At 41.1% G+C, this 72,089-nt stretch overlaps 4 protein-coding genes and 2 long non-coding RNA genes across 6 annotated transcripts in view; 4 read left to right on the top strand and 2 right to left on the bottom strand.

Annotated features, from left to right (window-relative positions):
• Positions 1-17,910: 17,910 nt before the first annotated feature.
• Positions 17,911-19,559, bottom strand: LOC104420741 (guanylyl cyclase 1). Its single transcript, XM_039302573.1, has 3 exons — positions 19,536-19,559; positions 19,234-19,332; positions 17,911-18,794 (listed from the first exon to the last, which is right to left on the bottom strand). The coding sequence occupies exons 1-3, from the start codon at positions 19,557-19,559 to the stop codon at positions 18,036-18,038; spliced, it is 882 nt and encodes a 293-aa protein (XP_039158507.1). The 3' UTR covers positions 17,911-18,035.
• A 2,628-nt stretch (positions 19,560-22,187) lies between these two features.
• Positions 22,188-23,516, bottom strand: LOC104420734 (vacuolar iron transporter homolog 5-like). Its single transcript, XM_039302572.1, has 3 exons — positions 23,331-23,516; positions 22,746-23,033; positions 22,188-22,496 (listed from the first exon to the last, which is right to left on the bottom strand). Exons 1-3 carry the CDS (start codon positions 23,514-23,516, stop codon positions 22,188-22,190), a joined length of 783 nt encoding a protein of 260 aa, XP_039158506.1.
• A 4,091-nt stretch (positions 23,517-27,607) lies between these two features.
• On the top strand, positions 27,608-30,815 carry LOC104420736 (probable L-type lectin-domain containing receptor kinase S.5). The gene is made up of 2 exons (XM_010032525.3): positions 27,608-28,968; positions 29,943-30,815. The coding sequence occupies exons 1-2, from the start codon at positions 27,717-27,719 to the stop codon at positions 30,773-30,775; spliced, it is 2,085 nt and encodes a 694-aa protein (XP_010030827.2). The 5' UTR covers positions 27,608-27,716; the 3' UTR covers positions 30,776-30,815.
• A 19,448-nt stretch (positions 30,816-50,263) lies between these two features.
• Positions 50,264-53,284, top strand: LOC120288589. Its single transcript, XR_005546690.1, has 2 exons — positions 50,264-50,922; positions 52,774-53,284. It is a non-coding gene; the product is annotated as an uncharacterized LOC120288589 (long non-coding RNA).
• An 8,334-nt stretch (positions 53,285-61,618) lies between these two features.
• Positions 61,619-64,016, top strand: LOC120288333. The gene is made up of 2 exons (XR_005546671.1): positions 61,619-62,289; positions 63,787-64,016. It is a non-coding gene; the product is annotated as an uncharacterized LOC120288333 (long non-coding RNA).
• Positions 64,017-70,241: 6,225 nt separating this feature from the next.
• LOC104419546 (probable L-type lectin-domain containing receptor kinase S.5) overlaps positions 70,242-72,089 on the top strand; it is a 4,198-nt gene continuing 2,350 nt past the window's right edge. Inside the window, 4 exon segments of the mRNA XM_010031239.3 lie at positions 70,242-71,242; positions 71,245-71,337; positions 71,340-71,501; positions 71,504-71,635. Coding sequence (XP_010029541.2) covers positions 70,393-71,242; positions 71,245-71,337; positions 71,340-71,501; positions 71,504-71,635 — 1,237 coding nt within the window. The 5' untranslated portion in view covers positions 70,242-70,392.

Raw genomic sequence — 72,089 nt, 5'->3', positions numbered from 1 at the left:
TGCAGTGGGTCCATACAACCTGGGGGTTTACATATTTTAGATCAGTCCCTTCCGTATATCAAACAACTCTCTTCTCTATATTCAGAAAACGACGCACACCAACTAAACATCTTATATTTACATAAAGCAAATGTACATTTTTAGTCGGTACATCGAAATGCCATGGTTTTCTATACTTGGCTATACTTCAAAAGATGACCGACATCTCCTCCAACAGTCGTATATTTAAAGTCCATCGATCAGTGTCGGTATCCAAAAGTTCCTTCCTTTGCTATCCTCCTCCTCGCGGTCATATCTAACCACTTGATCCATCTACTGGTGGCAGTGGCGGCAGATGTATCTTATCTAATCTGAAATGTTATTCCCCAAAAGGGGTGAGTACAGCCACTCAGCAGGTAAAGGACCCAATAAATCACTTAATGCATCACACAATACAATCATAACAATCATAGCATAAGACATATCAGTCAAGCATCCATGCATAATTTACCTTGGAGCCATGCATATATCATTATACCACATGTACACACATCCTTATGTAATCATCACCATCATATCATACATGTACTATCATGTCATAGGTGCACATACATCCATGCACTTACCATCATCATGTCACACATACCATCATGCCATAGGTGCACATACATCCATGCACTCATCATCATCATGTCACATATGCCATCATGCCATAGGTGCACATACATCCATGCACTTACCATCATACATCCATGCATATATCACCATGCCATATGTGCACATACCGCCATGCACTCATCATCAAGCATTCATGCATATCCATACTATATGTGCATATATCACCATGATTCATATCATCCATGCTATCAAGCATACATCACCATGAGATCCATTCATGCCTTCATGATCGCATTTTCAATATCAATAGCATCAATTTATTTTCATAAGCCGATCATGCATCATGCCATATGCATACACCCATGTACATGATTCATTTTCAATTCTTATCTTTCACAAGAATCTCATCAGTTTTTCTTTTCAGGGACCAATGTTTGCGTCCCACAATTCATCACTCGTACCCAACCAGGCATCGTGAAGAACCTCCGAGCATGTATTCAAAATACAACCGGGCATTCGACCCCTCACATTCTAGGCATCTCGCATCCCAACTAGCATCACGAGGCATCCCCCTGGGCACAAACCTCCAAGGCTTTCGGGATTACGTACCGACATACCACCAGGCACTCCCCATGGAATTACATACCGTCGGGCATCTTGAAACTCCCGAGGACCCTCTGGAATTACGCCACTAGGCCACCGGGCATCCGGCATTTACACTCCCTAGCCAGGCATCCCGACACTCCCGGGGCATCGTCAGCTCACACCTCCGACGGCCTTCTCACTTATCATAGTTCACATTTTCAATTATAGCTCAATTTCAACATGGCATATGATGTGATGGCAAACAAGATCATTTTCATCATTTGATTCTTATATGCATTTCCAATCATCATCATACATGCAGCAAGATACAACTACTTATGACAATACAATCCATGGGGTCCATACAACTTAGAATAATCCATACATCATGACTTTTTGAAATTTACCAAATTCCAGCTTACACAATTTTCGGAAAACATGTAAATTAAATATCCATATGATCTTCAAAAATCATACAATCAGATTATGTAATAGACAAGACATAAAGGTAGCAATTTCATGAAGAACACATGCCCAAAAGAGCTTCACACAAGAAGATATAGCTCACACTATACAGCATGCAAAATTCGGATAAAATCAGATTGCGCAGTTCTTGAAATATTTCGATTAAAATACCCGAATGACCTCCAAAAATTATGAAATTTTTCCAGGTGATATTCAAGATCCTAATGTAGATTTTTCATGAAGACATCTAGGCCATATTCACTCTAGATAATTTACTATAGACGGTCGAAGCTCCTGTTCCTAGTACCAAACAGTGCAGTTTAGCTGTCTCCGAAAAATCAAGGTTTCACCTACTTATCTTCCATCATTTCCTCTGAAATTTTGATATGTTTTGCCTCAAGAGGTCCCCTACAACTTTCATTAAGTGATATAAGTGAGATTCTCAAAAATAGTCACCATATAGTCTACGAAGTCTTGGGAGTCCAGTACCGTACTTCCAGATCTGCCGTCTTCAAAAGAAAATCGTTTCACTAGGCTACACTTGCTAATTTTACCTCAAATTTGAGTATGTTAGTCTTTAGGATGTTCTATACAACTTTTATGAAGAGGTCGAAGTGAGATTCTCGGTAAAAAGTGACATGCAACCCACAAAACCACCAAGAGGTCGACAAAACAGTTCCAGATCTAGTGTTTTCGTAGAAGAAGGGTTTCACCCCCTAAAACTCAGCAATTTTGTCCCAAATTTTATTATGTTATACTTTGAGATGTTGTCTACAACTTTTGTGAAGAAGTCGAAGCCAAAATCCGACTCGAAACCCACATGCAAGCCTCTACAGAATTCTGGGTCAGGCGGCACACTCAAAAACAGAACACATCAAGTTGATGGGCCTCCTTGGGCCGGGCCTCTTGGCCCACTTTAGGCCCATCTCACTTGGGCCTAAAGTCCAAGCTTAAATGGCCCAAAATTTTCTTAAATAAATCCATTTTTACTTTTAATAATTTACCTTAAATCCCCACTTATATAAATACTAAATTACAATTTCATATGGCCATAAAACTTGAAATCACAAATCCATAAATTCCAATTTATAAAACACATGGCCAATGATAGGATTTTCTTTCCTATCAAATAATTATCCATTAAAAGCTTGGCCATAAAGCTCATTGCAAATTATGGATCAAATGGCTACAATACATCTTGATGGTACTTCCATCACTTATTCATAGACCTTAATGTATCTGGAGGTTGCCATGAATTTTGGGATGCCACACAACCTAGTAACCATCAATCGGTAGTCAATCTTAGTTTCTCCCACTGTCGCGACCAAATTTTTCGGGTAGGCGAATCACCTAAAACTAGGTTAATGGATTACTAAGTTTTTAAGCTTAGCTCGGGCTCTCTCAAGCCCATACCAATTCGTGATGTAGGTTTAAATTCTTAACATGCAAATGATATTTCAATCAGGAGTCGCCACTAATCTATTTTTGGTGGGTCGATTAAAAACCCAAGTAAAATAATTTGAGAATTACTTTACTCCTACGAACCAGAGATTAAGGGTACGGGGACTTGATTACAATAGATTTCTCTAATGTCCTTTCGGTACCATTCTTTTTATTTTCAAAAATGTTTGGCAATTGAATTGATTTTAAACTATCTCCCTAACATGTGAGGTGATCATATGGGTGTGCAAACAACTAATTTAACATCCAAGAAAGCAATTAAATAATGTAGAATTTACTTAAAAGCAACGAAAGCAAGTATCTGCAGTGTTAAATTAAAATCCATATCAACAATCTTAGATATGGTTTCTAATTAACAAGCAATTACTCAATTTTTGTTTTCACTTTATTTAATGAGAATCATGCGATGCATGCTAATAATCTAATATGACATGGCAACATGACCTAAACTATATGACATGAAGAAATGCAATAATTAAATGCAATCTAAATGACCTAATTCTGTATCCATGTTCCTAGACAAATTCCAAAGGATATGTTAGCCAAGCTCCTTCCAGAGACTTGGATTACCAACTACGAAAAGCTACATCAGCATAACAAACCTTTCCAGTCTACGGACTCAGAGTTCATAAGAAAAAAAGATGGAACTGTTTCCATCAAATTTGGCAAGGAAAAAGAAGAAAGTCCTTCTATCTTCCAAACCCTCTTTATGATTGAACCATGTGTCCCTCGGTCTATTTCCAAGCCAGATCCAAAAAGCATGTCAAGCATTTTGATGGTAATGGACATCCTGTTCATTACTATAAAGACAATTATGGTCATTGTTTTTGGATCCTTTTGTCATCGTGCTCTTCTTGCACAAAATCCCCCGACGAGGTAGATCCTTTTGAAAGACCCCCACCTCAACGGAAAAGGCCAAAAGATAAAATTTTCCAAAGGTACTTGGACGGAGATTCCTCCGTCGATACTCTTGGTGAATGTGATAAATACCAATTCATGGTTTCTTATGCACCACCTCCATCACCAGAGCCCAGTACTATATCTCAAGCCTTACCAGATCCACCAAAAACACCACCTCCATCTCCTCATCGGAAAAAGCAAGTTCTCTCTCCATTCTATAAGCCAATCCTTAAGTGGGCTAAGAAACATTCTTACCCGCTTGAAGTTCCATCAGAAGCACCATCCACTTCTTCAATAGCCATGTTCCAAGAAACTGATTTTCCTCCCCTTGTCAAAGAAGGATCAAAACTCTCGTTCCCTGCTATGGAAGAGTTTATTGACCCTCATGGCAGATACCGCCATGTTCCTAAAGTTCCTACTCCCACTGATGTGGATGAACATGGGAGACGAAGAAAACCTCTGCTGCGAGGCCGTCCTAAATTGGCAATCAGAGACTCTGTTAGCACAGAACAATGCCTTCAAGGCTATTGATTCCAAAATTGGAAACGTGCAATAAGACCTCCGACGATATGATGAGAGTACCAAGAAGATACTTTCTGAGTTCCAGAAAAGGCTTCATGCCTTGGAATCGAGGACAACATCTTGGGTACCACTATCTTGAAAGTCCAAAACCCGGAGATAGAGAAGCTGAAGAAGCAAATTCAGATTCTTGAAGAAGGAAGGTTTAGACCTTTTGATCCACTAGCACCTCTGTTCGACTAGGGTGCATACCCCCAAAGACCGCAAATATCTGTTTTGCCAACATTCCGGAAGATACCTCCGAAGAGAACCCGGATATGGCGAAATACGAAATCGTCTCAAAGCCCCGAAGGAAAAAGGGAAACAAAAGACAGAATCAAGCTCAATTGTCATAAGAGACAAACCGGACCCGATGATGTTATCAAATCCACTAGAATCCTTTTTAAAGGATTTGGGTAAGCAAGAAGCTGATCCTAATACCCAAGAAGCTGATCCTAATACCCAACAGCCTGAGCCTGATCCTGTTATCCCAGAAAAATAGATTATGCTAGCCAAGCAAACTTCTTCTACTACATCGACTCATCATCCCTTTCCTCTTTTCCATCCTTCTCGATCATACCACCGACTCTCCCCCTATTGTTCCACCAACCTCACAAATATTTATGGCGTACACTCCTCCAGGACTATGACTATGAAATGGAATCAAACTATGCTGATCCAGAATTTGGACAGACAAGTAATCCCACCAGAAACGATTCCACCAGACATGTGTCTATGGCATCAAAACAATTCTTCTCCATTGATGATATTCCTTACCCAAAATGGCCAGAAAGACTTGAAGAGTTTCATACTTGGTTGAGTACACAATCCATTACCAACCATGATATGAATGATGTCCTTTACAACTTTGTTACAAGATTCACGGGAGTCTTAAATTCTGTGTGGCGTCACTCACGGAACAAGACCAAATCACGTTCCTAATGTCACCAAATTTCAGCCATGCCCTTACTTATTTATATCATGTCTTTGTGGGAACCCCAGGAGATCTCAAAGAGCTGAAAAGAAGAGAATTTTTCGAAAGAAGATGCTGCTCCCTTCGAGAAAAGCATCTTGATAAGCATTATCGACTAATGCTTCACTCTTTTACCAAATTGGAGCAGATCCAAATTTAAAGCATGTCTTCCTTACTTCTATCCCCAAAGAGCTATCACAGATGGTTGAAAGATCTTTCTTCGGAAAGCAAAGAAGAATACAAGACGTTCCTCTGGGAGAAATTCAGCAAGAAATCCATCTATGTCTTGAAGAATTATGCTTAAAGCGTCGGATGGTCCGAACATACATCACAGATGACAGACGTCTTGAAGAAGCTTGTTCCTCTCAGAAGTTAAAGATCAAATGCACCAAATAAGATTGTGATGGTACTTGTGGCCAGTATTCCCAGAAGAAAAAGCACTACAAGAAATATTCAATTAAAAAATCCAAGCATGGCTCCAAGAATTTCCGGAAAAAGAAGAAATGGAGATATCTACGCAAAAGGAAGGAGCACACAGGCCATAAGAAGTCAAGTCGTTGCTACATTTGCAACAAAAAAGGACATTTTGCCAAAAATTGTCCTCGAGGGCGAAAAAAAGGTCGATTCATCTAATAGAGAATGAAACAGGTTTTCACTTGAAAATGATGATATTGAATCCTTATTCTCTGCGATGATGAACCAACCGAACAAACTCTTTGTGCCATTCCTTTTACCAAACTTCTAGTGACACCGAGTCGACTCGGGATCTCGAAGATATTTTTCACATATCTCCCACATCTTGAGCCAAATCGACATATTCTCAAGCCATACTCACTGTCCCCATTTCCTGTTAAAATCCTCACCTCAAAGTTTTCCAAACCCATCAACGTCATTGCTCTTATTGACACGGAGCAAGTTGTTCCATTCTGACACAAAAGTTCTACTGAAGAATTCGGACTCCTTACATACGATACTTCAATTCTGCGTCGGGAGATACTTTCTCCACAAATGTCGAACCACTCACATCCTTTGTCCGTTCTTCCCGCATGTTCCATAACTGCAAAATTTTTGGATCCAACCTTCCCAATAAAGATTTGATAATTGGGTGGGACATCATGACTCAAATCTCTCAACTTCGCATCATTCTGGAAAAGGTCTTAGATATAAAGATCAATTCTCTGAGTTTGTTAATATTCGAGGCTGTTTTCCATTGATATGAGTTTGCTAGATCCGATTACGCAGAAGTTGTTAGAATCTTGTTCAGAATCCCATGCAGAATTTGCCCAAAAGTGCTTTCATCCTTTATGGAAAAATCCCGAGTTCTTTGTTCATCTTCCTTTCAAAAACAATGAAGACATAAATCCAACCAAGGCGAGCCACATGGGAATGAAACCAGAACATTTGGTTTTTTTAGCTCAAAAGGAATGCTCGGAACTTTTGCAACAAGGCCTTATTGAAGTTTCGACTCACAATGGGCTTGTGAAGCCTTTTATGTCAATAAGCGAGCCGAGCAAAACAGAGGAAAAATGAGATTAGTGATCAACTATCAACCTCTCAATCTTTTCCTCCAAGATGATAAGTTCCCTTTACCATCTAGAGACTCACTCTTTAGTGGTCTAACCAAGGCCCACATCTATTCCAAATTTGATCTCAAAGCCGGATTTTGGCAATTGGATATCCATCCTGAAGACAGATCCAAAACAGGATTCTGTATTCCAAATCAGCACTTCCAATGGAAAGTTCTTCCTTTCGGTCTAAAGGTAGCACCATCCCTTTTCCAAAGGCCATGTGCCGCATCTTCCAACCAATTCTAGCAAGTGCAGGCTGTATACATTGACGATATTCTGCTCTACGATCTGATGAACAGTCCACACTTGCCAACTCCTTGAGCGGTTTGCGAAATCGTAAGAAAGCATGGCATTATGCTTTCACAAAGAAAAATGAATATTGCCCACGGAAATTGAATTTCTTGGTATGCACCTTAACAAAGGAACATACTACCCGGGGTCACATATCGCCCAAGAGTTACTTTGAAGTTTCCCAGGATAACTTCACAACAAAGCAAGTCCAGCAATTCCTTGGGATAATTAACTATCTCGGTGTTTGTCCCAAATATCGCAAAGCTTCGATTCCTTTGCAATCCATGCTAAAGAAAAATTCCCACCCCGGGAAAAGCTCGAGACTAAAGCGGAGTTCTTTGAACTCAAAGAGATTATGCAGAATCTCCCACCATTACAAATACCATCAACAGGAAAGAGAATTCTCCAAACTGACGCCAGTGATGAATACTTTGGCGGCCGTTTTTCTTTTGAAGAAATTGATGGTAAGAGACTCCTATGTGCCCATAAAAGTGGGAAGTTTTCTCAAGCTGAAATGCATTACCACTCCACTTTCAAAGAAATCCTAGCAGTCAAAAATGGAATCAAAAAATTTGAATTTCATCTCATGGGCCACCACTTCCTGGTGGAATTAGACATGGCATCTTTCCCTCAGATGACCAAGTTTAAACAAAAACAGATTCCAAATTCCCAACTGCTTAGATGGGCTGAATGGTTTTCAAAATACTCATTTGAAACAAAGCATATTCTGGAAAGAAGAATGTACTTGCTGACTTCTTATCAAGGCCAAAGGCACCAGCCGAGATCAACATGTACATCAAACGGCCTGCTTTCCATATGCTCAACTATGGAGTAAAATACAAGATTGAGAACATCAAAGATTCGCAGAGCTGGAAATATCCCCAGGAGATTATTCAGCAAATCCAGAACGACAGCCTTGCTGAGAACCTGGAGAACCTCATGTGGCAATGCCACACAGACCTATTCAGATTCAATGGAGGTTCGATTCTTTATCCTTTCGGGTTAAATATTAATTATCCATTCATTCATCCTCTTATCTGGAAGGAAGATGATTTCCCTGAACAGCTCAAAATGTTATTATGGTACTTAACCAATAAGTATCGATAGCTTTTGAAATCCCAACCCGAAGATTCGTTGCTAACCTCACAAGGATATTCACCTCGGAAGAAACGTTGAAAAGGAATGTGATAGAAATCTTTTAGAATTTCTAAACTGGTTCTACCCTCCTACATGTTGGAAACAAGACTTAGAAAGAGAACTGAGATCGACAACGCCAAACCCCGAAGTCCACACCATCCTGTTTTTCGACGTCCTTGGAATTTCTGCGAAATAATGGCGGTATTCTCGATGCACCACTAGAAATAGGAACCACATCCTATAAACCTAGCTTGAACAATCGAGAAGCTCGGATTTACAGATCTTATCCTAGATGCGTTGGACTCTAACGAAAGTGAATATCGAGAACTCCAAAGAATCCCGTGTCGGGAAAACAAGACCATTCCCGAAGAAATATGGAATAATGCACCCACTACGTGGGATCATTATGACCTAGCACCAGAAGCTAAGGAAGCACTCGAACAATACAGACAAGCCTCATCGTCCCAAGAGCCTGAAATGACAAGCGAAGATGACATCGTCCAGTCCACTCAGGACCCCTATGCACGCTTTGGAGGACCTCGTCCCCAGATCCCTACGAACAATTCCAAAGCATGGACACATCTTTCTATGCAGAGCCATCCAATTGGCCCCAGCCGAGAATTCCTAACCTTCAGGAAGATGAAAATACAAACTGGGCTGAAGAAGAAGCATCACATTGGGCTCATGAACAAGCGTCCTCATCACGAAGATTGAACCAGATCCTCTCACCAGAAGACCTTGAGGCCCTTGAACAGAAGTACGAAGCACCCTTGAACAGAAGTACGAAGCACATCTCCTAGGAGGCAGCTCGGATGACTCGGTATGTAGCTACAATGCTCGTGACGGACGAGACCGTTAAGTCCGTACATTTTCACCGTAGCAAACCACTTTGTTCACTTTTCTTTGTAGCACTAGGCTAGGGAATGTCCGTTCACGATCGATTCTTGTTCATAGTGTGCGAATAATTCCCTTTCGGTGCCCTGTTGTTCCCGGACCGTGAGCTTGGTCCTGTGTGTCTTTGTGACCTCTTATTGCCTATATAAGGCAAAGAGGGTGTAATGTTTTGGGCAAAGTCCCCTGAAGTAAAAAGTGTGCTTTGTGAAAATCTCTCCATGACTTTCTAAACTCTCTCTTCTTCTCGGCCTAGTAGGATCCTTCAAAAATGCGGCTTGGGTAGGTTAGAAACGTTTCCATCCCTAAGCATCTCCGGGTCAGTGTCCTTTCTGCGAACTAAAATAAAGGTGAGTGGTTTCTTCCGTAAAAGGCTGTCCTAAAGGGCTTGAACGGTGTTGTTCGCTCACTGTGGGATGCATACCTGCAGTAAATTTACTCTTCCTCCCTGGTTCTAAGTCTAGGTCCATTCATACAAAATTATTTAACCTAAAATGACATGCGGCATACAATTTAGTATGCGAGCTATATGTCACGCGGCATTTATTAAATGACATAATCTAATGACGGGCAATTTCTAATTAGAGATGAACCTAACAATAATCACTAAAATGACGTGCATTTCATGGACTTAATTTTATATAACGTGCACATGATTTTTCTATTCTAAAAATGCAATCTATTCCTGGAAATTGCAACTAATTTATCCTAAGACAAATTTTGTGAAATTCGAAATTTAAAAATGCAAAAGTGATCTAGCTAGATTAAGATTCTATCTAATTTAAACTAGGGATTAAGTCATATTAAATCTAATTTAAACTAAGACATTATCTAAATCTAAAAAGATGATCTAAATTTAAAATGAAACATGCAATTCTAATCTAAAATGCACAATGATTTTCTTGTGTTTTTCTTTAAGAAATTCGAGATTAAAACTTCACATAATTAAACATGCAATTCAAATAAAAAACTAACAACCTAAATGAATCACTTTCTTTTTTTGGATTTTTTTTATTTTTTTAAATTCGGAATAAAATCCTATTCTAGATATGCAAGATAACAAGAAATATTCCAAAACAAACTAAATCCTAATTCAAATATTTTTTTAGATTTTTTAGTGGTTTTTTCAAAACAATGCAATTACCAACTAAACATTAAATCTAAACTAATCAAGGCATCCAATCAAATAAAGAATTACAATGAACGAAAAAATAACCTGTCATCTCACAGGTCAAATTAACGATTACTATAATCCTGAATGTCACGACAAAAAGATCAAAATAACTAAAAATCTTATACGAATTCTTACAGATCAAATTAATAGTTATATTGATTCATAATTAATATCTTATCGACAAAACCCCAAGAATTAATACTGATTAAAAAAATGACCCGATATCTTACTTCTTCAAATTAATAATTACAATAATCTCGGGAATACCCCTATGGATAATGCCTGTAAGGTATTTTTGAAGTAAACATCGACATCTGATATTACAATGTAAATGAATTAAAGAAAGCTATCAAATAAAGCAAAATAAATAAACGAGAATAATAATAATACTAATAATAATAAACTAATCTACCTAATTGGATTTCCTTTTTTCTCTTTGTTTTTTTCTTTTCCTGCTTTCTTTACCCACGGCCGAGCGGCTTCGGTGGATCACCGGAGGTTGGGTCGCCGGCGTTCAGAGCTCCGGCGAGGACCGGCAACGGGTAGATCGGTAGCGAGCGGTCCGGCGGCGGCAGCAGCAGGTCGCGGGTGGCGTCGGGATGAGCTCGCGGATGCAGAGGGATTCCGGCGGCGTGGTGGGCGGATCGCGGACAGGGCAAGGCTGGCAAGGCGTTGAGGCGCGGCGCGGCGTCGGGGAAGGACGGTAGAGGTCGCGACCGGAGCAGGGAATGCCGGATGCTGGGTCACGAGCAGATCTTAGGCACGGGCGTCGAGGGGAAGCTCGGAGCCGACGCGGTGCAGGCGGTGGGCAGATCTGGCTCGGGTCCGGCTGATTTTGGGCTCTGGTGGCGTCGGTGGTGCTTTGGTGCAGAGTTGCAGGAGCGGTGAGGGTGGCGACGGACGCGGCACAGCGTTAGGCGAGCGGCGCGGCGGAGTGGGGCGGTGGTGCGTTGGAGGCTGGCGTCGCGGTGCCGGTGCAACGCACGGGGTCTCCGCGAGTTGCAGCGGCGGCAGGTGAGGAGTGGCTCCGGCGTCACGAACCAGCGTGGATTGGAGATGAGGCAGAGCACGCGGATTGGCGAGGCAGCGGATTTGGGGAAGATGATGAACAGTAAAGGTCAAATCAACCTTTACCGTTTTTTACTTTTCTCCTCTCTCTCTCTCACGTTTTGACTTTTTTTTTTTTTTGCAGTTTTTCCTTTTGCACTTTCTGCAGAAAAATTTTATTCTCCTTCTCTTTTCTTTTCTGAATTTTTTTCTCCGGAGAAGCCCCCCACGATTGATCCGTACGTATCATTCTATAGGCGACGCAAAACAAGATCTTTTTTGTTAATATTTTCATCTCCCCAATATTGCTTATAACCTCTTGATCACAAAAATCCTTATCTCAAAAATATTCTCCCCCGATTTCATCATCTATTGATAAAACATAAGATTACAATGCGATTTTTTTTAATTTTCAAAAACCATAATATCGCATCAAATCTTAATTTTTCGCAAGATAATCAATTAAAAATAACAACGGGCTTGAGTTAATTTTATCATTTCATGGGCCTAGCCCGGCCTACTGAACTAGAGCTCAAAAAAATTAAATTTGAGCTCATCCACCACCAGTCCTAAAAATAAATAAAAAATGCAAAACATGTAAATTAAAAATAAATGCACCTAAAAAATTATATGCTATGCGATTGAATTATAATATTTTTTAGGGGTTAAAAATTAATCTCCAATTTTTATGCAATAAATGACTAAATGGGTTGCCCAAAATTTAGGTGTCAACACCCACGTTCTTTGCTTCCCTCTTAGCTGGCTTATCCACATCTTGTTGTTTCCTAACTTGTCGAAAACGCTCACACAATTTAATACCGTTCCTTTAATTCTATCCGCCCTTTTGTATAACTATTCCCACTTGAATCTTGACTCCAATTATATTTGAATTTTACATCCGTAGTGCTATCCCAAGACCTAGACATGTGGCAATTAACTACCTTGCCATTGAACTAAGCATCTCCACTTGTAGGCCTAGTGACACTCAGCCCAAAGTTTCTTGAAAACTTTGGTCATCCTTGGCCTCTGTGACCAATACTAGCTATATTGCTACTATTATCACCCTCGTGATTTGCAAGTGATAGCAAGGGTAATTTTGAAATTTAATATATGCCCCATTTTAAAAGGAATAAATTTAAATTTATTTCTTTTAAAGGAATACCTTATTCTTTGTGCAATATTCCAAGGATGATTATTATGCATTTCTGCCTTCTAATGTCTATTTTCCTATACGCAACTGACACAGATTCTTGTTTCTTGTATTATCTTGACACCTCACTTTGAATTCCCATAGATAATTATTTCCTTTTCTAAACCGTCGTCCTTTACTTGTGTATACCTTAGGGATTTTTACTATCACTTTGTCTTCTTCTTTAAATCTTAAATACCTCTTGCAATTTCCTTCCCGTTCTTGCTCCATCATTCGCCATGGCACAGAATACTTCTAAGCGTGATTCCGAAAGCTATATTGTCAATTTCAAGCAAAGGGGTGAGCATGCTAAAATTTTCGTTTTAGGTTATTGAGTGCTGTTGAGAATGAGTCCGATTGCTTTCTCGTGGGTCCTAGCCTTATTGATCATCACACTATTCCTCCATCTCTCAAGGCTTGATTTCCTGCTAAGCATAACGAGACTCTAGCTCTTCAGCATCCCTCCATCTTGGATATTTGGTCTTCAGCGTCTTGTGTCACGGATTTCCTTTGTTGGAAGCCGATTTTCGTAAGTGGTACCTCTGCCTAAAGGATCATATGGAGACTCGACTTTCTTGGATGAATATAGGGATAGCAATGGCATTTGAGGTTAGTATGTCGACGCATGACTTGACTCGATGGCTGGTCGGTTCTATTATAAGCTTTTGGTCTCCATCAACAAATTGCTTCTTTTTTACTTGGGGACCCATGATTGTTACTCTTGTGAACATATTCACCATATCGGGCTTTGAACTATAAGGACATCTTGTTGAAGACATATCTTCATTGGAGACACCTTTTATCTCGGAAGGAGTCCTCACCCATAATAACTTTCTAGAATGATTTGGTCATAAGTCTGGGCTTGTCGAACCTTCCAAGCATGTCACCTTCTTATTGTACTAGCTATCGAAAGATGTATTCCTTAGTCCAATACTCAACATTTGCAAGGATTATCTCCAAATTGCCTCAAATCTTGCAATTGGTAGACGTATTGCCTTAGCCCCACTTACTCTAGCCACTTTATAGAGGTTTTACTCATGCTTCACTATCAATGAAGTCCAAGGAGACTAGCACTATTTTTGGTCCATTTTGGATTTGTATTTACCCTTTCTTTTTAGTGCTGGCTCTCGTGATCTTCCTCATTATTCTTTGTCGATAAAAAGCCTTAACCTATTCCTTTAGGTTGTCGATTGTTGAGTTGTTCGCCCCATGATGCACCCTCACAGCTTCCTCCTTTTACCTTTTCTCTCCAAACCCTCTTGGGAGCTAACCATAGCGATATTGAATTCTTCCCTTATGATCGTGAAGAATTTTATTACCTTTTGATCAAGATGTTGTAGGCAATTGTCAAGGTTTCTGTATTCGCACACTACCCCCGGTAGATCTTCCGCTATGTTTGTCTTCAAAGGGCAAATTCTATCTGGTCTTTGAAATATATTTTCCTAATTACTGTGCTAGGCAATTTGGTCTCTATCAATCCATTCCGATGCCAATTTCCTATTCAATGGGTTTTCTTGATATGAACAAGAAAAAATATAACCTTGAGAAGTGCGATCCCCTTGTCTGCTACTCCCAAATAACCAGTGCCGTGTATGCTCAATATGCCTTGGATCTTACTAGAATTTTCGGCCTCGCCTTGGCTACATGCCTGAGTGGATGACTTGGTGGGTCTCATTTACTTATGGGAGCCCTTACGAAGAAGCCACTAAAATTGCAATTGATGGAATTAAGCCGCGATGTGTGAAACCAAAGGCAACCAACCAAAGGGTAAAGAGATCATCGGTTTCAATGTTCCTCTTGACTCTGCTGTATCTGGTATTGGTCTTTCATCAAGCAAAGTTCCTCTTGACCCAGGAGCGTTAGAAGAATTAGAAGATGAAGCCGTCCACACTAATGAAGAACTTGCTGAAGGTACTTTTAACTCTATTTTGCTTGTTGTATTCCTAGCTTATCATGCTTCTTTCCATATAGCTTATGCTTATCAGATCCTTCTATATTACGTGTAATACCATACTTAGAAGAAGAAACACTGGTAGAATTGATGTCCCAACTGAAGAAAAGAAAGAAGACTTCTATTTCACCGAAGAAGCAACCCAAAACTTCAATTGATAATCTTGCTCAAGTTATTTCCACTCAGACTAAAATATCCGAGAAGACTCCAGCCTCCCCTATCAATCTTCCTACCGTCAATGATACTGTCCCTATCAGTGACGCTGCCTACTCTCCAGTGCTGCTGGATTACGAGTCTAATCCTCATCCCTTAATTGTTCACTCGCCATATGTCTTAGTGATTTCAGTGAGTGTCTCTTATTTTAACCATTCGCTTCAAATGACAGTTGGGACATTAGCTGCCACCAATAGTTCTGCTTATTCTGAGGCTCTTGTTACTTCAGCCCCTGCTTCGACTAGGCAAACAACAATCTCAAAAACTAGTACTTCTCTTTACTTGTCTTTATTAGTTGTTAAACTCTGACTAGGTCTCAGTTTCCTTTTTCTTCTTCCTTTCCAGTGACTTCGACAATGCCCACTTTATTGACCAATTTCATGTCACCAGCAATGCCTTCTCCCATATCTACTATTCCTCTAATTAGGACTTCATCGATGTCGTCTTCATTGACTCCTCCAACACAGCCTCAAGCAGATAACTCTTCTCTTATGTTTGTTGCTAAGGCGATGCACGCAGTGGATGAAGCTACTGACATACTAGCTCTGGATCCCTATGACCTAACCCCTAGGCGTATCCCTATTCCAATTAATAGCGATAAGAAGAAGATCAAGCTGGCACGATTTCTGGACTTTTCCACTGGGGGAATTTGCACGGTGATGCACGACTAGACCATTTTTCATCAACTCCATCTTTTAATAAGCCAATTTAGTGATGAAAAAGATGAGATTGGTGCCGCCCTTCCTCCAGAGCTCAGAGAACAGTTCGGAAATTTTTTTGATGACTATCGCAATATCTTCAACAGATATCGTTTCCATCTTGATTAGATACAGAAGATGACTCCTTTTGAAGAAAGCCATCGAGACCCTAAAAGTGCCTTAAGGGAAGCCAGCCAGTACGTGGTGGACAGTCGTGGGTCTTTACAGGTCATCATAGGTGAAATAACTGACCTCAATGAAGAAGAAGCATGTCTTACAGGGGCAATTGAAGACGTTCGTCAAAGACGAGAAATCAAGCTTGGTCAACAAGCAGAGTTTGAAGAAATGCTGGGCCATCATGTGTCTTTGCTCAAAGACCTGAAGAGAAAAAAACACTTCCACGTAGTAGATCAAAAGCTGCAGCCTCGTTGTCACTTCCGCCTAGTAGATCAAGAGCTGTAGCCTCGCCATCTCAAGAATGATCATATTTCTCGATTTGGCGAGCTTGATTTAAAAGTGCTTTCCCTTCAACATGGTGTGAAATCCCTCTTGTGCCCCAAGCAATAGACTTCTAAATGAAAAGAACCCTTTTGATTTTTTTATTTTTGTGTAAATTTAAGATTTTGTGCCAATCTGTAATGGGGTTTATGCAGGATCCTAATTCTCCATCCCCACATTTGCACAAACTCCTCCTTGGTGGAGTTAGTCAGTTAGTTGATGGGGCCTATTAATACTTGACTTCTGTTCTCAAGAAATTGCAACTCACCTAGTCACAATGGCAATTCCTTTCCTCCGCCCGTCAATATCCAAGCTACTTCAGGTTTATATCACTTCAAAAGCCTTCAGCTGTGTGAAACTCAAGGGCGGCTTTCCCTCTCATTCATGGATTGTGACCTTGAAACTCATTATGTCACCCTAGGTCCATACTTCAAGTCAATATCTCTGCCATACATATTTACTGAACATATTTCATGCCATTATAAAGAAGTACTACTCATCAACGAGTCACACATTTGCATGCACGCTTCGTCATCACCCAACTCCCATTTCAACTCATATTCCACTTTCGACAAATGTTTCTTCAAATGGTATAAAAGAATGAAACAAGAGATGTCGAGCTTATTGGGGGCAGCCAAAATTAAGGAGGCCCTATCCTTTAGCTGCGTATTAATTGACCCCATCGAGTATGGGCTTGTTGGGAGCCTATGTTGTCTCTGGTCTTCATCGATTAATTGCTTTTTACTGTCAACCGGTTCGGTAAAAGTCACTCTGCTCGATATATGGTTTTTCCCACGTAGTAGATCACTTGTCAAATTTCTCATTGTCCATACTTGTTGGCAAATGGTTTTCCATACTAAATCACCACTATTGAACCAATTCTTCTTTATGTATTTATCATATGCCTTTGTGACTTTGTTTCTCTGATGGACTAATTTTTCCTGGATGGCTATTCTACTTTCGCCCAATTCATCAATGTTGGTATACATAAGTTCATCATATTCTTCTTTGACCAATTCACCTTGCAATTTTACTCTCGATGACTAAACTATGATCTTAAAAGGAAGAATAGTGTCTTGGCCATATGTTAATGTTGAAAATTTTTGGATGAGCGTGCGGAAGCATGGTTTTGGTATTAATTATAGGTTTTGGTTAGTAACGTGTGTGCAAGTGTATGATATAGTTTTTAGAGGATGGATAAGGGCTGAGATAGGATAGTTTAAGGGATAAACATAAATTTTTATGGGACAAGGATAGTTTCACTAGATTATGAAAATAATTTTACAATAGTTGAAGGAAGTGTTGGTGGAGGAGCTTCATGATATGGAGTATATTCTCATGCTCCTCTCACCTTATTACATCATGCCATTTTATAGGCATTTCCACCGACTAAGTACAACATTCTAGATTTCTCTTGAATGCTATCATTTTCTTCTTTCTTCCGGAAACTTCATCTAGGGAATTCTACATTGTAGTTTAGCAACTCTAGGAAATTCTAGAAAATGGATCACCATTTCCAACACTTTTTTTTTTGGACAAGTAATCCTAAGTTTTCTTTACTCAATTTTGTCCATTACAAGTACATAGGATCACCGAGTAAAGGTGAAGAAGTTGATATAAACAATGATGTGCAAGCAGCAATTGAATACACATATACAAATGAATGCATGTAATGTACACGTGAACTCCAGAGTTATTGATGTACATGTAATACCATTGTAATACTCATTATCAACAATCGGGTTTAGCATAGCGAGTGCACTTGATCACACCCCTTATACTCCAGCTACAAGGACCGCCAGAATGAAGTTTTCCAGGAGAGCTATTGCACTTCTTGCTCTATTCCAAGGATATCAAAAGAATATCCTCATATGTGCCAAATGATTTGCGGGCTTCACCTAAGCATCTTGATGTAACTTTATCTTGCTTCCTAGAACTGGCAGGATCTCTTATCTTGAACTCATCTTCGTCTGCATCATACCCGCATATCACAATGTAGTGACCTGTATAGCCAGGCCCACTATCCCCCAAGCCAAAAGCACAAACATCCTCTACCCACGATCTACTTAATTTATGTTGATCAACCAATGCAATTGCAACATATTTTCTAGACAAAATTAACAAAGAAATTTGTTCTTCACTGATTAATCTGCATCGTGTAGAAATTCCTATTTCTATAACCTCACAAAAGAGTTTATTCACTCGAACTACATCTGTGGGCAACTGGTCCTTGTAAAATGTTTCATCTAAGTAACCTGGATTTGCACCTAATGTCACGGTGTAGTAGGAAAACTTAACAGAGAACTTTTGCAATAGGTATGCCAGATCAACTGTCCATATGTTGTTTGTATAGCACAGGTCAGCCAATGCATCAATAGTTTCAATGCCAATAGTTCTCAAAGCCATTGATATACAAGCAAGCCCGCAGTCCCATGAAGAAAGCTGATTTACATGTGGCACTTCAATAAATTGTGCTCGAGGCAATGCTTCCTTATGGCATTTCCCATCCTCCACCAAACTCGGGTGTCCCTCACCCGATCTTTGAACTTCTACACTATTATCTTTTTCTTTTGGGTTGAGAATCTTGCTTAGTAGAGCCTATGGAGATGGGATAACTGATCAAAGGATTGTCGAGAAAATATTGGTGTCACTTACTAAAAAATACAACTTCACAGTCACAACTATAAAAGGAACTTTTTTATTATTGATTATAGTACAAAGGGAAGGGGAGGAGCTTGCTTACATTTGTTGTTCTTCTACGCTCCCTTCTTTCCTATTTATAGGGACTAAGTACAACATTCTAGATTTATGTGGAATGCTGTCCACTTAGGCTTCTTCTAGGAAATTCTAGATTGTAGTTTATCCACTCTTCTTCTAGAGACTTCTACATTTGTGCTTCTACACTTTTCTTTGCCACCTAAGCTAGATTTTCCTTTTTAAAGGATTTTTCTTGTCTTTTCTAGCTAATATCAATTTTGAAGTTTCTAGAAATTGGATCAACAATTCAACTCTCCCCCTTGATCCAATTTCGTGTTACTCCAAGCATTTCCCGCAATGTCTTGAACTTGGCTCGTGATAGTGCTTTAGTGAAGATGTCTGCTACTTCCTCAGTCAAGCAACATGGCTTCGAAGAATTCTAGAAGACATTGGAGAAGCACAAATAGATACTTTGCGACAATAAGTCCACAATCGCTATATCAAAGAATCTAGTATTCCATGGAAGAACCAAACATATCGACATCAAATATCACTTTATACGAGAGGCACAAAATAACAAAGAGATCGAGCTGAAATATTGCAAAACCAAGGAACAAGTAGCGGACATTTTCACTAAAGCACTATCACGAGCCAAGTTCGAGACATTGCGGGAAATGCTTGGAGTAACACGAAATTGGATCAAGGAGGAGTGTTGAATTGTTGATCCAATTTCTAGAAACTTCAAGATTGATATTAGCTAGAAAAGACAAGAAAAATCCTTTTTAAAAAAAAAAAAAAATCTAGCTTAGGTGGCAAAGAAAAGTGTAGAAGCACAAATGTAGAAGTCTCTAGAAGAAGAGTGGATAAACTACAATCCAGAATTTCCTAGAAGAAGCCTTAAGTGGACAGCATTCCACATAAATCTAGAATGTTGTATTTAGTCCCTATAAATAGGAAAGAGGGGGGAGCGTAGAAGAACAACAAATGTAAGCAAGCTCCTCCCCTTCCCTTTGTACTATAATCAATAATAAAAAAAGTTCCCTTTTGTTCCCTTGTACTTCTCTTCTAACACTCCCTTCCACACACATTAACACACGCTTCCGCAAAAACCAACAGTTAACATGTATGGACTAACTTCACTTGTGGATTTTTAGATGTTTGATAAGCCCTTAGCACTGTTGATAACAAAGAGTCCTAATCTCTTGGATTGTCCTCCAAATGCCTCTTAATTAGGCCAATAATCGTTTTATTGAAGGCTTTGGCTCGACCATTGGCTTGAGCATAATAAAGCGTTAAATGAAACATTTTTATCTTGTCTTGTAAACACCTTTCCTTGATATGCGGTTATAGACTCAAGAATGCCAAATCGATAAATAATATGCTTCCAGATGAACTCTTTTACTATCTTCTGCGTAATGTTTTTATATAGGGCTGCCTCAACCCACTTTATGAAATAATCTGTGGCAACCGGGTAAAACTATGTTTTTTCGATGAAGGAGGATATATCTTTCCTATTATATCCATTGCCCATCCTCTAAATGGCCAAGGTTTAACAATGGGTTTCATCACACGTGCCTGCTAAACAATCCTTTTGACATACTTCACATCCCTTAGCATAGTTGATACAATCTTGAGTGATGGTTGGCTAAAAGTAGCCATATCAATGTAATAACCACTCCATTTTAATCCCGGCTTGATTTGCCCCACATATTCCTTCATATACTTCAACCATCACTAACATGGATTCTTGCTTTCCCAAGCACTTCAACAAAAGTCCATCTATAGTTTTTCGATACAAATCGTTGTCAATTAATAAATATTTAATTAATTTTCTTTTGAAATTTTTATCACTAGTGATAGGATTTCTCAAGTACTCAATGAACGAAGTCCTCCAATCTTGGCATGCTTTTCTAAAGGTGTCAATAATGGCGCACATATCTTGTGTCGATAGCCATTTGTCTTTAAGCCATGTGTTTGCTCATGTGTACAACTTGGTTAAATTTTGGTGTAAATAATTACATATGTTACACTCATGTAATAGTTTCTCACTCCTGGAAAAGAAAAATGCCTAATTCTCTATTAAAAAATAACCAACTTTAGGTTCAATCCCAATTCTTTCTTGAATTTTTTTTTTAAAAAAATCAACTAGTTGTCACTTTAGTCCCAAATCTACCCTTGTTATACCGCCATTCAAAAATCGCCATCAGTGTCTTCAAAATTATTAGCATTAGGGCCATTAGAGGTTCATTATTAGAAACTGTATCTTCATCAACACCTTAAGAACAATAATTGCCATAATTTTAAAAAAAATCAAGGGCAATTTTTTGAACAAAGGGTTAATAGGGCAAATCTGGAACTAGAGTGAAAATTAGTGTTTTGTTTTAGACAAGACAAAATTCAAGATAGGAGAGGCCTAAAGCTGTTTTATTTTTTAATGGAAATAAACCTCGGAAAAAGGGAAATTTCTTCTCAATACACGTCACTAATGCCGCACATCAACGCTTTGATGGAAAACCTGCTTTTTTTTCTTTTTTTTTTTTGGTAAGATGGAAAACTTGCTTGAATTTCGATTAAAATGCATCAAATGTAAAGAAAAAAAAAAAGGACGGAAAGTTTAGCCCACCGAGTGAGTGAAATCAAAATGTAATGACGTAAATGTTAGTTTTTTTTTTTTTTTGGTCGAGAACCTAAATGTTCTAAATGTTAGTTTAGTGACCACTAGTTAGGTTTACCCATGTAGCCAAAGTTCAATTCAAATAAAAGACATCAAATGAAAGGTTGACGAAAATCAGATGACTTATCTCATATAGACATTTTTTTTTATAGATATATCAACCTTTTATTTCGCCAAAGATCAGTGCTTCAAGTGCATCAAGGGAATGCACGGAACGGTTTTTAACTGAAATATTTTATACAATTAAGATTTGCCGATACCTTATGACATCAGATCACTGGACTTGATGGCCTGCGGAGAGGTCTCGGTTCGAAATTTAATTCACCAAAAGATGTATTGCGAAACAAAAGCTTATCCAACTTCATACGTACAAATTTCTCCTTCTGTATCGTATTTTACATTACGACATAGAATCTACAGTCTCAATGTCCGCGACAGTACAGCTACAAGAAGAAGAAAAGACGGAATGGAAAAGCAGCAGTGCATCTATGCATGTCATCTGTCACATATCAATGAAGAAGACGGAGAATGGAAAAGCAGCAACGGATTTTATGGGTCGCAACTGTCAGTTCTAGCCGTCAACAGAGAAATTGACGAGACAGGTGTGGCCGCCTTTGAAACTACTTGTCATCATCTTTATCGAAAGGCTTGAGCAACCCGTAAGTGATTCCCATGGCAATCCACCCACCGACTAGAACCCTCGCGGCCGAGACCTTCACCGGCGAACCGCCGAGATGAGCTCCAACGCCTCCGAACAGAGCAAGAGCTATGGAGGCAACCACCACGACAAACACGACCCTGAGCGTGTGTTGAGCGACGAAGATGGCCGGCAACAGAGGAAACAATGACCCGCAGAGGAAAGCCAAGGCAGACGCGGCAGCAGCTTTGTAAGGGTTGGGTAAAGCTTCTTCTTCGCAGATTGCTTCCTGCTTTGCTTTCGCAGTGTTTTCCGCATACACCTTGAGCGCAGGCGATCTCGGCGAGAATAGCGCGATCGACTGAGGCTCCACCCCCGTCGCCGGCGAACCCTTTTCCGAGATTTCGCAGATCAACATCCTGTGCGGAGTGCTTCCGGTAGGGGTCCGCTGAGTTTGCTCTGCCGAGTCGGTCTCGTCGTGCTTGGCAGCAGTGACGGTGATCTTAATCTCTTCTGGCTTCTCCATCTTGGCCACAGAGGCGCGCTTCTCAAGGTTCGCCTGCTCGATCTCTCTCTGGGTCGAGACCGAGACGAACTCTCCGACCGCCATGCTTAAAGCGCCCGCGAGAGCCCCCGCGATGCCCGAGAAGACCATGGACCGACGATCATCCCTGGCGGCGCCGACGCCGAGCATCAACGACGTGGTCGAGAGCAGCCCGTCGTTAGCCCCAAGAATGGCGGCCCGGAGCCACTGTGCCCGCTGCAACAGCTCGTTACCCGGTGCGTCGGTGGCCTCGGCCTTCTCCCCCGCTGTCGACGGAAGCTGGCTCTGCATGAGGAATCCCCAAGGTTGCAAGATCGCAAAGCGTCCGAGTGGATGGAGAGCGTGGCCTGCTCATGGAATCCACACGCCGAGCGCGTGGATGCTATATAAACCACACACGGGCTTCGAGAAGAAGATGCAAAATAGCTTAGGTGGTGACGACTCGTCGCGAAAGCGTACAAAAAACGGAGAATCAAGAACGGTGAGCTCGATGAGTCCTCCTGGATCGTGTCCCACTATAATATATACGAAAAACCCGGAACGACCCCATCAGGGCTGACGTGGCGATATTGGACGCCGTACGATGCGATCGGTACTGAGGTCGGAAGAAGGATGGAGACTCTTTTGCTGGACGCTGAGTCCGGTAACAGTGTAAACCACACGAGGGATCCTTTGTTTTTCAGTCAGCCGTCGAGGAGCCATCAACGATAGAGATAACGATGCATCATTCGCCTTTCCGATCCCGTTCAAGGGGCAACCATTGGGCATTTGAGGCGAAACGTCGAACCTCGTTCGCCACTGTTGTGCCCCGTGGCGTCCCCCCCGGCCGTCCTTCGGCAGTTGGACGACGCAGAGGTTTAATTTCAATACCTAGGAACTTACCATGTTTCGGTAGACGGATCTTTATGTTCAAATCTTCTTGTCTTGACGTCGCTGCCCGGTGCGATGGGTTCCCGTGTACCTCGTAATCAACTCAGCCAAACGGGAAGACCCAACTCATAGTTGTCTTAATGTAGTGGTCGTTTGTCTCGAGAGCTAGAAGCATCGCACTTCCAAAGTCCTTCATAGGTATTTACTAGCCCCATTGGAATACTACTCAACTTTGTGTTTCGAGTATTTCTGGAATGCTAATGTATTTTTTTCTTCCCACTCTGCCCTCGCTGAATTTTTGGAATTCCAGAAATGCCCCTACCATTTTCACGCGACAGTTGCTAGTCTCGGTTGCATCCAACGAAGGGTTTCGGGTTCGTTTATTTTTAATTAGCAAAAGTTATTAACAGTGTGGTTTTTTTCCTAGCAAAATTTAAACTAAAGTTGCTTCACAATGCGCTTCTACATTCCATGTCGCCAAATACTATTTGCATTTCGAAAAAATCATTTAGCTTGACATCTTTTGCATTTCCTTAAAAAGGCTTTCCCAAAAGCTAAACGAAATGTAGCATAAGCATGTGAGCTTACATTCCAATTATGATCAATTAAGCCTTGTGTTTTAAAAAAAAAAAAAATTGCATGGTTAATATGGATCTTCAATCTAAATAGCAATTTAGGACTCAAATTTAAAGTTGAAAATAATGTCGGGTCAAGCTTGTTTTATTAGTTGCCAGCTCTAAATTTTTGGAACCGGGAACCACCTTGATCTTGGCCGTTTCCCAAGTTAAATCAGGACCGGTGCTTACCCCCAATTGATTCGGATAGATTTTTTTTTTTTTTTAATCTTGCTGAGGGGGCACATAGAGATGGATTACTCTTTCTGGTTTTCAAAAGACATTTGACAGCGAAATTCCCAATCACTTCTTTCTCGGAATTCGTCTTGCAATTTTATCTTTTATTTCACGGGCTTTGTAATGTCATCACCGATGATACAAGAAGAAACTCAGTCGCATTCATCACCTGAATTTCCATTTCTTGCCAAATTACATATCACTTTCGTTTTTTTTTAGCATTTTAGACTTTTCCATACTTAAAATTCAGGATTTACATATCCAGCACTCTTTTTTATTTAATTTTTATTTTTGCTTTGTAAATTATAGTTGCCTTCTTGATAAATGGATGATTAATGGTTGATGCACTTCTCTCTATTAGCTGCAATTCGAGCGTTGGTTTTTAATCGGATCATTAGCACATACAATGTGATGGCTTCTTCCACGGTCGATTTGATGATTTATTCGCTCTTTCATGGTGCTCACATCATAAGTAGTAAGAATTTTGTTAAAACACACGTTTTATTGTAAAATAAAGCGGAAACTAACTGATGTTGCAATTCAAAACTTAACTCGGATGAAAAAATTACTAGAGAAATCAATGAGAAATGATATGAAAAAAAAAACACTAGAAATATACATGATTTCGTCCGATGTCGGTCTTTACCTTATAGAGAGAAGTAGCTACAAAGAATCCACCATACAATTACTCAATTCTTTAAATGTTTCTCAAACCCCAAAATCGTACCAATATATTGACAATTGTGTTTACTCACAATCCCAAGGTATACTCATCAAGAAGTTATAAAAATCCTACGGAATCCAGCATTTACGTTCTTGCGTCAATTCATCATCACTGCCTTTGAGTTCAAAGCTTAGTAAAATCGGCAATAGCCTTGTTGGCTGGTGAAGCTTTCATCTATAACTTTCACTTCGTTGAAGAATTTAGTGGGTTGTTGTCAATTCTTTAAGTTTTAGACTATTCAGACCAAATTATTAATATCGGCGAAGTTTGCTACTTTTTGATAATAATTAAAAATTGATCTTTTTTTTTTTGTGTCAGCAGTTCTTTTATTGATTCAGGCTCATTTTCTAGACAAAGTCAACAATATCATCTAGGTTTAAATGTGGAAACCCAATATAGGAAAAAATCAGGGACCACTCAAAAACTTCCACTAATCACTAAGACTAATAGATACATAAAATAATTTTTTCCAGTCACATACTAGAGACTTCACATAAGTATTATAGGCTCATTTTCTCACCACAAAGATGGATAAATATAAATGAGACTAAAAAACCCTAACCATAATCGGAGAATTCAAACATGATTCTCAACGAATGAAAATAATCAATTCATAGCTCTCGATTTCACGAACAACGTACTTTAATTTGAGCCAATTCCGTTAACGTTTGGCCTTTGGATGAAAGCCACAAAGTTGTGCCCCTTTTTGTTCTCTTCTTCTCCACGCTCTCGTGTGACTCTCTCGGGCGGGGACGACCTCTCCTCTCTCCCCTGGCCATGCACGAAGCTGCCACTAATTTTTTATTTTTGTTCTTTTCTTCCTTTTTCTCTTTTGTTTTGTTTTGATTTATGTTAGCTGGGCCCCACAAGAGGTGGACCTAGCCGACGATATGGAGTATGCACGTGCCCGGGGAATCAGTCAACTGTGGACGGTGAAGCCCCTTGACCTAGACAACGTCCACAGCCGAAGTTACTGGTTTATCCTGGAGTTTGTTATGAGAAGAGCTCATACAAAGCGAAACACGGGATCGCGCAGGACCAAGTTCATCTTCAAACTTATACGGCTGAACCAGATGTCGTCCGTAGACTATCTGTGATGATTACGCACAAGATTATGTGATTACAGGAAAAGCAGTACAAAGTACAGGCGTCTTACCCTCGAATTAATGGAAAGCTCAGCGCTAAGAACGTATAGAAATTTGACCATTCATGGACGGTTTGTGGACGAGATGACTCCACGAGTCATAATACAATTATCCTCCCAGTCAAGGATAAGAGGGACGCAATGTGCGCTTGACCATCTCCCCTGAAGACAAACAACGAAAGTGTCCATTGGTAATTTCATTTTTCCCTTCTTAATTTCCATCTGGAGCTCGTCCCGTGCTCATTTTGGCACGCCTGATCTAGTTCATCTTGACGGTGCGATCAAACATAGGGATGGGGCGTAAATAATGCTAAGTTGTCCAATATTAAATTCAGCAAAAGGTAGATATGTCTCTCGAACGCTTCTTTTATACTAAAATTATTTTGGGCATTTGTGCATGCGATTTGATTTAGTGAAGTCGAATTCAATTATAGGGATAATAGACCCTAAATCCATTTTTTTCTTGTCGAAAGAAAATTATATTCATTACTCAAAGGATGCGGAAGTACATAGTTGTCATGACAAAGCAAATCAAAATAGAGCATGAATACCGAAAAACAAAGTCAAATCTAGAACATAAGGAGGATGGATGGAGCAATTGTAAAATTAAGTGCAAACTCGTTCCACATATTAGTAATCGATTACTGGATCATGTATCTTTGTCAATGATGAACATATGTTGAAAATTCATTTTTCAATAATTATGACGTTGTCAATTGGTGGTGCGCGCCTATATTGGGCTTCCTCTACACCATCATCATACAGAAAAAAAAAAAAAATCATAATAAGTTAAATAAACATGTATCTAACATGTGAATGAGCAAATCTTCGTAATTCAATGAGATGCCAAAACTCTTGTAATCATCATTAAGACCGAAAGCAATGAACTTGTGTACAAACAGAGCAGACAAGCATCAAATCCCCAAAAGCATATTTCTTGAACTCTCAAATTTAGATTGGGAGATTATAGTATTCAAATTTAGAATTAGATCGAAAGAGTTCAAACTCTCACATCAAGAATTAGATCGAGTGAAGAGAACTCCCAAATCTAAATCAAAAGAAAAAAAAAAAAGAAAAGAGCGATAAATCACAAACATAATTGACAAAAGAGAGAGGGGAGAGTGAGACTAGCTTAAACCCTCCCCATGGTCGAAGAGAGAAAAAAGACTTTTCGGCTCCCTCTGCAAAGACTTTTCTCGAGTAATGTATTGGAAAGTTTCAGGCAACGATTGAGAGAGATAGAGAGAGGGGGAGGGTGTGATGTGTTTGAAGTAAAACAAAAACGAGGCCACCGCAGGTTCTTTATCTCCTCTTTTCTTCCTCCTCCTCCTTCATCGTCTTCTCGAATCCCCACCAAGACCCCCTCAAGCTTCCATGAAATGGGCCGAGCTCTAGCCCCTCTCCCGGTGAACCCCACCTTCCTCTCTCTCCTCCTCCTCCTCCTCCTCCATCTCATCTCCCCGTTTCAGCCCGTCGAAGCGCTGGGTTTCCAGTTCAGCACCTTCGATCCCTCCGCCGACTACGGCGCCTTGGAAGTCAAATCTCCGGCCCTCATCTACAACGATGCCCTCCAGCTCACCCCCGACTCCTCCAGTGGCACCGTCGACTTCATGAACAAATCCGGCAGGATCCTCTACAAGCAGGGCTTCAAGCTCTGGGACGGCCCCCCTGAAGCCCCCACCAAGATCGCCTCCTTCAACGCCTCCTTCGTCATCAACATCTTCCGGATCAACAACGGTACCCCCGGCGAGGGCCTGGCCTTCATCGTCGCGCCGGACCTGAACCTCCCGGCGGGGAGCTTCGGAGGCTACCTCGGGCTCACCAACGCCACCACCGACGGCCAAGCCAGCAACCACCTCCTGGCCGTCGAGTTCGACACCTTCAAACAGGACTATGACCCGGATGCGAACCACATCGGCCTCGACATCAACTCGGTCGAGTCCAACCAGACCGTCCCGCTGGCGGACCATGGTTTCGACCTCGCTCCGAACCACACCGTATTCTTCCACGTGTGGATCGAATATGATGGCGGCCAGGAGCTCCTGGAGGTCTACATGATCGACGAGGACGAGCCCACCCCGACGAAGCCCAAGCCGGCGTCCCCAATCATGACGGCGAGCCTCGACATGAGCAAGGTGGTGAACCAGAACTCCTACTTCGGGTTCGCCGCGTCGACCGGGGACAACGTGGAGCTCAACTGCGTGCTGGGTTGGAACATGACGGTGGAGGAGCTACCGAAGGGCACGCCGGCGGGGCTGGTGATCGGGCTAGCCGTTGGCATCCCGGCGGCGGCGTTGGCGGTGGCCGGGGTGGCCGCCCTAGGCGTCTGGGCGTGGCGGCGGAGGGCAGCGGCGCGCGACCCGAACATAGTAGGGACGCTGAAGAGCTTGCCGGGGATGCCGAGGGAGTTCAAGTTCAAGGATCTGAAGATGGCAACGGGGAACTTCGACGAGGGGAACAAGCTCGGGCAGGGAGGGTTCGGGGTGGTATACAAGGGGGTGTTGGCGGCGGAGAACCGGCAGGTGGCGGTGAAGAAGTTCTCGAGGGACGAGCTGAAGAGCAAGGACGACTTCTTGGCCGAGCTCACCATCATCAACCGCCTGCGCCACCGCCACCTCGTCCCTTTGCTCGGTAAGTTCGAATTCTCAGTAAAATTTATCATTTTTTATTCCTTTATTTTTTCGATGTCTTTTTTCATGAAAGTTGACGGGGCACGTTTCAAACAAAAAAGGTTTGAAAAAAATCCACTCTTGTACGTTTTTTTGTTGTTCGTGGAATTTATGTTTTTTTTTTTTCCTTTCCTGGAGCGGTCAAATTTCGGTTGCTTGATTAGATAGACGTAGATAATGTCCCCGCACGGCTACTTGGAAATTTTACTAACGTTGAATTGGAAAGGGTCATCGGTTCGATAATGGGTAGGTATCTATTTATATAGTTAAAAACAAATATTTTTGGGGAAATTTAAATTTCATCGATTGAGTAATTATGAAGCAAATATTCTGGAGAGCCACCCATATAAATTGACTCTTCCTGAAATCCATTCTTGGTCCACCCTCTCATCACATTTTTTTTATTTAAATTTTGTCGATTTATTAATTTATTTTCAAACGAAATTGCACTCCAATTCTAGACTTTGCAACCTACCAAGTAAAAGTCAAACATTATCTTAAAAAGAAATTTAATCAAGTCTTCCCGTTGTCGAAAACTTGTGATGAATGCACATTTAAAATGTGTCGACTCAGTATGACATGTCGCATGAATCGATGTTATCTTGAGAAATCATTGTCTTATTTTTTTTTCCTTGGGTAATGTCAAGATGTGCTAAATGAAATTCAAAAAAAAAAAAAAAAAAAGAAGTAAATTTTGAGAAAATGGCCCACCTCACTCGAAGCGGAAAACATGTTAGCTTAGCTTTATTGCTGGTCCAAAGATTTTATAGCCCCGTTTTGATTCGACTTTCTTAAGAGGCTTTGAGCTCCCGATCATTAAAAAAAAGGTTTGACTGGTCAAGCGGGAACCAAATCAGATTTATGACGTCATTTTTAATTCACGTAAATTAATTGGGAAAAAAGAAGAAGAAAATTCATTTTTTTTTTTTTTGACAGGGTGGTGTCATCAGACCGGGATGCTGCTCCTGGTCTACGACTACATGCCGAACGGTAGCCTGGACGGGCACATCTTTTGCGGCCCGGAGAGGCAGACGCTAGAGTGGAGCCACCGCTACAAGATCGTCGCCGGCGTCGGCTGTGCCCTCCACTACCTCCACGAAGAGTTCGACCAGATTGTCCTTCACCGCGACCTCAAGGCCAGCAACATCATGCTCGACTCCAACTTCAACGCCCGCCTCGGCGACTTCGGTCTCGCCCGCGCCATCGACGACGAGAAAAACTCCTACGCCGAGCTCGAGGGCGTCCCGGGGACGATCGGCTACATCGCCCCCGAGTGCCTCCACACCGGCAAGGCCACCCGGGAGTCCGACATCTTCGGCTTCGGCGCAGTCATCCTCGAGGTGGTGTGCGGCCAGCACCCGTGGAGGAGGGCCGGGTTCGACGGGTTCCAGTTCCTGGCGGACTGGGTATGGTCGCTCCACCGCGACGGGCGGATCCTGGAGGCGGTGGACGGGCGCCTGGGCGGGGACTACGCGGTGGAAGAGGCCCGGCGGCTGCTGCTCCTCGGGCTGGCTTGCTCCCACCCGATTGCCGCCGAGCGGCCCAAGATGCCCGCCATCGTGCAAATCCGTTCGGGGTCAATGGAAGTGCCGCGTGTCCCGCCTTTCAAGCCGGCGTTTGTCTGGCCCTCGGCTGGCCTGCTGAGCGAGGATGGAGACACCACAGACGTAACGCCGATGACGTCGTCCTCGAGGTTCGGGTCGGGCTGGAGGTCGAGAGACGTGAGTAAAGAAAGCGATGCCGGGTACAATGACAGCTCCCCCGTTTGAGATGGAAATATTAGAATCGGCTTGTAGGACTGCAACAGATCTGCGGGGAAAATATTATTTTTTTCCCCTCTTTCTCTTTTTCCTTTTTAATTAAAATTTTTCTTTATATCATTTTTCATTTGGATTGTAAATTTTTTTTTCTATTTTGTTCGATTTACTAATTTAGTTTTTTTTTTTTTTTTTTAAATATTTAGGCATCGTCTAATTGTTTATAAATTTTCTGTTTAAAAATCACTTTTGCTTCTTCAATTGCGAAAGAAGGAGGTCTACATACAATTGAAATGATTAGAGTTGAGTGCACTGTACGCGTCGCGAAGTGATCCGCGAGTGCGGTCCGCTTACTTCCCGCGGCAATATCCACGGCCTATGAAATTGCCCGCAAGCATAGATATGATCAGAACTGGGTGCTCTCACGATTGCTAGAGCTTTTTCGGCACGTAAGTTCCTGGAGATCCTTAGTTTTCTGAAGTCTTCGTTGTTTTGCCTGTTTTGGTTCCCGCAACAAAAAATTTCACCGAACAGTGCGTTTCGGTTTTATTAGGGGAGACTCAGATTCTGTGTTGAATCCATACAAAGAATGTCAAATGCAAATGCAAATATTATTTCCAATCTAAATATTACAACCTTGACAACCAATAGTGAAGATGACTCGATGACTAACGACTTCTGGGAATAGAATATGCCGGAATCTAATCAATGACACAACATGAACACAGCCTGTTGTGACTTATACTTCAAAGACCCTAACTATGTTAGAATTTAATCAACGACACCACTTGTTTGTCCGTAGAGCTGGAATTTAATCATCAACAATACCCATGGATAGGAAATATAATGCTGTAATCTAAGCGACAACACTGGATTTGTTACGCAACATCGGAATCTAATCAACGATGTTGGACCGGAGGTAGATACACACCGGAATTTAATCAACGACGGGAATCTTAAAGCTACAGCTAAAGTATGATAAAGTAAAGATAAAACAAAGGCAATTGTTGTGTTATTCCGGGTGTTCCTTGTTGGGTGGCTTGTGGTATTTATAGAGCAACCTAGTAACCGTCAATTGGTTAATCATTCCTTGAGAGTCGCTCTTAGTTTCTCCCATGTTCTTTGCTTCCTTCTTAACTGCCTTATCCACATCTTATTGTTTCCTGACTCGTCCAAAATGCTCACACAACTTAATTAGCAAGCAATAACCATTCCTTTAATTTTGTGTGCCCTTTTATGTATCGATTGTTCCCACTTGAATCTTAATGCTATCCCAAGACTTGGACACGTGGCAATTAACTACCTTGCCATCGAATTAAGCATCTCCACTTGTATGCCCAGCAACACTTAGCCTAAAGGTTCTTGAAAACTTTGGTCATCCTTGGCCTCTATGATTGATATGGACTGGATTGCTACTATTGTCACCCTTGTAACCAACACATGATAATGAGGGTAATTTTGAATGTTAACATATGTCCCCTTTTAAAAGGGGACATATTTCCTATACCTTGTGCTTTGTGCCATCTTTTTAGGATGATGATCATGCCTTTCTACATTCTCACATCTCTTTTCATGTATGCAACTGATACGGATTCATGTTTCCTATATTATCTTGACATGTCACTTCGAATTCCCATAGATAATTATTTCCTTTTTTTTAACTTTTGTCCTTTACTTGTACCTTAGGGATTTTCATTGTCACTCTGTCTTCTTCTTTAAACCTTAAATCCCTCTTGCAATTTCCTTCTCATTTCTATTTCATCATTCGCCATGGCACATAATGCTCTTGAGCATGATTCCAAAAGTTATATTGCCAATTTCGACGCTCTCCAAAGGGGTGAGCATGCTAGAAATTGTCGCTTTAGGTTATTGAGTGCCGTCGAGAATGAGTCCGATTGCTTTCTCTTGGGTCTTAGCCTTACTTATCATCACAATATTCCTCCATTTCTCAAGGCTTGCTTTCCTGCTAAGCATAATGAGACTCCGGCTCTTTAGCATCCCTCCATCTTGGATATTTGGTCTTCGACGTCTTCTTAGTTTCACAGATTTCCGTCGTTTGAAGCTAATTTTCATAAATGGTACCTGCGCCTAAAGGATGATATGGAGACTCGACTTTCTTGGATGAATGCAGGGATAGCGACGACATTGGAGGTCAGTATGTTGTCGCATGACTTGACTTGAGGGTTAGGAGGTTCTGTTATAAGCTTTTAGTCTCCATCGACAAATTGCTTCTTTTTCCCTTGGGGACCCATGACTATTACTCTTCTGGACATATTCACCATATTGGGCTTCGAACTACTTGGACCTGTCGAAGGCATACCTTTACTGGAGACACCTTTTATCTTGGAAGGAGTCCTCACCTACAGCAAGTTTGTAGAATGACTTGGTCATAAGTCTAGGCCTATCGAACCTTCCGAGTGTGTCACCTTTTTGTTGTACTGGCTATCGAAATATGTACTCCTTAGTCCAACACTCAAGATTTGCAAGGATTATCTACCAATTGCCTCAAATCTTGCAATTAGTAGACATCTTGCCTTAGCCCCACTTATTCTAGCTACTATGTAGAGAGGTTTTACTCATGCTTCACTATCAATGAAGTTCGAGGAGAGTGGCACTATTTCTAGTCCATTTTGGATCTGTATTTACCCTTTCTTTTTAGTGATGGCTCTCATGATCTTCCTTATTTTTTTCCGCCAAACTCTAAAAAGCCTCAAACTTGTCCTTTAGGTTGTCGACTGTTGAAATGTTTGCCCCAAGATGCACCCGTGCAGCTTCCTTATTTTACCTTTTATCTCTAAACCCTCTTGGGAACTAACCACAGCGATATTGAATTCTTCCCTTATGATCATGAAGAATTCTATTACCTTTTGATCAAGACGTTGTAGGTGATTATCAAGGTTTCTGGATTCATGCACTATCCTTAGTGGATCTTCTGCTATGGTTGTCTTTGAAAGGCATATTCTATCCGGGCTTCAAAATATATTCTCCCCATCACCGTGCTAGGCAATTTGGTCTCTATCAAGCCATTCCAATGCAAATTTCCTATTCAATAGGTTTTCCTTGGATGAACAAAGAAATATAACCTTGAGAAGCGTGATCCCCTTATCTGCTGCTCCTAAATAACCAATGCCATGTACGCTAGATATGCCTTAGATCTTATTGAGGATTTTCAGTCTCGCCTTGGCTACAGCCTTGAGTGAATGACTTGGTGGGTCTCATTTACTTATGGGAGCCGTTATGAATAAGCCACTAAAACTGCAATTGCTCAAAGTAAGCGACGAGGTGTGAAACTGAAAGCAACCAACCAAAAGGGTAAAGAGATCATTAGTTTCAATGATCCTTCTGACTCTACCGTATCTAGCATTGGTCTTTCATCAAGCATGTAAGACGCAAAATGTGTAATCTCATGATTTCCATAACTAGAACAAGAGTACATATAATCGAGTAGAAAGATTAATGCACCTGTTTTAAAATCCATCGTTCTTAATGCGGAAGCGGAAAAACAATGATTCATGCATAAGTCATTCTCTTTTATTGCCATCTGTATCACTAGCTCAATGAGATGACCCCTCACCATTTTGCGCTAGGTAAATGCTCATTTTGTGAGGATACTTGTGAGAATTAAGGTTAGAGAAAAGACTTGAGCACTATTTATAGAGTTTCCAACCAATCCCTCTTATTACGGGCCAGGCTCAACTCAGCCCACACTAGTTAGCCCATATTAGACTAATTAGAAAACCTTTTATCTCACTTTAGATCAACTAATATCATAAAACGCTAAATTACAATATCAATTAATGTAATCCACATTAGGAAAACTCTTACATTCTCCAACTTGGGCTATATTAATTGAAATTGTATTATATGTGTGCACATTAATCTAGAAATAATTCTTAATAGCCAATCACATCCCATAAAGTCTCAAACATTGAATTATGACGGTAATTGCATGTATACATATAGAGCTTTCCATGGTCACGAGTGCTTTCAACTTTATTGATATGAATTCAATATGGTGCGTAGCAAATGGATAACATCTCTCATAGAAAGAATCCATTTGATAGTCACCATTCTCTTACCTTAAGTGTCACAAAAAAACTTGTGAGAATATCTTTATGGTTCTAATAAATCCACATATGCATTGTCTTTATGGTTAACATTTCTTTATGTATAACAAGACATACGCACAAGGCTAATAATCAAATATCCCTAGCCTCCACTCAAGGTTTATACAATACATTGAGACTTTTATCAATATGTATTCAACATAATGACAATACATTCAAAAATATTTTATTGAATGTGAAAGTTGATACATATCAAACTGTTACTAAGTGTAATGAACACATATGTAACCTTTATTAGAGTAAAACCAAAATATCTCCCACTAAACAATAGCATGTCATGATGCTCCTAAGTCCATATTAATGACATGTCCACGAAGTCATTTAGTTAATGGATCTGTAACCATATCATTTGTGAAAATATGATATATTATAGCGTCACATTTCTGTATAGTTTCTTTATGGTCAAAAATTTGATTGTCATATATTTAGACCCCTTGAGACCTCTATTATTAATAAATAATACTACAAATTTATTGTCTTAATACATTCGTATGGGTCTATCCATAAAGTTAAAAACAGTCAACTTCTTATAGAGTTCCGGAGCCTAATAGCCTAAGTAACAGCCTAAAAGAATGTTACAAACTCTACTTATATAGTAAAAGAGGAAATAGAGCTTTATTTACTGCATTTTTTGCTAACATAAATATGTATTTCGTTATTGACCTCATGTCATCCTAACAGTCAATAAAGTGTACATCTAAATACCCTATTAGCTGCAAGACTTGAACATGTATGTAAATTAGTATACATTATACTTTTAAGTGCACTGACACAAGATATATCCTTTAATTAGATTTTCTCAATATCTAAATAAGGACAATATAATAGATTTAGTCCATCACCCTTAATGACAGGATCAATTCGTGACTTGCAGTGATGTATATTGAATATTACCAACAAATGTCATCTGAGATAAATCCTATATATATGGCAAGAACAATCCTTATGGATCTTAGTGTAAAGGACAAAAAATGCCTTAAGGTCACTACTTGTCAACAAATTATCAGATACATAGAGTATGATAAAAATAAATTTCCTCCCACCGATCTTGTAGTATATATACCAAATTACTTTGTTCCCAATTAAACGAAATGACAACACTATGAAACTTTAATAATATTGTCTGGAAACTTATTTAAGACCATGAATGAGACTTTTCAGTCTACACACAAGTTTACTTGAATCATTTATTGCAAAATCCTCCGATTGCACTATATAGATTTTGTTATCAACGTGTCCATTTGAAAAGATAATATCTATTTAGTATAACTCCATATAAAAAAAAAAAAAAATTGAGCTAATAATGCTATGTTCACTCTGATATATATTTCATTGTCCACCCCTCTTTCAAAATGAAAACTTTGGCTACTAGTTTAGCTTTAAACTCCACAATCTTTCTTTGAAATCATTTTACTTTTATACACCTATTTGCAACTAATGAGCTTGTGATCTTTAGGAAAATCAGTAAGTTTCCAAACACTATAATATTTCATAGATTGCACATCGTCTTTTATGGCATCTAATCACATATTTGATTGAGGATAAGAAACAACATTTATATAAGTCACTAAATGAACCATGTAGTGGATATTGCAATTTCGATGCCAATTTCCTATTCAATGGGTTTTCTTGGGATGAACAAGAAAAAATATAACCTTGAGAAGGCAATCCCCTTGTCTGCTATTCCCAGATAACCAGTGCCTTGTATGCCCGATATGCCTTGGATCTTATTAGGTTTTTTAGCCTCGCCTTGGCTACATCCCTGAATGGATGACTTGGTGGGTCTCATTTACTTATGGGAACCCTTATAAAGAAGCCACTAAAACTGCAACTGATGGAATTAAGCCGTGAGGTGTGAAACCAAAGGGTAAAGAGATCGCCAGTTTCAATGTTCCTCCTGACTCTGTTGTATCTAGTATTGGTCTTTCATCAAGCAAAGTTCATCTTGACCTAGAAGTGTCAGAAGAATCAGAGGATGAAGCCATTGACACTAACGAAGAGCCTGTTGAAGGGACTTTTAACTTTGTTTTGCTTGTCGTATTCCTAGCTTCTTATGTTTCTTCCCATGTATCTTCTGCTCATTTAGATCCTTCTATATTTTGCATAATACCATACTTAGAAAAAGAAGAAACAAGGGTGGAATTGATGCCCCAACTGAAGAAAAGAAAGAAGACTTCTCCTATTTCACCGAAGAAGCAACCCAAAACTTCTACCGATAATCTTGCTCAAGTCATTTCCACTCGTACTAATATATCCGAGAAGACTCCAGCCTCCTCTGTCAATATCCTGCCATCAATGATACTCCCCCTATCAGTGACGCTACCTGCTCTCCAATGCTGCTGGCTTACAAATCTAATCCTCATCCCTTAATTGTTCACCATAAGTTCCCTATTTATATGGTTTAGTGATTTCATTGAGTGTTTCTTATTTTAACCATCCGCTTCAAATGATAGCTGGGTCATTAGCTGCCACTAGCGGTTTTACTTATTCTGAGGCTCCTATTACTTCAGCTCCTACTTCGACTGGGCATACTACAATTTCAGAAACTGGTACTTCCCTCTACTTGTCTTTATTAGTCATTCAACTCTGACTGGGTCTCAATCTTCTCTTTCTTCTTCCTTTCCAGTGACTTCGACAATGCCTACTTTATCAACCGGCTTAATGTCACCAGCGATGCCTTCTCCCATATTTGCTATTCCTCCCATTAGGACTTCATCGATGCCTTCTGCATCGGCTCCTCTAACACAACCTCAAGTAGATAACTCTTCTCCCATGTTGCAGAAAATGAGCAATCGAACAGTAAAATAGATAGAACAAGAAAATAAATTGGATATCAAGTTTACGTAGTTTAGTCATAGTGACCTACTCCTCAGGGAAATCAGCAACAATTCCACTATAGGTCAAACAATACAACGGAGATTACATACTTGAGTCACTCAAACACTCATGATATTTTCCAAGCCATAATTACACCCAATAACACATGTAGTGTTTAGTCTTGAAATTCCTTATAAAATAATCTCTCAATCTCACGAGGGAATTAAATAGAAATTCTTATCACAAGAATTTAATTTGACTTCAATACTAAAATTATTGGTGTATTTCCACAGAGAAATAATCCACGCCAAGCGCTCGATCACCATGGCACTTCGAGACTTTGTGCTTTTTCTCCAAATATGGACATCATAAAGACCACGCTCGGTAACGACAATTATGTTTTAAGCCCTCACGGCATATCAACAATGGTGCCCTTACCCACATATACCAAGGGGATCCACGCATCAAGTCATTCTCCTCTATTGCCCTCCGTATCACTGGCTCAATGAGGTGGCCCCCCTCACGTTTAGCGTTAGGTAAACGCCCCTTAGGTGAGGATACATGTGAGAATCAGGGTTAGAGGAGAGACTTGAGCACTATTTATAGAGTTTCCAGCCAGTCCTTCTCATTACGGGCCAGACTCAACTCGGCCCACACTAGTCAGCCTATATTAGACTAATTAAGAAACATTCTATCTCACCTTAGACCAACCCTGTTTTACGGTAACCGTAAACACAGTAAATTACAATATCAATTAATTTAGTCCACATTAGAAAAACTCTTACAATCCACACACCGACCAGAACCCTCGCGGCCGAGACCTTCACCGGCGAACCACCGAGATGAGCTCTGACGGCTCCGAACAGAGCAAGTGCTATGGACGCGACTACTGCGACAATCACGACCCTCAGCTTGTGTTGAGCGACAAAGATGGCCAGCAACAGAGGAAACAAAGACCCGCAAAGGAAAGCAGAGCCAGATGCAGCCGTGGCTTAGTAAGGGTAAGGTAAAGCTTCTTCTTCTCCATCGGTTCTTTCGTGCTTTGCTTTCGCAGCGCTTTCCACGATCACCTTGAGTGCAGGTGATCTCAGCAAGAATAGCACCATCGACTGAGGCTCCACCACCGTCGCTGAGGACCCATTCTCCAGTATTTCACAGATCAACATCCTTGGCTCGGCTGAGTCGGTCCCGTCATGCTTAGTAGCAGTGACGATGATCTTAATCTCTTATGGCTTTTCCATCTTGGCCACAGAGGCGCGCTCCTCAACGTTCGTCTGCTCGATCTCTCTCTGGGTCGAGACCAAGACAAACTCGCTGACCGCCATGCTGAAAGCACTTGCAAGAGCCCCCGCAATGCCCGAGAGGACCATGGACCGATGATCATCCTTCGTAGCGCCAACGCCTAGCATCAATGACGTGGTCAAGAGTAGCCCGTCATTAGCCCCAAGAATAGCTGCTCGGACCCACTGAGCTCACTGCAACAGCGTAGTAACCCGAGTGTTGGTGGTCTCGGCCTTCTCCCCCATTGTTAATGGAGGCTCAGCCTGCCCCCCAAGAATCTGCGATGAGTCCATGAGAAATCCTATTGGGAATAATGGATTCCCCAAAACGGATCCAACACTAAATTGAACCCCTAAAACGAACGCGGAAGATGAGCCAAGGATTCACATGTATCACCGATCAAAGATACACCACGGAATCGAGCGTACCTTATTTTCCGCAGATTAAACACCAATATTGAAGTTCGAGGAAGAATCATGATCTCATTCCACCAAGGAGCGTACTGTTGCTTTTGAATGGGAGAAAACTCTTGGGGGGGGGGGGAGAGCGTCTTCAGAACGTACGTTCTTTTTGTTTCAAGTGAGGGGGAGAGTATCAACTATATGTACCCCTTGAAAATACGTTATTTCCCTTAAGACGCCTCTTCCAAAAGACGTAACCCCTCAACATATAACGTTTCCCCCAAAAGAAATAACATTTCATATCTCAACCCTTCCTCCATGGGCCCTTATATTGCGGGCCGGACTTTTAGGCCTAACATGGGTGGATGGGCTCACTTAGGCCCATCATCACATATAAAAAACCATCATCTCCCACTTGCACATGGTGGGCCGAATAAGATCATCTTTACCCCTCTACAACATTCATACCGGTGGATAATCCGTGCGACCAATATACTTTAAGAGCTCGTTATCATACATCCGTTATGAATATATAGCAGCTCATAATGGACATCACAGTTTGAGTAGATTTAGTATGCAGTACCATAGATCGATCGATCACATTTATATCTCTCTTGATCTCTTTTTAAACAATGATATATTGTATTCACAATTATGATTGTCCCATAAAACAATCATAATTGGTCGACCAGTGAATACAAAACTAAAATGTGATTCTCCAAATTCGATCTTCCTCTTTACTTGAAACTTTCAATTTCAGTTCAACTTGTTTTTTTAGAAATGTCCCATTAGATCGAATTAATTCATAATCATTGGCAACATCCTAAAATAGCAAACACCGAATAGAAATCTTGAGAATAAGTAAGAGTCATGAGAGCACTAAATTGATGAACTCTTCTCCTTAAGAGTCCCACACGGCATAAAAGTTGAGATCAAAATTTTGCCACTCTTATTGGTCGTCTCATGCTTACATAGTATGAAATACGTATTACGGTATTAACTCATTTCCCATGGAACGTATGTCTACACCTTCAATACCGTACAGATGATAGTTCAAACATACCTAATGTCTAATTTGAGTTCACATATCTACTCATTCACAGAATTCATCAGAACTCACATCTGGCATCATAGATAAATAAAGTAAAATATGTGAGTTATTTTACTTTCGAACATGGTAAATATTATGTCATCATCTTAACACTCAGTTAAGGTGACATACATTTTAAACTTGAGCTCTCGATTATCACCTAAATAATAAACTTTAAAATTGTCTTATCTCTATTTATTACATAGTATATAGAGACGATTACCCGTGTAAGTGGGCTAATCTTTTATCTGTCCAACATACTTTATCAACTTCATATAATGCACTAAGCATTAAGATGCATAAACGTCAAGTAAAGATTCATAGGCATTAATAATGAAAAACACAAATTCATTAAATGTGAACACTTCAAGGAAAATTACAATATTCAATACATCAGTCTCTACGTAGTCCTAGAGATTTTACATGACCACAAAACACATCTCTAGGTATTGGCTTTGTCATAAGATCTGCTACTATTCTATGCGTAGATATGTACTATAAGTTCACATCTTTTCGTGCAATCATATCTTTGACAAAATTATATTTGATATCTATATGTTTGGTCTTGCCATAATATTTTGGATCTTTGATGTATGCTATAGCTGCTTGGCTATCATAGATAACCAATAATGGACTTTGCAATATACCCAATAATACCTAAATGATCCAAAAATATCTCTTAAGCCAAACTTTTTCTTGTACTACTGCTGGTAATGCCACGAACTTAGCTTCCATCGTGGACAAGGCTATATACGTTTGTTTCTTACTGCTCCATGATATGTCGCCATTATTCAATAAGAAAGCAAATCCAGAAGTAGATTTCCTTTCATCTAAATCTCCTCCCTAATCAGCATCTGAATAACCTTCAAGTCGTAGATCCTTTCATTGATAATTCAGCTTGTAATCAGCAGTTCCCTTCAGATACTTCAGTATTTTTTTAACGGCTTTCCAATGTGCTTGACCTGAATTGGATTGATATCTACTCACCATTCTAACTGTAAAACATATGTCAGGTCTTGTACACATCATAGCGTTCATGAAGCTCCCAATAGCACTAACATAAGGAACATGTTTCATTTGTTCCTTCTCTTGTGGAGTCCTTGGACACAGTCTATGACTCAATCATTCACCTTTTACAATAGGAGTATCTATGGGTTTACAATCTTGTGTACGAAATCGTTCAAGAATCTTATTTATGTATTTTTCTTGCGAAAGAGATAATGATCTCTTCGAACAATCTCTTGAAATTTTAACTATGCAGCCTCACACATATCTTTCATCTCAAAGTTGGAAGATAACCAACTCTTGACAGTATTAACAAACTCCATATTACTTCCAGCAATTAGTATATCATCAACATATAATGATATGATCACAAATTGATCTTTAGATCTTTTGATATATACACAATGATTCTCATCAACCGTTGTAAAATCATGTCATTATGGTATTATGAAACCAGCAGATTGTTCTATATATATTTTTTCATATAATTCTTCATTAAGAAAAGCAGTATTTACATCCATTTGATGTAACTTAAGATCCATACTTGCCACTATTGCTAGAATAATGCAAATCGAGGTAAATCTCACTATAGAAGAAAATGTTTCTTCATAATCAATTCATTCATATTGATTATACCCATTCGCCACAATGTGAACTTTATGCCTTTCTATTGAGCCATCAGCTTTACGTTTTATTTTGAGAACCCACTTGTTCTCAATAGCTTTGTGTCTTTTTGGAAGATCAACAAGTTCTCAAACATAGTTTGACTTCATTGACTCCATCTCCTCTTCCATTGCATGCATCCATTTTTTCCTACTAGGGCAATTTAGAGCCTCATTAACATTTCTTGGCTCATTCTTATGGAGCAACCATAAAAGTTTCCCCTTCAATGTCAAAATGTCGATGGGGAATACTTTTACAATTTGTTCGCCGTATGGGAGATTGTACACTTTGTACATCATTCCCCATCATGCTCCCACTCGGATTAGATAATGACGATATCATCTCATCATGTGGTTGTAATTGAGAGTGAGTTGAATTAAATTCACCACTTCTCGTGTTACTCCCACTTGGATGAACTCCATTAAGTTCATTATCTTGATCAAATGTTTCAAATAGAGAGTAATCCTCACCTATTTCGCCCTTCTTAGGAAATTCATTCTCTAAGAATGTGACATCCCGTGATTCGAATTCAGTTATACTTCCACTTTCCTGCTCACCTATAAACACATACCCTTTCGAGTGTTCAGAGTATCTTATGAAAATACTCTTCATTTCTCTAAGACCCGATTTCCCAAACTTGTGAGAGAGCTCATGAGTATAGGTAGCACAACCCCATGGTTTAAGAAAACTTAAGTCTAATTTTCTACATGTTTATAACTTATATGGAGTGAAAGTAACTGATTTGGAAGGCACCCGGTTAAGTATATAGGCAGCAGTTAATAACGCATCACTCCAAAAAGTAATAGGTAAGTTAGCATGTGCCATCATGGATCTAACCATTTTCAGTAGGGTTCTGTTCATTCTCTTCGCAACACAATTTTGTTGAGGGGTATATGGAATAAACAACTGTTTTTCTATTCATTTTTCATCACATAATTTTCTGAACTCATCAGATAAATATTCTCAACCTCGATTGGATCTAAATACTTTTATTTTCTTGTCTAATTGATTTTCTACCAAGTTCATAAACCTTTTGAAACAACTCAATGCTTCAGATTTATGAGAAATCAAATAGACATATCCGAATCGAGTATAATCATCTATAAATGTGATGAAATAAATAGTCATTCCTCTCACATTCATTAGACCACAGACGTCAGAATGAATTAAATGCAAAAAAAATTCAGCTCTTTTACTTTTTTCAAATGGTCTTATTGTCATTTTCCCTATAAGACAATGCTCACATATGGGCAAATCGACTTTTTCAATGTTGCCCAACAAGCCCTCTTTGTCTAGTTTATTCATACGTTGTTAGCCAATATCACCAAGTCTAGCATGTCACACATTCACATCATTATCATATAAATTAGAAATGTGAAAATGAGATAACAAACATTGGCATTACCATAGTTAATATTTAATATAATGAAACAATCTATAAAATAACCACAACCATAGTAATTTGTATCCAAATACAAATCTACACCACTGTTATGAAAGTTCATATTAAAACCACGCTTAACCAACACTAAAACAGACACTAAATTTCGACAAATCTCCGGAGCATGCAATACTTCATGTAGGAACAAAGGGGGTGTTTGGTTGGGCATTCTCAAAGCCCCTTGGACCCCCAAAGCCCATTGGGGGAAAATTTTAGTGTTTGGCAAATTTTTTGGAAGCCCCTTTGCCCAAGTATGAGCATTCGGAATGCTTAATGCCCAATGCTGGGGAGGGGCAGCATTGGGCATTCGGCATTTGGGAAATGCCACGCCTACTGTACATCATTTTTCTTCGTCGTCTTCTTCTTCTTCTTTCCGGCCACTGAGCTTCTCCGGCAGCCACCACCGCTACCGCCTGAGGGTCGCGCGTCGCCGGTGACCACCGTCTGGGGGTACCGCAACACGCGACCCAGGCGACGCGGACCTCAGGCGGCGTCGCCTGAGGTCGTGCGAACCTCAGGCCGCCAGATCTGGCAGTTCGGAGGCCAGATCTGGCGGTTCGGCGGCCAGATCTGGCCGTCCGGCCGCCGATCTGGCCTCTACAACCTCGGGCGCCTAAGGTCGCGCCTCCCGTGACGACGACGTCACCCGAGGTCGCGCCGCGCGCCACTTGGGTCCGCATGACCTCAAGCCGCCGATCTGGCGGTCCGGAGGCCGATCGGCCGCCGGACGGCCAGATTTTTTTTAAAAAATCTGAAAATCAAATCCGGCGGCTGGCGACGCCGTTGCCGCGACCTCAGGCGCTTGGAGGCGCAGAGGCCGCGGCAATGGTGTCGCCAGCCGCCGGATTTGATTTTCAGATTTTTTAAAAATGAAAATTAAAAGCAAAAGCTCATTTGGAATAAATTTTTCCAAACGGTATTTTCGCACAAGCAACTTTTCAATGCGTAATTTGCCAAACGGCCGAGCATTCCCGAAAACCCCTTTATCCTAAAGATATTTGCATTTGGCCAAAGACATTTCCCAAAAGCCGAACCAAACGGGCCCAAAGTGCGTCTACCACGCATGTTCAATTGACAGGTGTCAATCCATTTTACTTCAGCTCTGGGGTTATTTCCTACATAGATCCACTTAATTCCAATCGATATTCATCGAAATTCCACAAAGGATTCTCTATTCTTCGCTACATGGTCTGTTGCTTTCGAATCTACAGTTCACAAAGGATTAGATTCAGTTAAGAATATAGAACTTAACACATAAGTAAAGTTTTTAAGAGTACAAGAGGTGACTACTTTCTTTGGCTCACGATAGTCGCGAGCATAGTGACCCTTCTGGTCACAGTTGTAACATTTCACCTTTGAAATACTCTTCACTCGATGACGTTTTCCTCTTTTATGTTGGTTAGCTCTTGGTTTCTTGCAAGAAGGACTTGATCCCTTGTATTTTCACAAATTGAACGAATTAATGCGCTTGCGCTTAGAGCTCAAAACCCTTTCTGAGCTAAAAGCAACACAACAAATATCTGTATCCCGCTCAAATGCCTTGAGGCAGTCCTCTGCTAGCTCAAGGTGATGCACAGCATTCTTAAGATCTTCCATAACATGGTCAAGAGCTTTTAGTGCTTCTTGCTTTTCAAGCACATATTAAATTTTCATATTCAATATTTTCGCAATTCTCGCCGTTCAATTTGTCTTCTTTGTTCAAATCAGTAATTATGTTCTTAGTTGATGAAGTCATCGATCTGAACATATCAGACATATATGCACAAATTATTAATGCATATTATTTATGCATCCATTTTGCACAAACCCATCATATTAATGAATAATTTCAAGTAAGGTTTTAGGATCAAAAGGTCACTATGTTTCCAATCATCATCCAAAAAATCCTAACTCAAAACTATCATTAATATAAGGGATATGTTCAGCAGAAGCCCTAAAACTTGTGCAGAAAGTGCAATTGAGTCCTAAAACTTACAAAAAGTTCAATTAAGTCCTAAAACTTGTCCGGAAAGTGCAATTGAGTCCTAAAACTTACAAAGAGTTCAATCAAGTCCTAAAACTTGTCCGAGAAAGTGCAATTGAGTCATAAAGTTAACACCGTTAAGAAAGTTAACGGAAATTGCTGACGTGGCGGCGACGTCATATTTTAAATGATTTTTTTTTCAAATGGCTTTTTAAAATTATTTTTTTATTCAAAATATTTAAAAATTAGATTAAAAAATAAAAGGAAATCTAAATTCATTTAAAAAGAAAAATCTAAATTTATTTAGAAAAAAAATTGTTCAAAAAAAAAAGGGCGGTGGACTTCCGCCGCCGCCCATCGCCGGAGGGGCCGGGCGACCGTCGCCGGCCCCGGGCGGGGTGGCGGCGACCGTCGCCCCCACGAGGCGAGCCTCGTCGGCCCCCGCCGAGGGCCGACGAGGCCGCGCCAGGGCGGGCGACGGTCGCCGTCCCTCGCCCGGGGCCGAGCGACCGTCGCCCACCCTAGGCGAGGCCTCGTCGGCCCTCGCTCGGGGCCGGCGAGCCTCGCCAGATCTGGGCGAGCCTCGCCGGCCCTAAGCGAGGCCGACGAGGCCTCGCCTGGGGTGGGCGACGGTCGCCGGCCACCCCGCCCAGGGCCGGCGACGGTCGCCGGCCCCTCCGGCGATGGGCGGCGGCGGAAGTCCACCGCCCTTTTTTTTTTTTTTTTGAACAAAATTTTTTTTTCTAAATAAATTTAGATTTTTCTTTTTTAAATGAATTTAGATTTCCTTTTTATTTTTTAATCTAATTTTTAAAGATTTTGAATAAAAAATAATTTTAAAAAGCCATTTGAAAAATAAAAAAAAATCATTTAAAATATGACGTCAGTGCCACGTCAGCAATTTTCGTTAACTTTCTTAACGGTGTTAACTTTAGGACTCAATTGCACTTTCTGGGTAAGTTTTAGGACTTGATTGAACTCTTTGTAAGTTTTAGGACTCAATTGCACTTTCTGGACAAGTTTTAGGACTTAATTGAACTATTTGTAAGTTTTATGACTCAATTGCACTTTCTGCACAAGTTTTAGGACTTCTACTACACATATCCCTTAATATAATCTTCTATGCAAAATAAGTTCAGCAAAATCACTAAAATTTTCTTGAACTTCCCACAATGAATTGTAAATTAACATACTAATTTACAACAATAAATAACATTGAACTTTCAATAATTGATTATGTCCATTACACTAAGTAATATATTCATAGGAAAAATATCAACATAGAAATAGATATTTACACCTAAAACATCTTAAACTAATCTAAGAAATAAGTAGTGAAAGTCTTTTTTAATCTATCAGTAAAATTCTCTAAGAAATCTGAAGGTACATTGGCCAACCACGGAAAAAAATTTGGAGAGCTCTCATGCCACCTCTAAGGCGCATTCACTATGCGCCATGTGGCACTCATCCCAAGGGTTGAAGTTTTGGTTAACTCGATCCTATAGTACTCTCTTACAAAAGCTATTGTAAGCCCCCTATAATCTGGGACTACGTTAACCTCTCATAGACGATCTAACACTGCTTGTCATTCAGGTGGAAGAGTATTCATTAAGGCTGGTACCTTCTCAAAATTCGGTATAAGATAATCACTCCAGATGATTTCTTGTATTATCTGATTGACCATGACCACGTGTAATACTACATCACCGTCATTCCACCGATAATTAGTTAACTCTATTATTAGCCCTTTAATTCTTGCCTTTTTTTCGTCCGTTCTCGGAAATGCAAGCATGATGCTTAGTTCCCACAACAAATGCAAAACAAAATTGGATTACTTGTAATCCACAATGAACAAAAAGGGAAAATACATAATTTTCCATAGTTCCTACAACAAATGCAGAACAAAAATGAATTACTTATAATCCACAACGAACAAATTAGAAAATACATAATTTTCCTTCCTTCCTCTTTTTTTTTTGTTTTTTTTTTTGCCGGTCAACGGTGGTCAACACAAGTCAACAGTCAACGGATGACCGGGTCGAGTCAACGGGTCAATGGGTCGGGTCAACGAGTCAAGAGGGTCAAATGGGTCAACGGTCAACGGAGTCGGGTCAGATCGGGTCCAATTGGTAAGGCCGGGTTGAACCGGTTGAGCCAGTCGGGCCGGACGGGCCGGGTCGGACGAACCGACCGGCACGTGGCATGCGCATGCGCGGGCACAGCAAGCTGACATCACGATGACGTCAGCTAGTGCATGCCGCGCACGCACACGCTCCAACGGCCGTGCACGTGCGTCGCACATGTGCGCGTCAACGATTGCACGTGTGCGTCGCACGCGCCTGGGACCAAAACGATGCAGCGTTGCACGCACCCAAGGGGAACATATCGCACGCGCCGATGACCCCAGTTCGTTCCGGCTGCGTGTGGTGGCGCGTCCGTCGGCCCCTGGCGGCGATCCGCCACTCATTTTTCTCGTATCGACAAGAGCTTCAACCTTACACTAACAAAAACGAACTTCGACTTACAGAAAAACACAAACAAAGGTGAACAGTACGCGGGTGTCAGGATTTTCTGTCCCCGATTGGCCGACAGCGGTGTTTCACAAAAAATCAATCAAAAAGCAATTCATAAACATGAAAAGGGATCGGGAAACATGAACGACGGCTCTAATACCAATGTTGGGAATAACAAATTCCCTAAAATGGATCCAACACTAAATTGAACCCCTAAAACGAATGCGAAAGATGAGCTCAAGATTCACATGTATCACCGATCAAAGATACACCACGGAATCAAGTGTACCTTATTTTGTACAGATTAAACACCAATGTTGAAGTTTGAGGAAGAATCGCGATCATGTTCTACCAAGGAGCGTACTATTGCTTTTGAATGGGAGAAAACTCTTGGGGGGGAGAGTGTCTTCAGAACGTACACTCTTTTTGTTTCAAGTGAGGGGGAGAGTATCGGCTAAACGTACCCCTTGAAAATACATTATTTCCCTTAAGACGCCTCTTCCAAAAGACATAATCCCTCCACGTAAAACGTTTCCCCCAAAAGACATAACCTTTCATATCTCAACCCTTCTTCCATGGGTCCTTATATTACGGGCCGGGCTTTTAGGCCCAACATGGGTGGACGGGCCCACTTAGGCCCATCATCACATATAAAAAACCATCAATCCCAAGGGTCCAAGATCGCAAAGTGGAGGGAGAGTGTGGCCTGATTCTGGAATCCATCCGCCGAGCGCGTGGAGGCTATAAAAACACCACATGGGTTTTGAGAAGAAGATGCAAAATACAGAATCTTCGCTTAGGTGCTGCCGACTCGTCGCGAAAGCGCGCAAAAATGGAGAATCAAGAACGATGAGCTCAATGAGTCCTCCTGATCGTTCCCAGTAAAATATACGAAAACCTAGAACGACGCGTTAGGGCTCACGTGGCGATCTTGGAGCCCGTGCGATAACACCAGTAATAAGGTAATAAGAAGGAAATGATGGCGACACCTCCGCTAAGTGCAGTAACAATGTAACCACACAAGGGATTCCTTGTTTTTCAGTCAGCCGTCGAGGAGCAATTAACAATAAAGGTAACGACGATCATTAACCTTTCTGATCGCGTTTGAGGCGCGACAATGGGCGTTTGAGGCGAAATGTCGAACCTTGCTCGCCGCTGTTGCGCATTGTGCCGTCCCCTAGCGTCCTCCAGCCATTGGATGCAGAGATTAAATTTAAATACCTAGGAACTTACTGTGACATCCAGATTTCTGGGTCCTGATTTCGATTAAATAAATTGGGCATTTCATCGACGCGACTACAGTGTTCTTCTCGAGTTGGCCACTCACGAGATAACTAGACTAGGGGTAAGCTATTAAGAACTATAAGGCGAGATAGACTTGAGAATTCGACCAATGACCGAGTTCTCGATCGTGACTATTTTTAGAGGCCATTGCGACACGATAAAATTGAATTAAGATCGAGATAGGTCGGTTTGACCGAGATGAGTGACCGATCGTAGGTGACTCCACTAAATTGGAAAACTCTCGTCGACCGGCACTAATTTGATTTTACTTGTCATTTTGGTACCCTGTGTCCGTATTTGAATCCTCGAAATTTTCACGACAATCAAGAGTCGCCATTGTGTCGAGTGGGTTCATTGTGGCTCGAAGAAAATCGACCACGGGTTATTTGTCCTAAAAAGTTCTGAAAACTACCTAGTAGCCTAGGTCACGCTAAAAACGTGTCGGAGTGAAATTAACCATGAAATCGAACCCGAATTCAGAAATTGAGAGTTCTGTCAAGTCACAATTCATTCTAAGAACGTCGACTCATCCTCAGAAGATTTGTTTCTACAAACCGAGATTTTTGGCAGAAAGACAAAGCAAGGTCGTTTATGTTCGGGATTATCGGAGGGCCATTTTTAATCGAATATTTGGGAAGCAAGTTGGATCCTTTGATGGGGAAAAGTCATAAGAAGGTTGATGACACATGGGTTAATTTAATTGAACTTCATTGAATGGAATTGATTGAGAATGATTGAATTAAATGTACAAGATTTTATGCCACGGCGGAGGAGAAATTGAACCCATTGAAGATTGTTGTGGGAGATTTGGAGTTAGTGGAAGATGATGTCATCTTATGTCATGGTGGGCCATTTTGGGGGATTAAATAAAGAGAAAAAAGAAAAGGAATGCCCCCCCTTTCCTTCTCTCTCCTCCCTCTCCCAACCGTGCGACCACTCCTCCATCTCCCCATCTTCTTCTTCTCCTTCTTTGAAACCCAGCAGCTGCAGAAGATTAGCCGGAGCAGCCGCGCGCCTCTGCTCGTTGCACGCCCTCGCCGGACCGCCGTTAGCCGGCCCTCCCCTTCTTCTTGTTGCTTCCGTTGACCCTCCCTCCTCCATTTCTTCTTGTTTCTCGAGGAACCCAGCACGCCGAGCAGACCAGCGAAGCTGGAGAAGCCGCACGTCGCCTGGAGCCGCCGCACGCCGTCGCCGTTCGTCGCTCCTCGCGCGCGCGCAGCCCTTGCTCCTCGCCTGCCCGTGCTTGGCCGAAGCCCAGCCGCCCTCGTTTGTCTCGGTCCGCACATTCCAGGAGCTGCCGGAGCTTGTCCCCGCCGCCGTGAGCCACCGTACGCCTCCGCCTCAGCCCGCCGGAGCCCCACCTAGCCCTCTCGGCCCTTGCATGCTCCAACCGAGCTCGGATCTGCCCTCTCTCCGGCCTCAGCCAGCAGCGAACGGAGAGGAGAAAAATGGGTATGGCAGTGGCTTCGTGGCCCGTTTTGGCCGGCTTCCCGACCCCGGAAGCTAGGCCCGCCTTGAGACTATCGATCCTCGCGTCGTCCCCGTCGATTTGAGCCGCTCGGATCGCTAATCGGGTGAGTTTAACTCACTAATCCCTGCTTAGTAGGTTAATCACGTTTAAGGGTTGATTAGTTTTAATTAGTTAGGTTTAGGTGGTTAGATTAGTATGGATTAGTGTTTATTAGTCAAATGTGATGTAAATTAGACAAATTGATTGTGCAATTAGCAAGTAGACGTAGTCTACTATTTATTAAAAGCATATCGGGATTTTTCCCGACCCTTAGTGAGCTTCAATTAGGCTTTTCGGGCCTAAGTGGAATTTTTGGTATTTAAATATTATTTTTCAGAATTAAATTAATTAATTAATTATTTTCCGAAAATTCAATTGAGATGGCTAGTGACCGGAATATTATGCTGATGACTGTGGTGAAGTCCGTTTATTTAATCGGGCTTTATTTTGAGCTAAATTGAATTTTTAATATTAATTATTTAATTTTCGAAATTAATTAATTAATTATTTATTTTCCGAAAAATTCGACTGGGATGGTTAGTGACAGGAATTTTATGCCGATGATCGTGGTGAAGTCTGTTTATTTAATTGAGCTCCAATTTGAGCTAAATTGGATTTATTGTAATTAATTATTAATTTTCGAAATTAATTAATTAATTAATTAAATTTCCGAAATTAAGATTTAGGTGGCCGACGATCGAAATTCCGTGCTGATTGTCGTGATGCAGTCCGTTTATTTATTTGAGCGTTAATTTGTGCTGAATCGAATTAAATGGGGAATTTAGGATTTATTCCTAAATTATATGAGTTTGGTTATTAATGGAGAAATAACCGGGCGTCGGTTTACAGCGCCAAAAATATGTAATGAGCTGTTGAAATTGGTGGGATATTTGTAAATGAAATTATTATATTTTGGCTAAGGCCAACCGTGTACCCACACACGGTTATTTACCGAGAATGATAAAAGATGGAATTGATTGTATGAGAGAGTGGTATACTATATCGGCCCACGTGACGATATGTCAGCTTTGGGTGAGCAGTATACCGGTATACTATATCAGCCTACGGGCGATATATCGGCTTTGGGTGATATATCACCGCCTTTGGGTATATCGGCTTTGGGTGAGCAAGTATACCTTATTATCGGCTTTGGGCGAGCACACATATATAGTATACTAAATTGGCCTGGGGGCCCTAATCTATCAGTTTTGGGCGAGCATATACATAGTATACTATATCTATCAGCTTTGGGCGAGCTATGCTATCTGTTGACACCTAAATTTTGACGACCCGTTTAGTCATTTATTGCATTAAAAAATTAAGGGTTAATTTTATCCTTGAAAAAATAGTCAATTGCATAACATATAGTTTTAGGTGCATTTATTTTTTATTTGCATTTACATTGGGCCGGTGACGGATGGATTAGAATTGATGATTCAGAAACTTTAAGTTGATGAGTCGGGCTAAGTCCACAAGAAAAGCAAATCGGTCCAAGCCTGTATCTTCGGAGATATTTTACAGATTTATCTTTGTGAGATTTCAATTCAGAAGCAGATATTACATTTGAAAAAAAAAAAATATTGCGTTTCGAAAAGAAATCTTCGTGGATATGAATTTGGAAAATTTAAAAAAACCCTAATCCGTGCCCTATAAATAAGTAAACATACGTAGGGTTTAGAGGGACACACACATTGAACATACGGCCACACGTTGAGAGAATAGATAGAGTGGAGGACCCAATAGAGAGTTCTTTCTGCTCTTTGAGTCCCAATTCTGAGATCGCTCCATCACCGCCTACGAGATCCACTAGCCATCATCGTTGCTGCTAGACATCCACGTTGTACCTGCACTGCGATGGCCCCCTCTTGGCCGAGCTCTTCCCTTTCACTACAGCGAATCTCTTTCTGTTTTACAGGTTCTCGAATGAGCAGCACCGAGTTTTTACCGTGCCGCGAGCCATGACATTGCTGCCGTTGTTGAGCTGAGATCAGTTTGGTGCCTTCCCGCAGCAAAATCGTTCTTTATTTTGCAGGTTCGCTGTGAGACTATCTCGGTGAACATCTGAGCATCCTCCTTACCGTCAGCCCATGCTTATGCGTGGTCACCACCTCCATCGAGAAGTCCCCACAGTGAGTTGTTCCTCCATAGTCGAGAATTACTAGACTAGAAGGCTTCGCCGAGTAGCCCGTAACGAGAGTCCCATCGTCGGCCCGCATGTGACACCATCACCGTGGATTCCTCATCGACAAAGCTGCTGCCGCGCTGAGACCAACTTCAGGCGTAAACAGAGGGGATCATCAAGCTATCAAGGGAGTTATCAATTCTCAATAAAAATTCCACTTTTCTTTCTCTATAGTCACGTACAAGGGACACATATCATGCCCATGTGAACCCCTGAAAATAAGAGAAGAAGAGTTTTCTGGTTTTCTCATGGTTTCACTTTCCTGACATGGTTATTATATGTTTAATGCACTACCACACAGCCACGATCTCCATTAATCGCAGACACCACCTGGCGCAAGTCTAGCCCGCTCCATTGATTTTCCCAGATTTGTTGAGTAGTTCGTTGCGACGATTTCAGTCCAATTTAGCGAGCTGCCGCAACCACCGCGAAGTAGACCCTCCTCAGCCGGATATCACCGTGAATCATCCACCACGAGCCATCGCTGGTCCCCTCATCCGATGAGTCCAAATTCGGTAACGATATTACGAAATAGGTAAAGATATTATCCAAATTCAATTTGGTAATTTCCTTACTTAATTCATTGATATTGCGATTAAATTCAAATCTTTGAATGATCATCTTATCCAAAGTTTCCCGAACAGTTTTTTGTAAATTAGGGATTTATTCCCTAATCTCACAACGTGCACATGATTGACAGTCCGATTTCACTCTCGAAATACGACTCGCAATCGCACGGAAAAATCACCAATCCGATCTCACGCTCGAGATATGATTCGTGATTTTATTTAAAAATTGGCCGATTCGATCTCATGCACGAGATACAATTCGTCAATTTATTTCCAAAATTAAATGGACGGATGATATCTTGCTTGATTTGTTGCTGTGCTGTTCTCGATGCTTTTATTTGATTCCTCCCGTAAAGGAAAAACCCAAAAAAAATTGAGTTAGGTTAAATGCATGTTAGGATGTTACTAGTCTTAATGTTATGTTGCATGTTTAGGATAGGAAATTTATTTCGAATTTCTTAAATAAAAAGACCAAAAACATTAATTTAGGATATCAATCTTATCTTTTGTTTGATTTGCTATTGTCAAGTTGGTTGAGTCAAATCTTATTTTCGTAAACTAAAAATCAAAAAATCTTAATTAGGATTAGGTTTGTTGTCATCTTGCATATTTGGGATTGCAATCTTATTATGAATTTTTAAATAAAAAATCCAAAAAAGAAAGCGCAATCATTTAGGTTGTTAGTTTTTTATTTGAATTGCATGTTTAATTATATGTTAGTTTTAATTTCGAATTTCTTAAAGAAAAACACAAAAAATCATTGTGCATATTAGATTAGAATTGCATGCTTCATTTTAAATTTAGATCATCTTTTTTAGATAAATTACATTTTAGATTTAGATAATGTCTTAGTTTAAATTAGGATTTAATATGACTTAATCCCTAGTTTAAATTAGATAGAATCTTAATCTAGCTAGATCATTTCAAATTTCATAAAATTTGTCTTAGGATAAATTAGTTGCAATTTCTAGGATAGATTGCATTTTTAAAATAAAAAAATGTCATTTGCATGTCATATAGAATTAGGTTCATGAAATGCATGTCACTTTAGTGATTATTGTTAGGTTCATTTCTAATTAGAAATTGCCCATCATTAGATTAGGCCATTTAATAAATGTCGCGTGACATATACCTCGCATATTAAATTGCATGTTGCATGTCATTTTAGTTGAAATAATTTTGTACGTCATTGCATTGCATTGCATTGCACGTCATTAGAATTAAGTCATTTAGATTGCATATTTAATTATTGCATGTTCATTAAGAAATCACAAAAATTCTTATTCATTCATATAATTTATGACATATTGCCATGCCATATCATTTCATATTAGATTAGAAGCATTGCATTGCATATGGACTATATTTTCATTGAAAAAGAGGAAACAAAAATTGAGTAATTGCTTGTTAATTAGAAACCATATCTAGGGTTGTTGATATGGATTTTAATTTAACATTGCAGATGCTTTCGTTGCTTTGAAGTAAGCTTTTTTTTGCAATTTATTGTTTATCTGGGTGTTAAATTGGTAGATTGCACACCCGCATGATCACCTCACATGTTAAGGAATTAAAATCAATTCAAGTTGCTTGCCAAACAATTTTTTTTTTTTTAAAAAAGAAAGGTACCGAAAGGGCGTTAGAGAATTCTAGCGTAACCAAGTCCCCGTAGCCATAGTCTCTGGTTCGTAGGAGTAAAATAATTCTCCCGTTATTTTACTTGGGTTTCTAATCGACCCACCAAAAATAGATTAGTGGCGACTCCTAATTGAAAATCAATTGCATGTTAAGAATTTAAACCTAAGTCGCGAATTGGTATGGGCTTGGGAGAGCCCGAGTTAAGTCTAGGCTTAACAATCCATTAGCCAAACCCTGGGTGGTCCAAACCCCGAAAAATCTGTCGCGACACTATCTATTATCAGCTTTGGGTGAGCAGTCATAGACTATGGTCGGACTTTATAGATAGTATTGAATGTACTGATCAGGGAAAGGTCGTGGTGACATGTAATCGATTAAGTCAATTGATCGCTGAGTCGATCTGATTGGTGGAATGTGATTGTTTGCTGTAGTTATAAATATTATTAATTGAACTAATGTGCAGGAAGGAACTGATGCCAAGGTAAGCCCTTTGACCTGTGTTGTGCTTAGGCAGCCCTTATGGTGTATTGGCTTCCTAATTGGGTCTTAGTGGGGGTAGAACTTGCTGAGACATAGTCTCATCCCGGTTTGGGGAAACAACATTTCAGGACCCGATGAAGAGCCCGAGGAGAAAGAACTCAAGAGGAGTATCGAAGGAGAACCCCGAGGATGATCCGGAGTAGGATCCCGATGATTCTTTGTAGAATCTAATTGAGTAGATACCAACCTTTTTAGCATGGTTTGTATATGTACATGTATGACGAGTCATTATAGATGTACATAAGGGTGTTGGTTTTCAGGTTCAATTTTCTAGTCCTACTTATATATCCCATTGCTTGACTGTCTGGGGATTTTATTAAGCTTCCGCATGCGTATATAAATGAGTGGGTCGGCGACCTTCCTGGGACGTCGCAAATAAATCGACCAAGTAAGGGATGGGCGCGCGCCCGAGGATCGGGGCGTGACATACCCAGTTTAAGTGGTATCAGAGCAATGGTTAAGGATTGAAGTGATAAGGTGCGATGAGTCATGGGATAGTAGTAGGAAAGACCTTTAAATTCTTGCCGATGCATGTCTGTGATAGCTTATTTGTAGCTTGTTTGTGGATCACTCGAATTCTAATGTGGTATTAGAATTAGAAAACAGGTTTCTAGAAAGATCCTGTAGTTTGAGTGATTAGGAGCTGAGGGCTCCTAGTAAGAGGATAGTAGCCTCTGGAACTCGGGAAAGAATGCCGACGAGGATCGATGCCTGAGGTGGTTGTGGCAGAGCGTCGGCTTAAGCCAGCGCGAGTGTTAGAGTACCGCTTTAGGTCGGTACTAGTGTAGCAGCATCGAGCGATCCGAGGTTCGATGTGATCGTTCCAGCGCTAGTGTTCCTTGGAATCTTGTTGGGTCAGTAAGCTGAGGACCAAGCCGCCGCTGTATTTACCGTTGCTAGTGTTGTAATTGTTGTTGTTGCTGCGCCTGTTGAGGCCCAAGCTAGAGTTGTGATCTAGGAGCAAGCCGTTGCATCTGAGTCGAGGTTCAGATTCAGTAGAGATGGAAATCAGTTGAGGAAGGAGTCTATGATCGTAGAAATGTATTCCATTTCTGTCCAAATGGAAACGTGGGATGGTTAGGTCAGTAATGAATTAGAATGGAGTATGTCGTGCTGACGGAAGCCGACATGGATTCGCCCCGTGTCCTGGTAAGATGGGTGCTTGTTCTGTGTGTAACCAACAAGGTTACCTAGCCAGAAATGGTCTTGGAAAGCCGATGGGACAGATCGAAAGGAATGCACCATAGAACGTATCGTGGGGTTTGTAGAGCAGGCCTTCAGTATAAGAAAGAGTGCATGCTGTCATCTAACAATAGGTAGGGGACTCATTGATTGTGTGCCGACTTTGTGAAAGGAAGCGTGAGTCAGCCCAGTGTTGGAGTATAACAGGAGCATGCTTTGAATGTGGCCAGCATGGTCATTGGGCTAGGAACTGTCCGTGTAAGTCCAAGAGGACTCGAGCATCACTACCGCCGACAGGACGCCACTAGGTTGGCGAAAGGAATAGGAAGGGATTGACCATGCATCGATCAAGGGAAGAATGTTTTGAAGTGTATTATCAGAGTAGCGCAGCTGGATTTTGAGTGAAAGTTGTGAAGTTTTCATTGTTGTAATAAAGTAAAGTAAGGATGAATCTCTGATTACAGTTGTACTTGAAAGGTTTGCTTATGTATGACCTGGGAGTCATTTATAAAAAGGATTTGGCTCGAGGAGCTTTCTGCTGTTATGAACCGTGGCAGTGATATAATTCAGTTAGTTCAGTTAGCGTGCGAAAGTTTTGAGTTACTAAAAGTCGGAAAGGACCTCCAATCCCTGTTATTCGTCACAGAAGACGACTTGGTTTTGGGGGTAGGTTGCCAAACCTATATGGCAGCTATAGTGGATGTGACAGTTGAGGGACCAAGTAAGGAGAACTTAGTTGTGGTACAGAAGTTGTCTGAGGTGTTTCCTGAAGAATTGCCAGGTCAGCTGTCAGAAAGAGAAATAGAATTCATGATTGAATTAACACCCGGAACAGAGCCAATCCCTAAGGCTCCTTACCGAATGGCGTTATCTGAGTCGAAAGAACTGAAGGTGGAGATGCAGGAATTGTTAGATAAGGGATTCTTACGTCCCAGTGCATTACCTTGGAAAGCACCGTCCTGTTCGCGAAGAAGAAAGATGGTTTGTTGCGTTTGTGTATTGATATTTTCCAAGATCGACTTGAGGACAAGGTATCATCAATTGAGGATTTGAAAGAAAGACATAACGAATTTAGTGTCTCGTACTTGATATGGCAATTGTGAGTTCACTGCATTATCGTTTGGTTTGATGAACCCTCTAGCTGTTTGTATGGGTCTAAAGAACAGAGTGTTCAAAGGGTACTTGGATCAGTTTGCGATCGTGTTCATTAACGTTATTCTGGTGTGTTCGAAAAGTACTGAGGAGCACGAGAGACATTTGAGGATGGTACTTCAGACCTTGAGTACTCTTGGATTTTACGATAAGTTTAGCAGATGCGAGTTTTGGATGACTCGTGTTGCGTTCCTAAGTCACGTGATTTCATGTGAAGAAATCTTCGTGGACCCCTCCAAGATTGAAGTAGTGATCAGTTGGCCAAGATTGATTGCAATGGTAGAGATCATAAGTTTTCCGGGTTTAGCAGGGTATTACAGAAGGTTCATGGAAGGGTTTTCAGCTTTAGCATCGCCGTTGACTCAACTACTAAAGAAAGAAAAGAAGTTCGTGTGGACAGACAAGTGCGGGCGTAGTTTCCAGGAGCTTAACCAGAAGCTGACTACCGCACCTGTGCTGACCATTCCATCTGGTCCTGGAGGTTACGAGATTTACAGTAGTGCGTCGTTTAGAGGATTGGGTTGCGTGCTAATATAGCATGGCAAGGTTGTTGCATACTCATCCCATCAGTTGAGACCTCATGAACTGAATTACCCGACGCATGACTTAGAACTCGCAGTAATAATTTTCACTCTGAAGATTTAGAGATATTGTTGGTGTGAAGAAGGACTCTAGATCTTCGCTGACCGTTAAAGTCTCAAAGTATTAATTCTCTCAGAAGAAATTGAATATGAGATAGCACTGCGAACCAGATCTTTTGAAGGACCAGGATGGTGGTATCTGGTATCACCTTGGAAGAATGAAATAAGTCACTAATGCATTGAGTCGAGAGTCTTCATTTGTGCATATGCTGGTTAAAGAATGGACCTTACATGAGAAAGTGGAGATCCAGTTTTCAAATTTGAGGTAGGCCACCTTTTAAATCTTATGGCCATCCTCAGAATTGAGCCGGAAGTACAGATCAGAATTAGAATGCTTCAGCTGTCAGATACAGAGTTTCAGAAAGTCGTGCAAGCAGAGGCAGGAGAGAGAAATGTTGATTTTTAGATTTTTAAAGGCGGAACATTGCGGTTCCGAGGACGATTGCGTGTACCTGACGATGCAGCGCTTAAAGAGGAGATGGTCGGAAGCTCATTGTAGCAATTACAGCATTCATCCTATTAGTATGAAGATATAGTAGAATCTGCGTAAACATTATTGATGGTCTAATATGAAGACGGACATTACCAAGCATGTCGCCAAACGTTTGACGTGTTAGCAAGTGATAACTCAACAGTGTAATCTGAGAGGATTCTTGTAACCTCTCGAAGTCCTTAATGCGGAAGTGGGATCGTGTGACAATGGATCTTGTGATAGGCTTATCAAAGAACCAGATGAGTAATGATTTCGATTGGAATAGTGGTGAATAGATAGATGAAGTTGGTTCACTTCATCGCAATAGAAAATGACCTTGTTTTGGACAAGTACGCTGAGTTGTACGTGCGTCAGAGAGTTCATCTATTTGGAGTGCCAGTGACGATTATTTTAGGCCGAGACCCGAGGTTCGTGGCTACCTTCTAGAAGAGTTTGCAGAGTGCTTTGAGAACGAAGTTACAGTATAGTAATGTTTATCACCCTCAGACCGATGGCCAGTCTAAGATGACATTTCAGATCTATCGAGGAGTTAGGGTGTAAATAATTTCATTTTGGGTAGTAATTGACAGACTGATGAAATCAGCCCACCTTGTGACTGTGTGGGAGGAGGATCTTGATTGGATTAGGCACTCAGAGGTGTTTGTGCATCAGATAATTCATCGGCATGGAGTGCCGGGAATGAATTGTATTTCAAATCTAGATCAAATGTTCCAAGTTGGCAAAGCTTTCATATGGTTCTTTCTTAAGCGGTGCATAGCAGAGAGTACAGAACTTCAATTGCTAAGATGAAGTTAGGGAAAGAAAGATCGCAGGCCAGGGTGAGTACAGTAGTCAGTGATTGCAGTTGCCGAGATTAGTGTCAGAGTAAAGACCGTATGGAACTGCCAGAAAAGTTGAATTGATGAGCTTTGAAGGCCCTTAGAGTTCTAATTTGGTGAAAACATCTTTCTGAATGTGTCACCAATGAGGAATACCTTGCATTTTAGTGAGGAGGGGAAAGCTAAGACCCAGCTACGTAGGTTCCTTAGGGATTCTAGAGAAAGAATCAGGATCCTGATGTATCGTCTTGCATCGTCGCCAAGGTAGGCATAAGTGCATGACGTCTTTCACGTGTCGGTGTCGAGGACATATGAGCCTGACTCGACCCATGTGCTAAATCCTAAAGAATTAGGCGTGGACGATAGAGTGTCGTACGTGGGAAGCCGGTTCAGTTGCTGGTTCAAAAAGAGCAGATTCTTTGTACCAAGATGGTCTCCTTGGTCAAAGTGGTCAGACAACACCGCGAGACCGAAGGATTGGCGTGGGTAAAAGTGAGATTCGATGAGACGACAATACCCCCACCTCTTGAATAAGGATTGGTAAAGGTTTAAATTTCGAGGACGAAATTTTTATAAGATGGGAAGAGTTGTGACATCCAGATTTCTGGGTCCTGATTTCGATTAAATAAATTGGGCATTTCATCGACACGACTACAGTGTTCTTCTCTGAGTTGGCCACTCACGAGATAACTAGACTAGCTGGGTAAGCTATTAAGAACTATAAGGCAGATAGACTTGAGAATTCGACCAATGACCGAGTTCTCGATCGTGACTATTTTTAGAGGCCATTGCGACACAGTATAAAATTGAATTAAGATCAGAGATAGGTCGGTTTGACTGAGATGAGTGACCGATCGTGGGTGACTCCACTAAATTGGAAAACTCTCGTCGACCGGCACTAATTTGATTTTACTGTCATTTTGGTACTCCGTGTCCGTATTTGAATTATCGAAATTTTCACGATAATCGAGAATCACCATTGTGTCGAGTGGGTTCATTGTGGCTCGAAGAAAATCGACCACGGGTTATTTGTCCTAAAAAGTTCTGAAAACTACCTGGTAGCCTAGATCACGCTAAAAACGTGTCGGAGTGAAATTAACCATGAAATCGAACCCGAATTCGAAATTGAGAGTTCGTCAAGTCACAATTCATTCTAAGAACGTCGACTCATCCTCAGAAGATTTGTTTCTACAAACCGAGATTTTTGGCAGAAAGACAAAGCAAGGTCGTTTATGTTCGGGATTATCAGAGGGCCATTTTTAATCGAATATTTGGGAAGCAAGTTGGATCCTTTGATGGGGAAAAGTCATAAGAAGGTTGAGGACACATGGGTTAATTTAATTGAACTTCAATTGAATGGAATTGATTGAGAATTGATTGAATTAAATGTACAAGATTTTATGCCACGGCGGAGGGAGAAATTGAACCCATTGAAGATTGTTGTGGGAGATTTGGAGTTAGTGGAAGATGATGTCATCTTATGTCATGGTGGGCCATTTTGGGGGATTAAATAAAGAGAAAAAGAAAAGGAATGCCCCCCCTCTTCCTTCTCTCTCCTCCCTCTCCCAACCGTGCGACCACTCCTCCATCTCCCCATCTTCTTCTTCTCCTTCTTTGAAACCCAGCAGCTGCAGAAGATTAGCCGGAGCAGCCGCGCGCCTCTGCTCGTTGCACGCCCTCGCCGGACCGCCGTTAGCCGGCCCTCCCCTTCTTCTTGTTGCTTCCGTTGACCCTCCCTCCTCCATTTCTTCTTGTTTCTCGAGGAACCCAGCACGCCGAGCAGACCAGCGAAGCTGGAGAAGCCGCACGTCGCCTGGAGCCGCCGCACGCCGTCGCCGTTCGTCGCTCCTCGCGCGCGCGCAGCCCTTGCTCCTCGCCTGCCCGTGCTTGGCCGAAGCCCAGCCGCCCTCGTTTGTCTCGGTCCGCACATTCCAGGAGCTGCCGGAGCTTGTCCCCGCCGCCGTGAGCCACCGTACGCCTCCGCCTCAGCCCGCCGGAGCCCCACCTAGCCCTCTCGGCCCTTGCATGCTCCAACCGAGCTCGGATCTGCCCTCTCTCCGGCCTCAGCCAGCAGCGAACGGAGAGGAGAAAAATGGGTATGGCAGTGGCTTCGTGGCCCGTTTTGGCCGGCTTCCCGACCCCGGAAGCTAGGCCCGCCTTGGAGACTATCGATCCTCGCGTCGTCCCCGTCGATTTGAGCCGCTCGGATCGCTAATCGGGTGAGTTTAACTCACTAATCCCTGCTTAGTAGGTTAATCACGTTTAAGGGTTGATTAGTTTTAATTAGTTAGGTTTAGGTGGTTAGATTAGTATGGATTAGTGTTTATTAGTCAAATGTGATGTAAATTAGACAAATTGATTGTGCAATTAGCAAGTAGACGTAGTCTACTATTTATTAAAAGCATATCGGGATTTTTCCCGACCCTTAGTGGGCTTCAATTAGGATTTTCGGGCCTAAGTGGAATTTTTGGTATTTAAATATTATTTTTCAGAATTAAATTAATTAATTAATTATTTTCCGAAAATTCAATTGAGATGGCTAGTGACCGGAATATTATGCTGATGACTATGGTGAAGTTCGTTTATTTAATCGGGCTTTATTTTGAGCTAAATTGAATTTTTAATATTAATTATTTAATTTTCGAAATTAATTAATTATTTATTTATTTTCCGAAAAATTCGACTGGGATGGTTAGTGACAGGAATTTTATGCCGATGATCGTGGTGAAGTCCGTTTATTTAATTGAGCTCCAATTTGAGCTAAATTGGATTTATTGTAATTAATTATTAATTTTCGAAATTAATTAATTAATTAATTAAATTTCCGAAATTAAGATTTAGGTGGCCGACGACCGAAATTTCGTGCTGATTGTCGTGATGCAGTCCGTTTATTTATTTGAGCGTTAATTTGTGCTGAATCGAATTAAATGGGGAATTTAGGATTTATTCCTAAATTATATGAGTTTGGTTATTAATGGAGAAATAACCGGGCGTCGGTTTACAGCGCCAAAAATATGTAATGAGCTGTTGAAATTGGTGGGATATTTGTAAATGAAATTATTATATTTTGGCTAAGGCCAACCGTGTACCCACACACGGTTATTTACCAAGAATGATAAAAGATGGAATTGATTGTATGAGAGAGTGGTATACTATATCGGCCCACGGACGATATGTCAGCTTTGGGTGAGCAGTATACCGGTATACTATATCAGCCTACGGGCGATATATCAGCTTTGGGTGAGCAGTATACCTTATTATCAGCTTTGGGCGAACACACATATATAGTATACTAAATTGGCCTGGGGGCCCTAATCTATCAGCTTTGGGCGAGCATATACATAGTATACTATATCTATCGGCTTTGGGCGAGCTATGCTATCTATTATCGGCTTTGGGTGAGCAAATCTAGACTATGGTCGGACTTTATAGATAGTATTGAATGTACTTGACCGGGAAAGGTCGTGGTGACATGTAATCGATTAAGTCGATTGATCGGCGAGTCGATCCGATTGGTGGAATGTGATTGTTTGTTTGTAGTTATAAATATTATTAATTGAACCGATGTGCGGAAGGAACCGATGCCAAGGTAAGCCCTTTGACCTGTGTTGTGCTTAGGCAGCCCTTATGGCGTATTGGCTTCCTAATTGGGTCTTAGTGGGGGTAGAACTTGCTGAGACATAGTCTCATCCCGGTTTGGGGAAACAACATTTCAGGACCCTGATGAAGAGCCTGAGGAGAAAGAACTCGAAGAGGAGTATCTGAAGGAGAACCCCGAGGATGATCCGGAGTAGGATCCCGATGACTGTTGCTGTAGAATCTAATTGAGTAGATACCAACCTTTTTAGCATGGTTTGTATATGTACATGTATGACTGAGTCATTATAGATGTACATAAGGGTGTTGGTTTTCAGGTTCAATTTTCTAGTCCTACTTATATATCCCATTGCTTGACTGTCTGGGGATTTTATTAAGCTTCCGCATGCGTATATAAATGAATGGGTCGGCGACCTTCCTGGGACGTCGCAAATAAATCGACCAAGTAAGGGATGGGCGCGCGCCCGAGGATCGGGGCGTGACACTTACCATCTTTCAGTGGACAGATCTTACGTTAGGACATCTTGTCTTGACGTCGCTGCCCGGTGCCAATTGGTTCTGGTTTACCTCGTAATCAACTCAACCAAACGTGAAGAGCCAATTTACAAAAAGTTTCACTGTACCACTGTAGTGGTCGTTTGTCTTGAAAGCTAGAATCCAACATTGCCAGTGATGGCAGTACATTATTTATTCTTGAATATTAGGGAATAGGGCCAGCGACTAATGCTATGTTTGGGAACCGCTTTCCCAATTGTCAAGGCGTTTGACCAATTTTTTTTGGAGAGCTTTTGAGAGATGCATTGCATTTCCATAGTCCTTCAAAGGTTCTTAGATTGTGTTTGGTTCACTTTTCATAATTGGTTTTAGACAGATACAGAACAGTGAGCCTAAAATGTTTTGGGGAAATGCAAAGCATAGCCTTACCAAAGTCCTACCCAACTTTGGATTTTAAGTATTTTCGGAATGCTAATATATTTTTTTCTTCCCACGTTGCTCTTGCTGAACTTATGAAATTTCGAAAATGTCCTTGCCGTTTTCATACAACAACTACTTGTCTCGATCGAATCCAATAAAGTATTTGAAGTTCATTTTTAAAATTAGCAAAATTCTTAACAAGTGTGATTTTTTCCAAATAATATTTAAACAAAATTTGCTTCAAAATGCCTTTTTACATTACACATTGCTAAATACTATTTGCATTTCCCAAAAACCATTTAGCTTTACTTGTTTTGCATTTCCTCAACTTTCCCAAAAGCCGAACCAAATGCAGCTTAAGCATGCAGGCTTACATTTTGATTATGATCAATTAAGCCCGATGTTTTAAAATAAAAAATGCATGGTTAATCATCAATCTAAACAGCAATTTCGGACTCAAATTAAAAGTTGAAAGTAGTGTCAGGTCGAGCTTGTCTCATTAATTGTTGGCTCTAAATTATTGGAACTGGGACCACCTTATATCGGCCAGTTCCCAAGTTAATTCGGGTTTAGTGCTCACCTCGAATTACTTCGAATAGATTTTTTAATCATGTCGAGGGCATATGGAGATGGATTACTCTCTCCGGTTTTCCAAAGATACTGACAAGGAAATTCCCATCACTTCTTTCTCGGAATCGGTCTTGCAAATTTATCTTCCATTTCGCGGTTTTTGTAATGTCATCACCGATGATTCAAGGAGAAACTCGTCGCATTCGTCACCTAATTTTCCATTTCTTACCAAATTTTAATTCGCTTTCGTTTTTTAGTACTTTAGACTTTCTATAATTAAAATTCAGGATTTATATATCCAGCACTCTTTTTTAATTAATTTTTATTTTCGTCTCATAAAACTTTCGGTATCTCCCCGGATCACTCCCTTTCTTCCGAGTATTCACCCAGTTAAAATTATCTATATTTTTCATCATATTCCTTAATCCTTAAGGTGCCTTAATGTCTATAAATGTGATTAACCATTTATAAATAGGCTTTCCTAGCTTCAAAACTCAACTCTCTCTCTCTCTCTCTCTCTCTCTCTCTCTCTCTCTCTCTCTCTCTCTAACTCAGAGTTATAGTTGCTTTCTTAAAAAATCGGATGAGCAGAGTTGATGCACTTCTCTATATTTAGTTAAGAACGCGAATGATCTCGCATCTTTTTACTGATAACTAGCTGCAATTCGAGCGTTGATTTTTAATTGGATTATTAGAGCGTACAATGTGATGGCCTCCGCGGTTGATTCGATGATTTATTTGCTCTTTTTATGATGCTCACATCGTAAGTACATAAGAATTTCGCTAAAACACGCGTTTTATTATAAAATTACGCAGAAACCGACGCATGTGGCCAATCAAATGTAAGTCAATATAAAGAAATTACTAAAGAAATCAATGAGCAATGATTAAAGAAAGAAACATGGAAGGGGGAGGTGAGGGGTTCAAATCCCCACCTTCTCAGGAGGGATAGGGTGGGGACGCGTAAGTTTTAGGAGTGGGTTTCGACTCCCACGCCCTGCAAGAGACGAGGCAAAAGTCTGAGAGTGAGTGTAGAGTAGGACTGACCAAAAAAAAAAGTGTTTCTTGAACCCCAAAGTCATACCAATATATTGACAATTGTATTTTTTCACAGTCCCTTGCGGAATACTCATCAAGAAAATTCAGATGGAAAACATACACCCTTTCTATTCCGATGAAAATCTTCACTTGCTTGCCGATTGAATCCGAGAAAGATTAGACAACAAATCCAAGCAGATCTCGCTGACGGCTAGATAGAAGTCGAGCACTTGTTATAGGCTTTTGCCTAATTGAGACGAAAATTGTCATGTCCTTGTTTCATCAAAAATGTAACGATGAAATATCTTTTGAAGTATAAAGGATCAATGAATGAATCGATAAAGATTGTGTAGGGCCCTTTATTGATTTTGGATGGGAAGGTAAGTGGTAAGAAATTTAAAGATATGGAGTTTGGAGATAATTGCGGTTAGTCATGTAACTTGTTGGAAAGTAAATAGAAAGATAAATTTTGCCAAAGAGCTTTGAATCTTGGGATTAATTGGGGATACTTTACAATGAACACACTTGAGGTATTTTATAACACTAGTTACATACGACATTTACTGAGTTTGAATAAAGAAAAAACTTCTTAATCCTATAAGTGCTTATAAGAAGCTACATGATCTCTTATTATATGGCATCACTTATTCACAAGAAGTTATAAAAGTCCTACGGAATCAAGCGTTTTTGTTCTTATGTGGAATTCAACATCACTGCCTTCGAGTTCAGAGCTTAGTAAAATCGGCAATAGCCTTATTGACTGGTGAAGCTTTTGTCGATAACTTCCACTTCGTTGATGACTTCGCTGGCTTCGTGTTGATTCTTCAAGTTGTCAACTGATCTGACCATATTATTACTATCGACTAAGTTTGCCACTCGTCGGTAATAATTAAATGTTGGTCATTTTTTGGTATCAACAATTCTTTTATTTATCGCTATCATATTTCGACCCAAATGACTCCACTGAAATTTTACTTTCCTCCTCACGATACAAGTAGGGTCATATTTCGTGCAGTGAACTGACATTCGAGACATTATTTAGAAAATTTCATAGTAGTTCCTCACATAAAAGGCCAAACAAGATGCAGATGTTGAAACAAGACAAGATTTTGAATATAAATACTCTACCATACTAAGTGATAGGCGTTATCATCTTATGCCGATTCTGAAACCTCAATAAACACAAATCAATGAAGACAACAAAGACAATGTTTTTAAACATGCTTCCGTTCGAAACGTCCCTCGTCAAAGTCCTCAATTCAAGGCCAAATTACTCACGATTTCACAATAGGGTAATCTTAGATGTCGACATGGCTACTGAAGGTATGTGCAGATCTGCAGAACTGAATCGAAAGTGTTGACGCTGCAAGATTTTGTAGAGGAAAGAAGAGGACCCTTATCCCTCACCAGAAGAAGCAACTACTTCAGAGCAATAAAGACTTGCAGAGACTTCGACTTGATCTGACTCAGGACAACGATTATCATATAGTTCGCGTCAGAAGGTTCCAAAGAGGTTAAATAAACAAGAAACTTCCTTTGTTTCGAGTGTAGTCATCGAAAACCTTCTGCTTCGCCAATGGTCGACTATTTTAATTGCAGAAATTCATCACCTGTGTTTACTCAGCCATGACATGGGCATCTTGAATCTTGATCTGATCTTCACAGAAAGGACAAGCTTCCATTAGGTGTAAACAGCTTAACATTCTTGCTGTGACTGGCACTTGTTTGTCACTTTGTGAACAGACTTATTGAATCATACCAGTCTTGCCACGTTTTCTTTGCCATGGTCAGATATGTTCCTCTGAGTCTCGGATCATTATTTCATTCTGTCATTTTTTGTTTTCTTGGATTGGTTTTCATCTCTGCAGAATTGGTAGATTTGGGACTAAACCAGGGGCGCCGTGACAAAAAAATCTAAACTAAATCTTTTTTCTTTTTCCGGCCAAAAAATATCACGAAATTCCTTACTTTGGGCCATCAGGCTGTACAGGTTGGATGGACATTTTGCTATGTTGATGTGGAGCGGATCTAGCCACGAGTTTAGACTTCAAGCATTTTCCTTTCGGTCAATTTCTTGAAACCCAGTTCGAATTCTTTCATTCCTTGCTATTGCAGGAAATGTGCAATGTAAGGGAAGCTTCACATACACCCCAAACTATGAAGCGCTGACTTTTACAAAGTCAGACTTGCTCACTGCAGACTTTACTGGTCTAAAGTGCCATCTGATCTTATCCCCTGAAGCTTTGATGAGGTAATAACTTATACAGTTTCCTCAAGTTTCCTCGTTTAAGTGCATAAACTAATTGATATTCCTGTAGGAACCAAAATTTCTATTTGATTATATGGTAATATGTCAACATCATCAATCTTTTTATTTCACCATTAATCTCATGAAACCGTGTCCAACGAACACCTTCTGACTCGGACCAAAAGTAAACAAAAAAGAGAAGCTTAAAGATACCATCTTTATAAAGTTGCTTCGTGATAATGGTCTTTATTCGATAATCACGAACACAAAGCAGAACTGATCCAATACCGCGAGCAAAAGCTAACCTTTTTTCCGATCCATAGCATGATCAAAAGAGATCTAATTCTCAGGTGCATGATGGTGCGATGTTTTCTCAAGTGGGAACTCACTAATCCCTGCATAAATTTTTCAACTTTGGTTTCGCCTTTTTCGTTACTTTATATGGAGGGCACGTTATCTGTAAAGACTGGAGACAGGTGCATGAGCTAGAGCCTGGAGAGAATATTTGTTAATCATGGTCGGACTGCAATACTAAACAAGAATCACGATTAACCAGGCTGGCAGCTTTCTTTAGTGTGTATATTAATTTGTGTCTTTATCAAGCCACAGCATCTTCCATAAACCTGTTCACACCAGCAGACGAGTGCAAATCGCCCTAACTTGTCAAACTAAATGCCAAGCGAATCGATGAATTATGAATTGTTCAAACCCACTGTCCCAGATAGAATCTGCTCTTTTCTCTTCTTTATGTCAAATAACAAGGCTTTAAAGAACCTATTAACATGATGACCGCATAAATATGGTTCCTCGATATCAAAAGAATAACATTCAACATGTGAAACGTTGCCATGGTAGATTTCACGAGCTCATTATTCAAGCTGCTGATTATTACTACTTGTGTATGCTTTCAACCTTGTACGAAATTAAGAACAAAGTACTTCCTTTGTGTTTCTAGCTAGGATGAAAATGGCCATCTGCGACATATTTGCTTCAAAATGTCATGCCCGGCAGATCAGTCAACTGTGGACCGTGAAGCCTTTTGAACTCGTCCCATAGCCGAAGTTACTCGTTTATGCAGAAGTTTGTTCTGAGATGAGCTTATACGCGGCGAAATGGTCCAAACCGCGCACAGGACCGAGTTCATCTTCGAACCCGAACTTACGCACCTGAACCAGGTGTCATCTGCAGGCTATATATGACGACTATGCACATATGATGTAATTAGAGGAAGAGCAGTACAAAGTGCAGGTCCGCTTGCCCTCAAAATGATTGGAAAGTCCAACGCTAAGAAAAATATAGAAATTTGACCATTCATCAGGGCTCGAAGAGGAGAAGATAATTTCCTCCTAGTGGAGATTTCCCTTTCTTTGAAGACAAACAAGGAAGGATTTCGATTTTTTTTTCAATTTCGATTTTGTTGTTCTCTCTCACGCTCATTTTGACGCACTAGATTAAGTTCATTTCAACGGTGCAATCAAAGACAGGAATAACCTTGGTTGATATGAGGGAGAGCGCAAGTAATGCTAAGTTCTCAATATTAAATTGAGTCGAGGTACAAAAGTAGATATGTCTCTCGGACGGACTTTACATGCTCAATTATTTAGTAACGTTGAATATCTGTTACAGGGTCCATAGATCCTAAGCCCATTTTACAAATAATTAAGCTAAAGCAATTTTGTCCCTGGCGTCTTTACGCGTGGTGGGATTATTGTATTGGAAAGTTCCAAGCAATGAGTCAGTGAGAGAGAGAGAGAGAGAGAGTGAGAGCGAGTGTTATACGTTTAAAGACAAACGGAGAAAACGAGGCCACCGTGAGAGAGAGAGGGGGGGTTGTCATATGTTTAAAGAAAAACGGAGGAAAAGAGGCCACCACAGTATTCTCCATCTCCTTCCTTCTTCTAGTTCTTCTTCATCGTCTTCTTGAATCCCACCAAACCCCTCAAGCTTCCATGAAATGGGCCGAGCTCTAGCGCCTCTCCTGGCTAACTTCACCTTCTTCCCTCTCCTCCTCCTCCTCCTCCTCCCTCTCATCTCTCCGTCACAGTCCCTCAAAGTGCAAGATCTCCAGTTCGGCCCCTTCGATCCCTCCTACTACAACAAGTTGAACGTCGTCTTTCCGGCCACCATCTCCAACCAGGCGCTCCAGGTCACCCCCGACTCCACAGGCAACTTCCCCCTCCAGAACAGATCTGGCAGGATCCTCTACAAGCAAGGCTTCAAGCTCTGGGACGGGCCCCCCGAGGCCCCCACCAAACTCGCCTCCTTCAACACCTCCTTCGTCATCAACATCTTCCGGGTCAACAACGCTACCCCCGCCGAGGGCCTGGCTTTCATTGTCGCGCCGGACCAAACCCTCCCGGCGGGGAGCTCTGGCGGCTACCTCGGGCTCACCAACGCCGCCACCGACGGCCTCCCCAGCAACCACCTCCTGGCCGTCGAGTTCGATACCTTCAATCAGTCCTATGACCCGGACGCGAACCACGTCGGCCTCGACATCAACTCGGTCCACTCCAACCAGACCGTCTCGCTGGCGAACCTAGGCTTCCAGCTCGCTCCGAACGGCACCAAATTCTTCCATGTCTGGATCGAATACGACGGCGGCCAGAAGATCTTGGAGGTCTACATGACCGACGAGGACCAGTCCACCCCGACGAAGCCCAAGCCGGGGTCTCCAATCATGACGGCGAGCCTGGACACGAGCAAGGTGGTGAGCCAGAACTCCTACTTCGGGTTCGCTGCGGCGACCGGGGACAACGTGGAGCTCAACTGCGTGCTGGGTTGGAACCTAACGGTGGAGGAGCTGCCGAAGGGCACGCCGCGGGGTTGGTGATCGGGCTGGCCGTCGGCATCCCGGTGGCGGTGCTGGCGCTGCTCGGGGCGGCCGCCCTGGGCGTCTGGGTGAGGCGGCGGAGGGGGCGGCGAGCGACCCGAACATCCTGGGGACGCTGAAGAGCTTGCCGGGGACGCCGAGGGAGTTCAAATTCAGGGATCTGAAGAAGGCGACGGGGAACTTCGACGAGAGGAACAAGCTGGGGCAGGGAGGGTTCGGGGTGGTGTACAAGGGGTGCTGCCGACGGAGAACCAGCAGGTGGCGGTGAAGAAGTTCTCGAGGGACGAGCTGAAGAGCAAGGACGACTTCCTGGCGGAGCTCACCATCATCAACCGCCTGCGCCACCGCCACCTCGTCCCCTTGCTCGGTGAGTACGAATTCTTGCTATATTTCTCCTTTTTTAATTCATTTTATTCCCTTTGTTTTTATTTTTAATATCGATGCATGTTTTTTCATTGAAAGTTGACGGAGCGCACGTTTGAAAAAAAAAAAAAAAAATTGCTTTTTAAATGAATGAATTTTGATAAAGGGTTTTGAAAAAAAAAAATCTGTCCTTAATATTTTTCATTTATCTTGAATTTTTTTTTTTTTTTTTTTTTGGGAAATAGAAACGTTGGAAATGCTGATAAGACTTTTCTTGAATAGTCAAATTATGGTTGCTTGGAAAGATTAGAAATAGACGTTACATACGGCTTCTTGGAATATCACGTTGAATTTTGGAATTTTTGGAGTAGGTTCAAATCAACACGTTTCTTTGATGATGGCTCAGAGAAAATTGGGAGGGAAATCGGTTCAGGAATCATTATGAATGATTATGTATC

The sequence above is a fragment of the Eucalyptus grandis genome, chromosome 9 (genome assembly GCF_016545825.1).
Source record: "Eucalyptus grandis isolate ANBG69807.140 chromosome 9, ASM1654582v1, whole genome shotgun sequence".
Lineage (NCBI taxonomy): Eukaryota > Viridiplantae > Streptophyta > Magnoliopsida > Myrtales > Myrtaceae > Eucalyptus > Eucalyptus grandis.
Note: the sequence above shows the minus strand (reverse complement) of the source record. Positions and strands in the feature narration are given on the sequence as shown.

Coding starts and splice junctions, on each gene's coding strand:
- LOC104420741 (XM_039302573.1), bottom strand. CDS start 19,559: ATGTCTCGAACTTGGCTCGTGATA. Junction 19,333..19,535: donor CTCGAACTTGGCTCGTGATA/GTGCTTTAGTGA, acceptor AATGTCTTCTAG/AATTCTTCGAAGCCATGTTG. Junction 18,795..19,233: donor CATTGCGGGAAATGCTTGGA/GTAACACGAAAT, acceptor CCATCTCCATAG/GCTCTACTAAGCAAGATTCT.
- LOC104420734 (XM_039302572.1), bottom strand. CDS start 23,516: ATGCCCAATGGTTGCCCCTTGAACGGGATCGGAAAGGCGAATGATGCA. Junction 23,034..23,330: donor ACCTCAGTACCGATCGCATC/GTACGGCGTCCA, acceptor TTCCTCATGCAG/AGCCAGCTTCCGTCGACAGC. Junction 22,497..22,745: donor AGGCGAACCTTGAGAAGCGC/GCCTCTGTGGCC, acceptor GCGAAAGCAAAG/CAGGAAGCAATCTGCGAAGA.
- LOC104420736 (XM_010032525.3), top strand. CDS start 27,717: ATGGGCCGAGCTCTAGCCCCTCTCCCGGTGAACCCCACCTTCCTCTCT. Junction 28,969..29,942: donor CCACCTCGTCCCTTTGCTCG/GTAAGTTCGAAT, acceptor TTTTTTTGACAG/GGTGGTGTCATCAGACCGGG.